At 45.8% G+C, this 70,641-nt stretch overlaps 5 protein-coding genes across 5 annotated transcripts in view; 3 read left to right on the top strand and 2 right to left on the bottom strand.

Moving 5' to 3' along the window:
• LOC306923729 (leucine-rich repeat-containing G-protein coupled receptor 5-like) overlaps window positions 1–5,447 on the top strand; it is a 6,767-nt gene extending 1,320 nt beyond the window's left edge. The window contains exons 2-5 of the mRNA XM_079502002.1: window positions 883–1,008; window positions 2,897–3,054; window positions 3,201–3,284; window positions 3,371–5,447. Coding sequence (XP_079358128.1) covers window positions 3,227–3,284; window positions 3,371–4,419 — 1,107 coding nt within the window. The 5' untranslated portion in view covers window positions 883–1,008; window positions 2,897–3,054; window positions 3,201–3,226 and the 3' untranslated portion in view covers window positions 4,420–5,447. The remainder of the gene's footprint in view (window positions 1–882; window positions 1,009–2,896; window positions 3,055–3,200; window positions 3,285–3,370) is intronic.
• Window positions 5,448–7,009: 1,562 nt separating this feature from the next.
• Window positions 7,010–10,952, bottom strand: LOC306923732 (zinc finger C3H1 domain-containing protein-like). Its single transcript, XM_079502005.1, has 5 exons — window positions 10,856–10,952; window positions 10,091–10,192; window positions 9,036–9,075; window positions 8,476–8,538; window positions 7,010–8,278 (listed from the first exon to the last, which is right to left on the bottom strand). The coding sequence occupies exons 1-5, from the start codon at window positions 10,882–10,884 to the stop codon at window positions 8,141–8,143; spliced, it is 372 nt and encodes a 123-aa protein (XP_079358131.1). The 5' UTR covers window positions 10,885–10,952; the 3' UTR covers window positions 7,010–8,140.
• Window positions 10,953–20,748: 9,796 nt separating this feature from the next.
• On the top strand, window positions 20,749–37,757 carry LOC306923726 (leucine-rich repeat-containing G-protein coupled receptor 5-like). Its single transcript, XM_079501998.1, has 10 exons — window positions 20,749–20,857; window positions 23,829–23,900; window positions 25,075–25,146; window positions 25,692–25,760; window positions 26,990–27,061; window positions 32,083–32,148; window positions 33,184–33,309; window positions 35,207–35,364; window positions 35,511–35,594; window positions 35,681–37,757. Exons 1-10 carry the CDS (start codon window positions 20,811–20,813, stop codon window positions 36,727–36,729), a joined length of 1,815 nt encoding a protein of 604 aa, XP_079358124.1. The 5' UTR covers window positions 20,749–20,810; the 3' UTR covers window positions 36,730–37,757.
• Window positions 37,758–39,319: 1,562 nt separating this feature from the next.
• Window positions 39,320–43,262, bottom strand: LOC306923731 (zinc finger C3H1 domain-containing protein-like). Its single transcript, XM_079502004.1, has 5 exons — window positions 43,166–43,262; window positions 42,401–42,502; window positions 41,346–41,385; window positions 40,786–40,848; window positions 39,320–40,588 (listed from the first exon to the last, which is right to left on the bottom strand). Exons 1-5 carry the CDS (start codon window positions 43,192–43,194, stop codon window positions 40,451–40,453), a joined length of 372 nt encoding a protein of 123 aa, XP_079358130.1. The 5' UTR covers window positions 43,195–43,262; the 3' UTR covers window positions 39,320–40,450.
• Window positions 43,263–53,058: 9,796 nt separating this feature from the next.
• On the top strand, window positions 53,059–68,038 carry LOC306923723 (leucine-rich repeat-containing G-protein coupled receptor 5-like). Its single transcript, XM_079501995.1, has 10 exons — window positions 53,059–53,167; window positions 56,139–56,210; window positions 57,385–57,456; window positions 58,002–58,070; window positions 59,299–59,370; window positions 63,391–63,456; window positions 64,474–64,599; window positions 66,399–66,556; window positions 66,711–66,794; window positions 66,882–68,038. The coding sequence occupies exons 1-10, from the start codon at window positions 53,121–53,123 to the stop codon at window positions 67,928–67,930; spliced, it is 1,815 nt and encodes a 604-aa protein (XP_079358121.1). The 5' UTR covers window positions 53,059–53,120; the 3' UTR covers window positions 67,931–68,038.
• Window positions 68,039–70,641: the final 2,603 nt, after the last annotated feature.

The raw sequence follows: 70,641 nt of genomic DNA, 5'->3' as shown, positions 1-70,641 counted from the left end.
GTCTGTCTGTCTAACAATCTGTCTTGTCTGTCTGTCTGTCTGTCCGTCTAAAATAGCAGACCTACAAGTTCATAGCGCGGCACTCGGTGCCGCGCTATGAGCTTGTAGATCTGCTATTTTTCAATAGCTAAAGTACAACATAATGCTTAAAACACCAAAAGGGGTTCCTGCCCAAAATGGTTATTGTGTTTTCCCAGTAATGTCATTGGTGAGATCCATGTGGAGACCTACTGTAGCTTCCTGGAGATGAAGGCACTCAGGTCACTGTTGAGTGACCTGAGGAATACATTGTTTTTTATTATAGAAATGTACTCAAAGTGTGCTTACTGTATGCGTACAGTAGGGGCAGTGTCAGGGAAGCCTCTAAGTGCATGGAGCAGCAGAGAGAATCGACTGCTCATGGAATATACTTCCAAAGCCGTATATAACGTAGTAATTAGTTAGTATGAGAACTTTGCCTAAACCTTGTATCTTCTCCTTTTCTTTTCATGAATAAACCATATCTTTTATTTTACATTACACAATAACAGTAATAATTGTATTACTAAATATGAAAAGTGGAACAGTGAGTCTGTACAGTGTGCAGTACACTATGCAAACTATTGTAATTAGACTGTTAGTTAAGCTGTGTGAATCGTGCGATGTCGTGTGTGTGTGTGTGTGTGTGCGAGCATGTGTGTGTGTGTGCGTGCGTGTGGGAAAGTATTGCAATGACCAATGAGTCTCAAATGAGTGTAGAGGGCACTGAAGGAACTATAGTCTTGTTTATGTATGGAATGATTTGGATGATTCATGTAAAAACTAAAAAGTGAACAACTTGGTAAGACGATGCATTTGAATCCCCCCCCCCCCCCCCCCCAACCTCACCTCTCTCACCTTCAGTGACCTCACCTCCAACCGGCTGTCTTCCTTCTCCCTGGAGGGTCTTCATGGACTCACCCACTTGAAGCTGTCTGGGAACCTTCAGCTCAGAGACCCTCTCCCCCTGCACCTCCTGCCCAGGCTCAGGTACTGTAGAACCTTCAGCTCAGAGACCCTCTCCCCCTGCACCTCCTGCCCAGGCTCAGGTACTGTAGAGCCTTCAGCTCAGAGACCCTCCCCCCCTGCACCTCCTGCCCAGGCTCAGGTATAGGAGCCTTCAGCTCAGAGACCCTCTCCCCCTGCCCAGGCTCAGGTATAGGAGCCTTCAGCTCAGAGACCCTCTCCCCCTGCACCTCCTGCCCAGGCTCAGGTATAGGAGCCTTCAGCTCAGAGACCCTCTCCCCCTGCACCTCCTGCCCAGGCTCAGGTATAGGAGCCTTCAGCTCAGAGACCCTCTCCCCCTGCACCTCCTGCCCAGGCTCAGGTATAGGAGCCTTCAGCTCAGAGACCCTCTCCCCCTGCACCTCCTGCCCAGGCTCAGGTATAGGAGCCTTCAGCTCAGAGACCCTCTCCCCCTGCACCTCCTGCCCAGGCTCAGGTATAGGAGCCTTCAGCTCAGAGACCCTCTCCCCCTGCACCTCCTGCCCAGGCTCAGGTATAGGAGCCTTCAGCTCAGAGACCCTCTCCCCCTGCACCTCCTGCCCAGGCTCAGGTATAGGAGCCTTCAGCTCAGAGACCCTCTCCCCCTGCACCTCCTGCCCAGGCTCAGGTATAGGAGCCTTCAGCTCAGAGACCCTCTCCCCCTGCACCTCCTGCCCAGGCTCAGGTATAGGAGCCTTCAGCTCAGAGACCCTCTCCCCCTGCACCTCCTGCCCAGGCTCAGGTATAGGAGCCTTCAGCTCAGAGACCCTCTCCCCCTGCACCTCCTGCCCAGGCTCAGGTACTGTAGGGCAGTTGTTGCCGAAACGTTTCAGCCCGTGAGCCAAAAAAATAAATGACCAAACTAAAGAAAATAAATAATTTTCACTAACCAAACTAGTGAAAATAGAGGGTATGCACATGCATAAAGTGAATGGCAAATCGAATGACAAAGTGAGTGACAAAAAGTGAGTTTAATGTCGTTTAACGTCGTCTAATGCAATCAAATACAACTTTTCTGTTTGGGTGTATTGGCTGTCAAGGCCAGAAAGTCGTTTTTTGTCACTCAGTAGGCATTCCCGCTTAACTTCCGGGTTTGATGATGTCACACGCATACCCTCTATAGCAGATCTACAACCTCACAACGCTTCGCGCCGCGTTGTGAGGTTGTAGATCGGCTACTTAAACACTTGTTTTCTAGTGACCAGCTCCGTTCCCTCCCAACTCCAAATAAGAAATACAGATCCTTAGGCTATAAGGCCCATAGATATCTATGATAAGGCCTCCCTGAATACGAGCCCTTATAGACTCCTCTGACGGTTCCCTATACAAATATAGGAGATATCAGTTACACACCCCATAACATTGCCGTTTTAAACGTTCTACTCTAATGTTAAAGGACCACTTCACCACTTTTCCAACCTATCTTCATATAATAGGTCCTCACTAATAATCGTGAAAAAATGGCGCAATTTTTTTCTACTCGGTCTGTGTCTCAGAGGAGGGCTGTGGGCAGTTCAGAAACCGTCCTCCAGTGACATCATCGATGGGGAATAAAACCTAATAGAAACTGCAGGCTTTCTAGTCCTTAAAAGTTGCAATGCGAAAATGGAAGCCATCGTTCTCACGATAATGAAAATCTAAACATTTTTGTAAAGAAAAATCTTGTTTAAAAAAATATCTGCCTAATGATGATGTCACTGGAGGACGGTTTCTAAACTACCCACAGCCCTCCTATGAGACACAAACTGAGTAGAAAAAAATTGTGCCATTTTATCATGATTATTAGTGAGGACCTATTATATGAAGATAGGTTGAAAAGTGGTCCTTTAATACTTTGCTGTGTAGCATACTGTCTGTGGAGTGATGAATGACTCATGTGGTGTACCATATGCAGGGTAGCGGAGCTGCCCTTTGCCTACCAGTGCTGTGTGTTTGCACCCTGCTGGGCCAAGTCGAGGAGCCCCTTCTCGCCCTGGAACCTTGGAAGTGTTGACGACAACAGCAAGCCAAGTCTGAATCAACAAGAGAGTTATGATGACGTAACCTTCCAGGGTGAGTCAAAACCTTTTTGAGGGGCACTATAGTGAAAAGCCCCTCCTATATACAGCTTTTCGTCCCGTCACCGCCAATGTTTGCGTTTACACAAACCCGGAAAGCTGGCCATAAAGATTAATCTATATTGCACTATTTTCTCATAGAATATGGCAGTCCAGACGACTTGGCAATGGAACCAAGTGTAGATGCTACAGAACATGCTGCTGTTCGCTGTTCTCCTGTCCCTGGTGAGTATATGTTTTTCCACCTCCACTATTTAAATAAGGGACAGCAACAAAAACAAAATCTCATCACATTTTGTCTCCATCTCTAGGTCCATTCCATCCGTGCCAGAGCTCGCTTGCTACCTACTGGTATCAGTTTGTCATCTGGCTCATCATCGTCCTCTCCGTCACTTTCAATTTCCTGGTGCTGTTCTCGATCTTCTGCTCTGCATCGAGACCCGCCCCCATCCAGCATCTTCTGGGTGTCCTACACTGGGTGCACTTCATCACGGGTCTCTCGAGTGGCACTCTGGCCGTGGTAGACGTTCTGACCGTGGTGGACCGTGGCGGCGGTTGTCCGTGGTGGGAGGTGGAAGCGCGTCCGTGGACCACAAGCGTCCTGTTCGCGCTCTCCTCCGAAGCCGGGGTCCTCCTCATGACGGCCGTCGTCTTCGAGCAGATGCGACGCAGCGATGAGCCCAAGGCGGCGCCCGGCAGGAATCTACTGCTGGGGCAAAGAAGGGGCGTTCAGGTTGTAGCGGCGGTCTGTTGTACCCTGGCGCTGTGCGCCGCCGCTAGTCCCTTCCTGTTCAGAGCTGATGAACACAGTCTCACTTCCATCTGCATGTCCGTCTCTCATCATAACCACTCCATCTGTTGGGGTTACGACTCGACGCTGTTATCACTCAACTTCCTCTGTTACCTGTTGATGACGGTCACGCACTGTTGTGTGAACCAGCAGCAGCCCGGGGGTGAAAAGATGACCTTAAAGCCCAATAGAGTCCACCAGGATTGTGCCACCAGCATGACCAAAACGGTGACCGCCGTCCTCCTTTCCAATTGCCTGCTTTGCTTCTCCGCAACTCTCCTCGCCTTCACGCTTCATCATCATCAGCATCCTTTCCTAGTCGTCTCCAGCCCAGAGTTTGTCAGGTTCACAGCGTTGCTGACCGTGTGCCTGCCCGCCTGTCTGGACCCTCTGCTCTACATGTTCCTCAGTGTGCGTTTCAGAGAGGATCTCGGCGGCTTTCTTCCGTGGACTTCACACAGAACACACAGATCCCGCCACGGCAGCCACGACGTCGCGTCCGTCGACTCGGAGGGTCCAGAGACGCGGTCGTGTACGACGTCGACGCAGGACCTTGTAGTCCCCGTTTGATGGTGGAAGAAGTCGACCGTGTCGTTCTGGCTGAGTCTGAGTTTTACAGAATCCAACATGTTCTCGCTTAAATTGCTTTTTGATACACACCAATGACTCTACAAAAAGTTAGCAGTACCTTGTGTTTATTTTCCCCATTTTTAGTTTTGTTTACCATTCAATATTTATGCTCACTTCTTATAATACATGTTAATCATTTTCATACATTTTATATGAAATGCACTGTTCCAATTTTTCTTTTACTAGTTCTTACTGACCCTTTTTATTTACACCTTACGGCATACATGGGAAACTGGCGGCCCGGGGGCCACATGCGGCCCCCCACCATCACTTAATGCGGCCCGCAGGTTAATGACACATTATTGATTACAATTGAATTACTTCAGTCTATATGTAGCTTTAATGACTAGTAATAAAATGTCATTGTCTTTTTATATCCAATATATTTGTATTTAGTTCATAAAGTTAACTATAACTAAATGCATTTGAAATTATATAAAATGGTTACTTTTTAGGATTCCAATTAAAAAATAGCAAAACATTCAGTATTTCTATTAAAATAGCAAAAATTGCCGATCTACAAGCTCAAAACACATCGCAGTGCGACGCGTTTTGAGCTTGTAGATCGGCTATTTTTTGCTATGACAGTGATATGCAACGTGGCCCTCTGGAATGAGATTGGGAATATAGTGGCCCTCTCCATTGTCAAAGTCGCTCACCCCTGCCTTACGGTAATTGTAACTTTGTGGCTTGCTGCTTGTCAGATTGTTTTTATACGGGTCTGTGAAGCACTTCTAAACATTGTTTTGTGCTATACAAATTAAATGTATTAATATTACCATGTAATGAAGGCACCATGAGCTGACTATCAAACAGCCATTGATTGGACACGCTAGGTCAGGTGGTCAATTTTAGGGCTAAAAAGTGACCCCTGTGTAGTGTTCCTCTGTGACCACATTACATTATATTCAAATTCTTTATTTATGAAAGATGATTGTGTTTGATTTCAAATAAAATGTCTCACATTATTGCTTTTAGCTGTATCGTTCATTCCATGATACAAAATGGATTAACTCATTAAAACCGGGAAAGCATGTGTCATTTCAAGCTATACTGTATATATATATTTTTTACCTTTTTAAAAAATCTTGAACGTGTTGAAAAAATCACACCCGTGTGAACTGAGTGGTGCAAATCCCCCCCCCTCTCTCTCATTAGCAGGCAACAGTGCAGCACTATCTCTCTCTCTCTCCGTTTCTGGCACAACAGCGCCACTTTTGGTACTGGTGCTCATAGTCAGTCACACAGGTCACATAGATAGGTTAACACGGACATTGCTGTTCCTTGGAGTGGTTGCACCACTCAAAAATGTTGAACATTTTCAGATGGGGGTCTGTGGTCAAATACATAGCATTTTAGGGGTCATTGGCACAAAAAGAGGTTTTAATGGATTAAAGGAATGCGAGGACCAGTGTAGTTCCTGAATACATGTGTACTTGGTGGCATTATTGATGCCCACATGGCTTTATTGATGCCCACTTGATGCCCACATGGCTTTATTGATGCCCACTTGGCTTTATTGATGCCCACATGGCTTTATTGATGCCCACTTGATGCCCACATGGCTTTATTGATGCCCACATGGCTTTATTGATGCCCACTTGATGCCCACATGGCTTTATTGATGCCCACATGGCTTTATTGATGCCCACTTGATGCCCACATGGCTTTATTGATGCCCACATGGCTTTATTGATGCCCACTTGATGCCCACATGGCTTTATTGATGTCCACTTGGCGTTATTGAAGCCCACATCCCATCCGAGTGGCATTGTATCCTTATGCCATTAATGTACTGAAATGCACACGTTGCATTTGGGTCGAGTGGTCTCTCTCGGGGGGCATACAGTACGTTGGTGCGACATACCAGTGGTCTGACATGCGTTAAGATGCATGCGTGGCCTGCAGTTAAGACTCACTCGGCCTCCGCGTGCGGTTAGGATTAGGGTAGGGTGTCGGACTGTTGGTACGACAGACCAAGAAGATATGCACCATTTCCCTTTCACAGACTCCCACATTTGCAGTGTCATTTTTTCAGAATATTCTTGTTTAGTCCTAGTCTTTTCAATAACGCACCATTTAGTCTTAGTCCCACTTAGTCTTCTGAAATGGTTTAGTCTTCGTCTAGTCAACTAAATACCAAAATCTTAATCTTTTAATTTGAGTCTTAATGCAATGTTAATTTTGCTAGAAAATACTTAGTCCAAGTATTTTGAACAACCCACCATGTAGTCTTAAGTCCTATTTAGTCTTCTGAAATGGTTTAGTCTTAGTCGACTACATATCAAAAACCTTAGTCGACTTAGTCTTGTTTAGTCTTAGTCGACTACATATCAAAAACCTTAGTCGACTTAGTCTTGTTTAGTCTTAGTCGACTAAATATCAAAAACCTTAGTCGACTTAGTCTTGTCTTAGTCAATAAAATGAACACTGCACGACCGTCGACTGACTAGAACCCCATGCACCCACACCGCCAAACAAAGTAACTTCACAGACAATAAAAAAACCACAAAAACAGGAATCTTTTCATTAGAGCATAATTTAATATAAACATTTTTTAATACAACATACAAAATAAAAGTTTGAAGGACTTTTAAATTTTGCCCTGTCCTCGTTCGTTAACTTAATAATATATACTCCAAAAAAAATAAAAAATAAAGATTGCACAGGAAAGCATGTACTGTATAAAGCTACAGGCTGCTGACTATCTTTGTCCTGGTATATTATTAATATTAATAATGAGTTTAAAGGGCCTTCCCCGTTGATCGGCTGGCCTGAAGGTATCATCACAGCGTTCTTCAGCAGTCTCTGTGGCAGTCTCAAAAAAGTATTGGCAAACAAACGAACGGACGAACGAACGGGGCCAAATAGAATACTGGGCAGGTTCAGCCATGTTCCACATGGACTGTGATTTTCAAACAGTTTTTTTATTTTTTGATGATTGTTTAAATTTCTTTTTGATCACTTTTTTTTATAAACAAAATGAAACAATCTCTTCCTTTTTGTGTGAAAAACAAAAACAAAAATAGATATTATTGTACAAGTTCTTTGCAGCAGCATCACTACAGGGGAAACTGTCCTTTAAAAACACGAGATATGTTTAAACGACACCACAGTGACAATCATAGTCCGTTCCAAATGCCAAACCCCAGGTAAACAAGGGGGGGGGGGGGGGGGGGAGGGATATCAAAAATAAAAAGGTGACGGTACAAACAAAAAGAGGGAGAACATGTAAATTAAAACAGAGGGGGGGGGGGGGGGATAAAAAGGTAAGACTTAATGTCACTGAGCAGAGGATCTATACTTACGTACACCACGATGTTAAGGATGATATAAGCGGGGCGCCCCCCCAACACATTTTGTGGTCATTTGAGGAGAGGTGGGTCATTGGCGGCTTCCGTTGACGACTGTTCCTTCATTCCTGGCGCCGCCTGGCGGCCGCTACAGGGAGGTGCAGGAGTAGTGCAGGCAACCAACCAACCAACCAACCGAGCCTTCACGTCAAGTTTCCCTGGCTTACCTAGGCAGTGGCGGCAGTTTGATTTCGTCTGGTCTGATTGGATAAATCTAGTTCCAAACTAGCGCTTCTTTTACTTCTCGTTGGAGAAAAATGGGCACGCACTGAGGGTTGTGTGTGTGTGTGTGTGTGCTGTAGTGTGTGTCAGGAATCCTCGCCCTGAACTCTGCCGGGGCCTAAATTTAGGGTCTCACTTAGACTCACTCCCACCTCTCGGGCCTTGTCAACAAGCTTCCTCAGTCTATCCGTTTTACCTCCCTCCGCAGCTTCAAACAGCAGGCACTGGAAAGGAGGGAAGAGACAGGGGGAGCGAGGGGAGAGGGTGTCAGAGGAGTTAGGGAAGGAGGGAGGGGAAAGGAGGGGGGGGGGGGGGGTGGGGGAGGAAGGGTAGCAGGTGAACATAGGTGTAATACCGCTCAAGGTGCAACAAATTGTGTTGTGTTTGAGTATGTGATATGTGTTTTTTTGTGGGAAATTACATCTTTCCATATGGTGGCACACAGTGGAAGACTTTGGAGAGCTTGCCGATACAGATTTCGGACCTATAAGAAAATAACAAAAAGGCGGGGGAGGGGGGGAAAAGAAAAAGAAAAAAAAAAGAAGACCACCAAACGCAGGGATGGTGGTGTCAGTTAAAAGGACGAGGACAAAAAAAAACAACACACACACAAGAACAAAAAGGGATCAAGTCAGAGATTGCTTTTTGCTTCCTAGAGAAAAAGCGACCTGAGCCACACATCACGAAATCACAAAAGCAAAAAAATGTTTCAAACTGTGACACTCTAAAAGAACAGCATACATTACAACCCGTTTGTTTTGTGTGACAAATAACCCTGCAGGGGAAGAAATGAGATTCAACAACATCAAAATGGCCAGAACAGTTAAGTCAGACAAGGGAAGACTTACTGACTGACTGGAAGAAAAGGCAAGCACAAGGTTAGGATGTCAATTCGTCAATTCATTATTTTTTGTCATTATTTGATTCTCAGTGATTCTTACCCCGGATCCCCCCCACCCCCCCCCTCCATCACTAACTCACCTCTGATGGCTCCTTTAGCTCCCTCTCCACAGCTATTGCTCTGCCGAGAAATGCAGCAGAAAGGCTTGTGAGATTCACGGCAGGACAACTCCCTAAACTCTCTTAACACATTATGTGCCCTTTTAAATCTTTCAAAATGGCGACCCAGGGTGCCTACTTTTTAGAACCCCTTTTTGACATTTTTTTTTAATAAAAAAACAAAACCACAGACGTCCTGGGCACTACATGCGGTAATTCACAGGACGTCTGTGGACGTCTTGGGCACAAAATGTGTTAAAAGACAGTAATGGCTAGCAAGCAAGGAGAGGAAACTAATTTTTTCGCTTTGCTTGTCACCAGGTTTGCTGTTTTTTCTTTTTATCACAGAACCTCTGAATGGTGGTTGCTTAACACACCCTTTCAAAATAGTGACCCAGGGTGCCCAATGTTATTTTTGTCTTTTTTTTTTTTTTAAGATGTCCAGACGTCCTGGGCGGTAATTCCCAGGACACAGGAAGTGTTAAGCTGCCCAAAGAGGCTTACAGTTGGAGGCCATCGATATTGTCCTTTTCTTTTTGCTGAGGTTTGCGTGATCTGCGCAAAACCCCTTTTGGTGTTTTAATGTTATAATTTAGCTATTGAAAAATAGCAGATCTACAAGCTCACGAGCTTGTAGGTCTGCTATTTTTGAAAAATCGTGAAAATATTTATTTCAGAAAACTGGAGGATTTAGAAGGATTTTTTTTAAATTTTGAGGTCAGGCCTAAATGGGTCAAATGATAAGGGACAATATCGGTGGCACCCAACTGTATATTGAGGACAAACTTTTATCAGCGTATGCCTGCCTTGTGGCTGGTGTTAGTTTCCCATCCTGGCTAGAGCTAACAAACTGACCAGCAGCAATTTATAAACCCTCAATGTGAGATCATTACTATTTATATTTTTTTACAAAGACATTATTTCAGGTCCGATACGTTTCTCTCTGAATCAATCATTTCCTCATGCTTTTTCTTTTCTTTTCTTTTTCTTTTTTTCTTTTACATTTCTGAGCAGCGAGGAGAGATCTTGGGACTTACATTTTCCAGGAAGCCAGACATTTTGGAATACTACTGCTCAACATTCTGGCCTGGAATTTCAGGTGTTCAATGTTGCCGTCCTGCCATTCATGGTGCAGCAACCTGTACAGTGACAAAGCAACACTAACCGTCTGTCAACAGCATGGAACTAGAAACCCCACAAACTTGGCCTCCGATCAGTGCGCGGCAGACTTATCCTCGACACACAGAAGCCTCAAACATAACCGGTACATCCAACAGCCTTTAACTTAGTTTAGACTAGTCATTGGTTAGACATAAGGTTGGTGAGGGGTGCGTTAAAACGACCGGATTAGAGTTGGTGAGGGGTGCGTTAAAACGACCGGATTAAGGTTGGTGAGGGGTGCGTTAAGGGTTGGGAGAGGGTTTAGGTGTGCTGCCCCGTGGGAGGTTGACAGTTTTTGGTTTAGACTAGTCATTGGTTAGACCAGTCATTAGTCCTACAACTACAACCTATACCTCCCACGGGGCAGCACACCTAAACCTAACCTTAACCCATGTCTAACCAATGACTAGTCTAAACTAAGTATGCACCCCAATATGACCTCGTGCACATGTTCATTCCAGAGGCAAAATACTCCTCTAGAATCTAGTCTAGATACCCTGCACTAACACACCAATGAAGCTACAACCATTTAAGTTACCACAGAAAGACCAGTGATAAGTCATCCCCCAATAGGCTGAAGGTGTGCTCCACTCATGCTAGGCATGCATGTGCAGGGTGGCGATGACAGTGGTGAACGGTACCTTAGGCCCAGCTCGGTGTTGTTGGGCATGGAGTATCTCAGTCTCTCCAGGACCACGGCATGCTGGGACTTGTGCAGGCAGCTTAAATAGTGGGTGACCACCTGAAGAAGGGGCCGACGCAGAAGCAGAGCATTAGCAGTGCTTTGGGAGGCCAATCACACAGAGATCTAGCGTGCAGTGTTGTTCCCACATATTTGTTTTACCAATGAATTTCCAAAACCTTTCCAAAAACCAGTCCAGAATATTAAACCCAATTTCCAGGCTTATAACAATCATTCAGCGCAATAAAAAGTCTCTTAGGTTAAGGTTAGGTTTAGGTGTGCTGCCCCGTGGGAGGTTAGGTTTAGGGTGAGGGTTTGAGATAGGTTGTAGTTGTAGGACTAATGACTGGTCTAACCAATGACTAGTCTAAACCAAAAACTGTCTTAAAAAAAACTGTCTCTTACTCAAAGACAGGCAGTGTAGCAAAAAATAAAGCATAGAATATAGAAATGTTAAAATTCCATACCAAATTTCATGACAATTTACACCACCTATCCTAGGGCATAGCATCACGCTGCAGCACGGTGTGAGCTTGTAGATCTGTTCTTTTTTATCACGTCAAAATTTGTATAATGTTATACACGTTTTGTAAAATGTTTTTATTAACAAAATCAATAATCTAATTTCAAAACTTTCCATAAATGTGGGATCCCTGATCATGGAAAAAAACAATTCAATTGAGATTTTACTGGCTTACATTATATAGTTACATTATACAGACAGACAGACAGACAGACAGACAGACAGACAGACAATACGAGCTTGTAGATCTGCTATTTAAAACCTTTGCTTCTGTAGAACGCCACAACGGTAAGGCCTTCCGGTCTGATTTTCGAATATGTTATAGAGCTCCCCGAGACGCACGCGTGGAACTGTAGTACGTCCTCGGGCGACCTTTCTAGTCGACATGGCGCGCGCGAACGTTCCACTACACCGAGTGGCGCGCTACGAGCTTGTAGATCTGCTATTTAAAACCTTTGCTTCTGTAGAACGCCACAACGGTAAGGCCTTCCGGTCTGATTTTCGAATATGTTATAGAGCTCCCCGAGACGCACGCGTGGAACTGTAGTACGTCCTCGGGCGACCTTTCTAGTCGACATGGCGCGCGCGAACGTTCCACTACACCGAGTGGCGCGCTACGAGCTTGTAGATCTGCTATTTAAAACCTTTGCTTCTGTAGAACGCCACAACGGTAAGGCCTTCCGGTCTGATTTTCGAATATGTTATAGAGCTCCCCGAGACGCACGCGTGGAACTGTAGTACGTCCTCGGGCGACCTTTCTAGTCGACATGGCGCGCGCGAACGTTCCACTACACCGAGTGGCGCGCTACGAGCTTGTAGATCTGCTATTTAAAACCTTTGCTTCTGTAGAACGCCACAACGGTAAGGCCTTCCGGTCTGATTTTTTAATATGTTATAGAGCTCCCCGAGACGCACGCGTGGAACTGTAGTACGTCCTCGGGTGACCTTTATAGTCGACATGGCGCGCGCGAACGTAAAAACCTTTGCTTCTGTAGAACGCCACAACGGTGAGGCCTTCCGGTCTGACCTACAAGCTCACAGCGCAGCACTCTGTGCCACTTGTTGGTCTGCTATTTTTGGAAAATCTCGATAGATAATTCTGTGGGTCACCCAGGAAGCCTTGGAGGTGTCGGCCGGTGTTGCTGGGCCTGCTGTGTGGCAAAAGGGCACAGGAACTTGTTGTATGGTTAACCCATTCTGGGTTCAGGGAACCCCTTTTGGTGTTTTAAACATTATGTTATAATTTAGCAGATCTATCTACAAGCTCATAGCGCAGCGCCGAGTGCCGCGCTATGAACTTGTAGGTCTGCTATTTTTGGAAAATAATGTGGTAATGTGAACACATGTAGCGTCTTTACACTCTAGTGAAATAGTGCCTTTCATATTGAATGTAAACACACAACAGGACTATAAGGTGAGGCCGTCAGCAGGTCACAGCGCTGTAGGGATTCGAACCCTATACCCAGGCGGACGCTCGGATAGTACACATTACTACCAGCGCTTTTGTTGCTCTGCCAAAACCATGCCTTGCATGTGAATTATTTTGTTACGACTGTACTTACACTGTTGTACATGTAGCGGCCCCTATCCCACCCCGATGTCAGAAAACAAGAGGCGCCAGACATCTACCTAGGTCCGTTTAGTGGTTACCCTTAAATAAGAGTTGAATGTTGAGTTGAACAGTATTGCCTCAGCACAGTATCTGTCAATTAAACACAATACAAACATACAGTTGCAGCGCTGCAATATAGAAAATAAGAAAGAGAGCTCTTGAAATAAAAGGAATGAATTGAATTGTCCTTAAGGGTGTTAAAACCCTTACCCTAATTATTCCCTTTTGTTAAGGGTTGATCCCTAAATCCTTAGTGTGTGTGTTCAGTTTCTCAGTTCAAGGTGTGTGTGCGTATAGAGACCTCGGGGAGAGGTATTAGTATACGTGAGTGAGGGGACTGCTGCTCGGGCAGAGACAGCAGTGGTTCTTATCTGTATCTGTCGATGAAACCGTGAACAGACGGATCCTCTGTAGCTGGTCCTGCGGTTGGCCACACCGCTCCACAACCATGCACAGACGTCGATCACTTCACTGGACTAAGCTCGCCATCAGATTTCAGACTGGGGTTTCTCTGGGTTGTCAAGAAACCAATCTACACGAAGTGCAGAATAGCAAATTACTCTGTGTTCTTATGAGACCTCATTCATTTTCTCCCAATATCTTTTAGTATACAGTATAACCAAGAAAGGATATACTTCAAATACAATGAAATAATAATAATGTATAATGTACAGTATAGCTACTGATCATAGTAATACATACATGACCCTTTGGGCCAAATTCTTAAAAACACGGGGTGATATATATTTTTAAAAATATGTAAGAACCTCCAATATCCATATTCAGGACATGTCGAATCCAATGGAACCGGTCTCGAATTTTCACGACGTTTGCAAAGGTCAAAGGTCATCCGAAAGACTGCCACGGTGACCTTTGGGCCAAATGCCTTAAAAATTAAGTGATAGATATTTTTTTAAATATGTAACACCCCCGAATATCCTTATTCAGGCCATGGCGAATAAAATGGCGTTGGTCTCGATTTTGTGGGACTCTTACAAGCGTCCGATAAAGGGAACTACACTGCAATGCTAGGCCTCGGGTCAGATTTGAGGTTCCCGAGGTCGCAGAAGAAAACTCAGACCATCACGAAGATCGGCTCGTCGCCGCGATCACAGAGGTGTTCGGCCCATCCCAAACAGACTTACGATCGTCGGCGTAGGCGCGCGTGAACGTCAAACTTTGCTTCACTGTAACGCCACGACGGTGAGGCCTTCCGGGCTGATTTCCGGATATGTTATAGAGCTCCCGGAGACGCACGCGTGGATCTATAGAACGTCCTCGGGCGACCTTTCTAGGAGGCGCGGTCTCGTTTCACTTTTTCAGCCAGGACGCTGTTAGAGTCTATGGGTCTATGACGTGTCTGCATGCACATAGCCAAAGTGAAGGACGTTTTGTACGACTGTCGGAGGCGTACGTCCGAGAACCGTTTGTCTCGGCTGGCTCTCCGACATATCCGAACGTCGGACCGTGATGTTTTATCGTTGGCACGTTGTCGCGCAAAGTCGGCAATTTGTAGGCGTTCGTTCAAGGCTACCGCCGCAACCGTATGTCTGTTTAGCCCGAAACCTATACGGCTGCGATTGCGGCCGCGACCCGGCAACAGTGATGGTCTCGGATTTGTTCTGCGAATTTCGCGACTTTTCTCGCTAACTTAGGCCTTACTTTGTGGGAGCGGTTTATGCAAATGAAGGGCGTGGTTCCGGCTACTTTGTGGGTGTGGGCTATGCAAATTAGTGGGTGTCGCTTATGCAAATTAGTGGGTGTCGCCCGCCTACTTTGTGGGAGCTGTTTATGCAAATGAAGGGCGTGGTTCCGGCTACTTTGTGAGAGTGGGTTATGCAAATTTAATGGGCGTGGTTTCGGCTACTTTGTGGCTGTGGTATATGCAAATTAGTGGGTGTCAATTATGCAAATTAGTGGGTGTCACCCCGCCTACTTTGTGGGAGTGGTTTATGCTAATGAAGGGCGTGGTTCCGGCTACTTTGTGGGTGTGGGCTATGCAAATTGGTGGGTGTTGCCCGCCTACTTTGTGGGAGCGGTTTATGCAAATTAAGGGTGTGGTTCCGGCTACTTTGTGGGTGTGAGCTATGCAAATTAGTGGGTGTCGCTTATGCAAATTAGTGGGTGTCGCCCGTCTAGTTTGTGGGAGTAGTTTATGCAAATTAAGGGCGTCGTTCCGGCTACTTTGTGGGTGTGGGCAATGCAAATTAGTGAGTGTCGCTTATGCAAATTAGTGGGTGTCACTTATGCAAATTTCTGGGTGTCGCTTATGCAAATTAGTGGGTGTCGCCCGCCTACTTTGTGGGAGCTGTTTATGCAAATGAAGTGTGTGGTTCCGGCTACTTTGTGGGTGTGGGCTATGCAAATTAGTGGGTGTCGCTTATGCAAATTAGTGGGTGTCGCTTATGCAAATTAGTGGGTGTCGCCCGCCTACTTTGTGGGAGCTGTTTATGCAAATGAAGGGCGTGGTTCCGGCTGCTTTGTGGGTGTGTTTTATGCAAATGAAGGGGCATGTTTCCCGCTACTTTGTGGGAGTGGGTTATGCAAATTAGTGGGTGTCAAGTATGCAAATTAGTGGGTGTCACTTATGCAAATTAGTGGGTGTCGCTTATGCAAATTAGTGGGTGTCGCCCGCCTACTTTGTGGGAGCGGTTTATGCAAATGAAGGGCGTGGTTCCGGCTACTTTGTGGCTGTGGTTTATGCAAATGAAGGGGCGTGGTTCCCGCTACTTTGTGAGAGTGGGTTATGCAAATTTGATGGGTGTGGTTCCGGCTACTTTGTGGCTGTGGTATATGCAAATTAGTGGGTGTCAATTATGCAAATTAGTGGGTGTCGCCCGTCTAGTTTTCGGGATTTGTTTTTGCAAATTAAGGGCGTCGTTCCGGCTACTTTGTGGGTGTGGGCAATGCAAATTAGTGAGTGCCGCTTATGCAAATTAGTGGGTGTCACTTATGCAAATTTCTGGGTGTCGCTTATGCAAATTAGTGGGTGTTGCCCGCCTACTTTGTGGGAGCTGTTTATGCAAATGAAGTGTGTGGTTCCGGCTACTTTGTGGGTGTGGGCTATGCAAATTAGTGGGTGTCACTTATGCAAATTAGTGGGTGTCACCCGCCTACTTTGTGGGAGCTGTTTATGCAAATGAAGGGCGTGGTTCCGGCTACTTTGTGGGTGTGGTTTATGCACATGAAGGCGCGTGTTTCCCGCTACTTTGTGGGAGTGGGTTATGCAAATTAGTGGGTGTCAAGTATGCAAATTAGTGGGTGTCACTTATGCAAATTAGTGGGTGTCGCTTATGCAAATTAGTGTTTGTCGCCCGCCTACTTTGTGGGAGCTGTTTATGCAAATGAAGGGCGTGGTTCCGGCTACTTTGTGGGTGTGGTTTATGCTAATGAAGGGGCGTGTTTCCCGCTACTTTGTGGGAGTGGGTTATGCAAATTAGTGGGTGTCAAGTATGCAAATTAGTGGGTGTCACCCCGCCTACTTTGTGGGAGTGGTTTATGCTAATGAACGGCGTGGTTTCGGCTACTTTGTGGGTGTGGGCTATGCAAATTAGTGGGTGTCACCCCGCCTACTTTGTGGGTGTCAATTATGCAAATTAGTGGGTGTCGCCCCGCCTACTTTGTGGGAGTGGTTTATGCAAATGAAGGGGCGTGGTTATGCAAATAAAGTAGCCGAAACATACATAAGCCACTCCGGCAAAGTAGCCGAAACACGCCCTTCATTTGCATAACACGCCCCTTCATTTGCATACCACTCCCCTTCATTTGCATAAGCAAATCCCACAAAGTAGCCGAAACACGCCCTTCATTTACATAAGCCACTCCCGCAAAGTAGCCGAAACACACCCTTAATTTGCATAAACAGCTCCCACAAAGTAGGCGGGCGACACCCACTAATTTGCATAAGCGACACCCACTAATTTGCATAAGTGACACCCACTAATTTGCATAGCCCACACCCACAAAGTAGCCGGAACCACACACTTCATTTGCATAAACAGCTCCCACAAAGTAGCCGAAACACACCCTTAATTTGCATAAACAGCTCCCACAAAGTAGGCGGGCGACACCCACTAATTTGCATAAGCGACACCCACTAATTTGCATAAGTGACACCCACTAATTTGCATAGCCCACACCCACAAAGTAGCCGGAACCACACACTTCATTTGCATAAACAGCTCCCACAAAGTAGCCGAAACACACCCTTAATTTGCATAAACAGCTCCCGCAAAGTAGCCGAAACACACCCTTAATTTGCATAAACAGCTCCCACAAAGTAGGCGGGCGACACCCACTAATTTGCATAAGCGACACCCACTAATTTGCATAAGTGACACCCACTAATTTGCATAGCCCACACCCACAAAGTAGCCGGAACCACACACTTCATTTGCATAAACAGCTCCCACAAAGTAGGCGGGCGACACCCACTAATTTGCATAAGCGACACCCACTAATTTGCATAAGCGACACCCACTAATTTGCATAGCCCACACCCACAAAGTAGCCGGAACCACACCCTTCATTTGCATAAACAGCTCCCTCAAAGTAGGTGGGCGACACCCACTAATTTGCATAAGCGACACCCATAAATTTGCATAAGTGACACCCACTAATTTGCATAAGCGACACCCACTAATTTGCATAACCCACTCTCACAAAGTAGCGGGAACCACGCCCCTTCATTTGCATAAACCACACCCACAAAGTAGGCGGGCGACACCCACTAATTTGCATAAGCGACACCCACTAATTTGCATAGCCCACACCCACAAAGTAGCCGGAACCACACACTTCATTTGCATAAACAGCTCCCACAAAGTAGGCGGGCGACACCCACTAATTTGCATAAGCGACACCCATACATTTGCATAAGTGACACCCACTAATTTGCATAAGCGACACTCACTAATTTGCATTGCCCACACCCACAAAGTAGCCGGAACCACGCCCTTAATTTTCATAAACTACTCCCACAAACTAGACGGGCGACACCCACTAATTTGCATAAGCGACACCCACTAATTTGCATAGCCCACACCCACAAAGTAGCCGGAACCACACCCTTCATTTGCATAAACAGCTCCCACAAAGTAGGCGGGCGACACCCACTAATTTGCATAAGTGACACCCACAAAGTAGCCGGAACCACACCCTTAATTTGCATAAACCACTCCCACAAAGTAGGCGGGCGACACCCACTAATTTGCATAAGCGACACCCACTAATTTGCATAAGTGACACCCACTAATTTGCATAGCCCACACCCACAAAGTAGCCGGAACCACACACTTCATTTGCATAAACAGCTCCCACAAAGTAGGCGGGCGACACCCACTAATTTGCATAAGCGACACCCACTAATTTGCATACGCGACACCCATACATTTGCATAAGTGACACCCACTAATTTGCATAAGCGACACTCACTAATTTGCATTGCCCACACCCACAAAGTAGCCGGAACCACGCCCTTAATTTGCATAAACTACTCCCACAAACTAGACGGGCGACACCCACTAATTTGCATAAGCGACACCCACTAATTTGCATAGCTCACACCCACAAAGTAGCTGGAACCACGCCCTTAATTTGCATAAACCACTCCCACAAAGTAGGCGGGCGACACCCACTAATTTGCATAATTGACACCCACTAATTTGCATATACCACAGCCACAAAGTAGCCGAAACCACGCCCATCAAATTTGCATAACCCACTCCCACAAAGTAGCGGGAAACACGCCCCTTCATGTGCATAAACCACACCCACAAAGTAGCCGGAACCACGCCCTTCATTTGCATAAACAGCTCCCACAAAGTAGGCGGGCGACACCCACTAATTTGTATAAGCGACACCCACTAATTTGCATAAGTGACACCCACTAATTTGCATAGCCCACACCCACAAAGTAGCCGGAACCACACACTTCATTTGCATAAACAGCTCCCACAAAGTAGGCGGGCGACACCCACTAATTTGCATAAGCGACACCCACTAATTTGCATAAGCGACACCCATAAATTTGCATAAGTGACACCCACTAATTTGCATAAGCGACACTCACTAATTTGCATTGCCCACACCCACAAAGTAGCCGGAACCACGCCCTTAATTTGCATAAACTACTCCCACAAACTAGACGGGCGACACCCACTAATTTGCATAAGCGACACCCACTAATTTGCATAGCTCACACCCACAAAGTAGCCGGAACCACGCCCTTCATTTGCATAAACCACTCCCACAAAGTAGGCGGGCGACACCCACTAATTTGCATAATTGACACCCACTAATTTGCATATACCACAGCCACAAAATAGCCGAAACCACGCCCATCAAATTTGCATAACCCACTCCCACAAAGTAGCGGGAAACACGCCCCTTCATGTGCATAAACCACACCCACAAAGTAGCCGGAACCACGCCCTTCATTTGCATAAACAGCTCCCACAAAGTAGTCGAAACCACACCCACAAAGCAGGTGGGACGCAGCCCACTAATTTGCATAAGCAAAATGTGAGGTGTGTGTGTATAGTAGTAGTAGTAGTAGTAGTAGTAGTAGTAGTAGTAGTAGTAGTAGTAGTAGAAGTAATACAACATACGAGATGATGCCTGATCTTCTGACATCCATAGTTGGTTGACTGGATGGCGTTGTCCTCACCTGGAGAGAAATGCCCCCGGAAATATGATCCATCCATCCATCCATCCATCCATCCATCCATCCATCCATCCATCCATCCATCCATTTATTTATTTATTTATTTATTTATTTATTTATTTATTTATTTATTTATTTATTTATTTATTTATTTATTTATTTATTCATTCATTCATTCATTCATTCCCCCCGGAAATAAATAAATAAACAATGCTAATCATCCATCCATGTGTGACAATTGTTTGACACACATCATGTCATGTCATGTCATGTCATGTCATGTCTGTCTATAGCAAGAGGTGGAGGGGGGGGGGGGATTCAGTATTGACCATATTAAGCCAGGTCTCACGGAAGACAGCACTAATATAATAAACAAACGTGAACGGAGCACTGCTGCCAACATAGTACACGCATAATGTGGCCATACTGGCATACTCACCATAGCCTGGTCAAGGTTTCCCCCTGGTGGACGTGTAATTTCCAACTATTGCCAGCACATGGAAACTAGGGGCTACTGATATATACTATTCTCTGCCTATCGGGACGTAACTCGGACGGCGCTGAGTCGGGTCTTAAATACATTTCAATTGTACATTTAGGTAAAGTGTGATTTATTTTGATTTATCCTTAGTCCTTTAGTCCTTGTCTTGACTTTTGACTTGTTGGCTAAAAGGTAAAGAGTGATTTATTTTTGATTTATCCTCAATCCTCTGTCCGAGGTCACGAATCTTGACCTGTCCCGAACCAGCGTTCTCTCACACCATAGGCAACTCACAGAACCACTGAGCCACCGTGGAATACTCTAAGCCAAGGATTGAGGGTATATTTATCGTCTTGTTTTTTTGTGAGACCTGTGGGTCTGTTCTCTGCTTAGTACATTTGTCTTCATAAATTGTAACAAGTGTATTTCACCAATATTGTCATAATGTACTTCTGTATGTTACTATGTGTTTGTTATGGAAAGGGAAAAGTGTTTTAAAGGCGTAGTGAAATGGAAATGGTGGACATTTTATTTTGAAGTTTCAGACGGTTGCTATGAAGTTTCTGAACCAATCAGAGCGTCGCATCCCTTCAGGGGATGGGACGGTAGCTATGCTACGCAGGACAGCGTGTGGATGTTTGTTTACAAATCAGATATTCGGCCAGCTTTACCAGTTTACTCGTAGGTGGCTTATTTCTACCCTATAATGTTTTCAGATACATTTCTTAGCGTGATGATTAAGTTGAAACCGAGTAATACACTCTCTGGATGTTATCTAGAATGGGAATAAAAACGGAAGATTTCTGTAATCAGTAGCAGCTGTGCAGCACGCCAGTGTAAACCAGGTGTAGTACCAGAACGAGCACTTTGTTTTTCCTGTCTTCATTGCATGTGAACAGCCTGTACATTTAGCCAATAATGTTGAAAAAAACGAAATGTTATCATGCTGTCGGTTCTACATGACAACTCACCTTTGCATATAGAAAATAAATGTCATATTTGACCACCACTCTGACAGCTGTCTGATGCTCCACACAATGTACACAAATTGAACATACAGTAAATAATCCAAATAATATTCCTATTTCTGACTAATACCACGTGATACAAGACATCAAAACGGTTGCATTGTGAGTATGAATGGACACACTGAAATATTCTCTCACTCTTCTATTATAGACATAGACGTAGACAAGTGACTGACGAAAAATACATGGAAACTAAATTAAAACTATTCAAGGGACTGAAATGAGTTTGCTGCCAAAAACACAACACTGCATGATCTCACCGTCTCCTCCTACAAGCTCTAACGTGCCACTTGTAGGTCTGCTATTTTTGAAAAATAGCAGACCTACAAGCTCGTAGCGTGCCACTTGTAGCAGACCTACAAGCTGTAGCGTGCCACTTGTAGCAGACCTACAAGCTGTAGCGTGCCACTTGTAGCAGACCTACAAGCTGTAGCATGCCACTTGTAGCAGACCTACAAGCTCGTTAGCAACTACACACACCTGTTGCAAGGTCCCCTTTTGGTGTTTTAAATGTTTACTGGGGACCCCCTGGAAATCCCACAAGGGCCCCTGGTGGTCCACGGACCCTGAATTGAGAAGCACTGGTATACATTCTAAACAATTGTATTCAGTCAGCTTTTATAAATTACATTTTAAACGTGAAAACAGTCTCTTGTAATAGATATTATAGTTGTAGTTAAAGTACACAGTGTGAATGGCCCTTAACATAACACCAATGCTGAATAGTACTAGGGAGAACATGATAGTATCCGTCCATAGACTGGCCTCTGGTGACCAGATAGGAGCATTACTGCATCTACATTAAGGACAAGTATACAGCCTACTGTACATCCTCAGGGTTCATTGATATAATCTCTTCACATTTATGTACTCTTAGTTTAACCCATTTAGGCCTGACGTCAAAATAAAAAAAATGTCTTCTAAATTCTGACAGTTTTCTGAAATACCTATGATTTCTGTATTAGTGGTGCTCAATATTTCATGCCAAGGACCCCAAAAATGATATGTAATTGGCCTCCGACCCCCATCTGAAAATATGTTCCCCCTAGGTCTGCTATTTTTGGGGGCCACTGTATGTCTGTCTGTCTGTCTAACAATCTGTCTTGTCTGTCTGTCTGTCTGTCTGTCTGTCTGTCTGTCTGTCCGTCTAAAATAGCAGACCTACAAGCTCGTAGCACGGCACCGAGTGCCGCGCTACGAGCTTGTAGGTCTGCTATTTTTGGGGGCCCGGCCACTGTCTGTGTGTCTGTCTGGTCTGTCTGTCTGTCTAAAATAGCAGACCTACAAGCTCGTAGTCTGCTATTTTGGGGGCCACTGTCTGTCTGTCTGTCTGTCTGTCTGTCTAACAATCTGTCTTGTCTGTCTGTCTGTCTGTCTGTCTGTCCGTCTAAAATAGCAGACCTACAAGCTCGTAGCACGGCACCGAGTGCCGCGCTACGAGCTTGTAGGTCTGCTATTTTGGGGGCCACTGTCTGTCTGTCTGTCTGTCTAACAATCTGTCTTGTCTGTCTGTCTGTCTGTCCGTCTAAAATAGCAGACCTACAAGCTCGTAGCACGGCACCGAGTGCCGCGCTACGAGCTTGTAGGTCTGCTATTTTTGGGGGCCACTGTCTGTCTGTCTGTCTGTCTGTCTGTCTGTCTGTCTGTCTAAAATAGCAGACCTACAAGCTCGTAGCGCAGCACCGAGTGCCGCGCTACGAGCTTGTAGATTTGCTATTTTGGGGGCCACTGTCTGTCTGTCTGTCTAACAATCTGTCTTGTCTGTCTGTCTGTCTGTCTGTCTGTCTGTCTAAAATAGCAGACGTACAAGCTCGTAGCGCGCCACTCAGTGGCGCGCTATGAGCTTGTAGATCTGCTATTTTTCAATAGCTAAATCATAACATAATGTTTAAAACACCAAAAGGCGTTCCCGCCCAGAATGGGTTAAAACCTCTATACTTGGTAAATGAATACTAAGTTGACCATGGGGTCGGTTCTGTATACTTCGCCCTCATTTGACCAGGGTCGGTTCTGTATACTTCCCCCTCAGTTTGACCAGGGTCGGTTCTGTATACTTCCCCCTCAGTTTGACCAGGGTCGATTCTGTATACTTCCCCCTCAGTTTGACCAGGGTCGGTTCTGTATACTTCCCCCTCATTTTTCCCTTGTACACCAAATCTGTTTGGTGTCCGAACACAGCCCATACATACATGTATAATATAATGTGTCACGCACGACGCGTTGTTGTGCTCTGCAATTGTTTGCCGAATGTTCCCCTCAGACGGGGATGCGTAACAAACGAAAAGGAGTTTCATCTTTAATTTTGAATCAATTGAACAGAAAACAGGGCGGGTGTGTAGGCAGGGCTCAATGTATTCAGAAACTCAGAAACAGAACTTTATTGGCAACGTTTCGGTCAAAGACCTGATGCCTGAAGAAGGTCTTTGACCGAAAAGTTGCCAATAAAGTTCGTATTGCAAGTGCAGACGGTGTGCGGGTCTTCTTTGTGCACTTTGTGTGCATTTTTCTGAATCAATTGAACAGAATATACTACTACACTGTACACAAATGCATCAATGCAACTTCTGCAGCCAAAACTGCGTATGCTTTTGCCTGATGTGATCTCGCATGCTCATCTTCCTCAGAATTCTTCAGAGCAACCACATCACATCCATCCCAGGACATGCCTTCATTGGAAACCCTTCCATAGAGACCATGTAGGTTACTGTAGCATAGGTTACCTTCCATAGAGACCATGTAGGTTACCGTAGCATAGGTTACCTTCCATAGAGACCATGTAGGTTACCGTAGCATAGGTTACCTTCCATAAAGACCATGTAGGTTACCGTAGCATAGGTTACCTTCCATAGAGACCATGTAGGTTACCGTAGCATAGGTTACCTTCCATAGAGACCATGTAGGTTACCGTAGCATAGGTTACCTTCCATAGAGACCATGTAGGTTACCGTAGCATAGGTTACCTTCCATAGAGACCATGTAGGTTACCGTAGCATAGGTTACCTTCCATAGAGACCATGTAGGTTACTGTAGCATAGGTTACCTTCCATAGAGACCATGTAGGTTACCGTAGCATAGGTTACCTTCCATAGAGACCATGTAGGTTACCGTAGCATAGGTTACCTTCCATAGAGACCATGTAGGTTACTGTAGCATAGGTTACCTTCCATAGAGACCATGTAGGTTACCGTAGCATAGGTTACCTTCCATAGAGACCATGTAGGTTACCGTAGCATAGGTTACCTTCCATAGAGACCATGTAGGTTACCGTAGCATAGGTTACCTTCCATAGAGACCATGTAGGTTACCGTAGCATAGGTTACCTTCCATAGAGACCATGTAGGTTACCGTAGCATAGGTTACCTTCCATAGAGACCATGTAGGTTACCGTAGCATAGGTTACCTTCCATAGAGACCATGTAGGTTACCGTAGCATAGGTTACCTTCCATAGAGACCATGTAGGTTACCGTAGCATAGGTTACCTTCCATAGAGACCATGTAGGTTACCGTAGCATAGGTTACCTTCCATAGAGACCATGCACGGTAGGTTACCGTAGCATTCCCAAACCCTTTCCATAGAAACCATGTAGGTTACCGTAGCATCCCATAGAACGTAATCGTTCTACATAATGAGCACGATTCAGAAGTATATAGATTACTCTTCATAAATGTAAAGAGTCAAGACATGTAATACATTAATAACTTGTTTACGTTTGCAATTCTCCATCATACATGATCATTTATTTTCTTTGTCTGTTCTCCCTTACATCTCATTATTACTAAATGGTTCATTGCAAATAAAAGGCATTTATTCACCATCAACTTCATTAACAGTGGTGCTAATTAAGCCGTGTTATTCTTCCCCCCAAAAGAAACCTCCAGAACAATCCTGTCCAGGTTCTAGACCAGTCAGCCTTCCAGCGTCTCCCGGAGCTCAGAACCCTGTAAGTCCCCATCAGTCCCACACCAGAACCCTGTAAGTCACCATCAGTCCCACACCAGAACCCTGTAAGTCACCATCAGTCCGACACCAGAACCCTGTAAGTCACCATCAGTCCCACACCAGAACCCTGTAAGTCACCATCAGTCCCACACCAGAACCCTGTAAGTCCCCATCAGTCCCACACCACGCTTACTGAGTGAGAGAACCCTGTAAGTCACCATCAGTCCCACACCACGCTTACTGAGTGAGTAGTATCTTCACATGCCGTACGGATTGTTGTCGTGTGTCACACATCTTACAGACCATTTGTTTGTCGGTTGGGATCCTAACTTCCTTGCTACGGGGCGTAGTAGTAATAAGCCCTATGGGTTTGTTTGTCTGGAAAAACATGTCGTGCTAACATTGGTATTTTTCAATCACATATTTATTTCTAACTTCACGTGCTAGTAAACACCAGACCAAACACATGCTCTAAAACCCCTCGGACATGTGTCTTTTTTCTTCTTTCTCTCTCTCCCTCTCCTGCGATCTCATCTGTGTGTTTAGATCTCTCAGTGGAGCCAAAGACATCACAGTCTTCCCAGACCTCACTGGAGCGAACAGACTGGAGACCCTGTAAGTCCCCTATACTACAACAAGCCACCCCAGGATCCCTTATTATTATCCTATTCTGGACGGGAACCCCTTTTGGTGTTTTAACTATTGAAAAATAGCAGATCTACAAGCTCATAGCGTGGCACCGAGTGCCGCGCTACGAGCTTGTAGGTCTGCTATTTTTTGAAAAATCGTGAAAATGTGGCGCAAATCTTTGAATATATTCTTTCAAATATTTGCTTCTGGGGGGGTCCCTGGAACAACATATTTTGAGATGGGGGTCGGAGGCCAAATACATTTTTTGGGGGGTCCTTGAAATGAAATAGTTTGAGCACCACTGACATAGAAACATGTTTTTTTCCCCAGAAAACTCATGATTTAGATTTTAGAAGACATTTTGTAGAATCGAGCTCAGGCCTAAATGGGCTATTATGGTGTCCCGCACCAGCAGCCCCACAAGCAGCCCCCCCCCCCCCCCCCCCCCTCTGATTCATTTGCCAACATTGATGTGTTGTTGACGTGTGTGGAGAGTGTTGAAGTTGTGGAGAAAGCCCTAATCCAATGTTTCCCATCCTGCTGCATGGCCACCCTCCCTGCTCTGCAGAGCTGCTGCCTGTTTGGATTGTATTTCACTGGAGGGGTTTCTTTGTGATGTTTTGGGGGAGAGAGGCAGAGAGGGTGGTCGTCGGGTCATTTGAAAGATCATCGTGTGATTAAAACCCATTTTGGGCGGGAATTATCCCTTTTGGTGTTTTAAGGATTATGTTATGCTTTAGCTATTGAAAAAATAGCAGATCTACAAGCTCATAGCGCGGAGCTTGTAGGTCTGCTATTTTTTAATAATCGTGAAAATGCGGCACACATCTTTGAATAGGTATTTGTAGGTCTTCTAAATCATGACAGTTTTCTGAAAAACCTCATGTTTCTATATCAGTCGTTCTCAAACATTTTCATGTCAAGGACCCCCAAAATATGTGATTGGCCGCCGACCCCCATCTGAAAATATGTTGTTCTAGGGACCCAGAAGCAAAGATTTGAGTTAAAAACGTTCCCTCTGAAATAATTTTCACGACTTTTCAAAAATAGCAGCTCCACAAGCTTGTAGATCTGCTATTTTTCAATAGCTAAAGTATAACATAATGCTTAAAACACCAAAAGCGGGGCTCCCGCCCAGAATGGGATTGAATCAATAAATCACCTGCTATCACTTGTTGATCTCACTGATGCAATATTCCAATCTCTTCGTTCAGAAGCGTCACAGGCACCCACATCTCCTCAGTACCCAGTTCCATCTGTCAACTCCTGCCCAGCCTACAGCAGCTGTAAGTGTGCCTTCATGCCACAACCTTTAGAGCATTACAAATGCATTGACATACACATTGATACATTTCAGTCAGACAACTTTTAGAGTGAATTTAGAATATATATTTATTGAGCCTAATTGAGCATAGGTATATGAAGCATAAATTGGCGTCAGGGCTCTGTCCCTATTCATTCACTGTGACATTAACATTTTAGTTAAATTATAAGGCGAGGCGGGGTTGGCGAAAGGGCCTTTCTGTGTGGAGTTTGCATGTTCTCCCCGTGTCCCCTAGGGTAGGTACCCTCACAAACAAACAAAAACATGCAGTAATCCTGGTCTCTAAACTGCCTCCCCCTGGCCAGCCGGGGCGCCTGATGAAGGGGAAAGGAACTGGTTGGAATAACGTGTTCCTTCCACGCGCTACGTCCAACCAGGGAAACTCCCCCCTGTCAGGTGGACAGGGGGGAGCAACTTGGACACTCAGGCATGAAGGAAGCATGAGTTCAAGTCTGTTGCTGTCCCCATGTCCCCCATATATGGGGACTAGGTTGGCGGAGGGTGTGTAGAGCCCAGGATCACATTAGATAATTGACACAGGTGAAAAATGGTTTACAAAATCGTGGGATAAAAACAAATAAATGATAAGCCAAGTACAACAGGGGAATTAATAAGATCCCCATGCAGGGGGATCTAGAAACAGAGCCTGTATACAGGTGGATGCTGGGGAGGCGGCTAGGTTAGCAGCTAGGTTAGCAGGGAGCGAGGCAGGGAGACAGCAGCAGCGGCGTACGACCGCACAGTGGGAGAGAAGCCAGGAAAGAGCAAGTAGGCAGGTTTAAATAGCAGCTCTGATCAGGTAAAGAGTGCATGAGACCAGTCACCTGATCAGGTAGGCTCACTCACGAGTTGCCTGCCTGAACTAGCTCCGCAGGCTTCGCGTCATTATTAGGATACGAGCAACTTCATTTTCTATTTTCCCCTTCTTTCATCATACAATAATGAATTGCATTTTTATAGCGTTTTTCCCAAGTGCTCAAAGCACTTTACAATGGTTCATTCATTCATATGTTGGGAGGTGAAGCGGTGAACAGTCGACGCCAGCGTCCTCACTTCCCACATTCACACACCAATGGTGGCGAGCTCACACTGACCAACTCATTGGAGGCAATGTAGGGTTCAGTGTCAGTGCCCAAGGACACTTCGACATGTGGCCAGGAGGAGCCGGGATTCGAACCGCCGACCCAGGGATCATTGGACGACCAGCTCTAGCTCCTGAGCCACAGCCGCAATAGAGCGTCGCAGTCCTGCCCCCTCGAGAGACTCCTCATAGACTTTTCAGAAAGTATTTGTTTTTCTTCTTTGTAATTATTTGTTTGGTCCAAAATATTGTGTTTGTTGTCATGATTTGTCACGACTCGAGTTGGCTTCGTACGACGCTTAAAAGGTATTTAAAAAAATACTTTTTGAAATGTCTATGGGAAAAATGCATTGGGAATTATTTCCTGGGCCTGGCGTCGTCATGAAAGGGGGCAGGACTGCGACGCTCTATATAATTCCGTATTTGATGATTAACAACAACAATCCTCAATGTCATGGTTAATAAACAGCCCCATGGGGGGCGCGGTGGCACAGTCTGTAGCACTGTCGCCTCACAGCTAGAAGGTCCCGGGTTGGATTCCCGTCGGGGACGCTTTGGTGTGTTCTCTTGTCCACATCATCAGCGCCGCCACACATACCCTATAAGTGGGGTTGGCGAAAGTGTCTTTCTGTGTGGAGTTTGCATGTTCTCCCCCCGTGTCCCCTAGGGTAGGTACCCTCACATGTTCTCCCCGTGTCCCCTAGGGTAGGTACCCTCACATGTTCTCCCCGTGTCCCCTAGGGTAGGTACCCTCACATGTTCTCCCTGTGTCCCCTAGGGTAGGTACCCTCACATGTTCTCCCCGTGTCCCCTAGGGTAGGTACCCTCACATGTTCTCCCCGTGTCCCTTAGGGTGGGTACCCTCACATGTTCTCCCCGTGTCCCCTAAGGTAGGTACCCTCACATGTTCTCCCCGTGTCCCCTAGGGTAGGTACCCTCACATGTTCTCCCCGTGTCCCCTAGGGTAGGTACCCTCACATGTTCTCCCCGTGTCCCCTAGGGTAGGTACCCTCACATGTTCTCCCCGTGTCCCCTAAGGTAGGTACCCTCGCATGTTATCCCCGTGTCCCCTAGGGTAGGTACCCTCACATGTTCTCCCCGTGTCCCCTAGGGTAGGTACCCTCACATGTTCTCCCCGTGTCCCCTAGGGTAGGTACCCTCACATGTTCTCCCCGTGTCCCCTAGGGTAGGTAACCTCACATGTTCTCCCCGTGTCCCCTAAGGTATAGGTACCCTCACATGTTCTCCCCGTGTCCCCTAGGGTAGGTACCCTCACATGTTCTCCCCGTGTCCCCTAGGGTAGGTACCCTCACATGTTCTCCCCGTGTCCCCTAGGGTAGGTACCCTCACAAAAAACATGCTGTAATCCTGGTCTCTATACTGCCTCCCCCTGGCCAGCCGGGGCACCTGATGGAGGGGAAATAAGGATGGTTGGAATAACGTGTTCCTTCCACGCGCTACGTCCTACCTGGGGGAACTCTCCCCCTGCCAGGTGATAAGAAGAGGCCTGCTCACTCCTCCTCATGCATTGAAGGAAGCACGAGCTCAGTTCAGGGCTCTCCCCAGGTTGGCAGAGGGAGAGTAGCGCCCAGGATTACAGCTTAGGCAATTGACACTGGCTGAAAAATTGGTTACAAAATCATAGGATAAAAAAAAAAGTAAAACAATGTGAAAAGGGTGCCATTTCTTCTTACGCCTTGGCAATTGGATGATTTGAGGCATTTTGTTCCAAAAATGTGTTTGGCAAAAATCCACTTGGTTGGTGGCGCTATAACAGGCCAAAGTGAAAAGGGTGGGATATATTCCTCAGCCTAGTAGGAAAGTCCGTGAAAGATTTCACGTAAATTGCAAGCTGCATTCATGATTTGAGGCTTTTTGTTCAAAACGGGGCCAATCCTGCAAACTTTGAAAGCCAATATTAGCCAATTAGTATGGAATATCGGACAGATATGTCTTGAACACATGACTTTAGAGATAGTGTGTAACGATTTGCGGGATTTTTGGACAGAATCTGGAGGAGTAATATAAAAAAAATTGTTTTTCAAAAGTCGGCCTCCTGGTGGCGCTATAACAGGCCGATCTGGAAGATTCGTGGAGGTTCATCGGTGGCATCCAGGGAGTGTGTGTGCAAAAGTTGGCATGGACCGGGTTAACGGTGCCGGAGATTAGCTGCAGACGGACGGACAGACACAAGGACACACAGACTCACACACACACACGGACGGAGTGCAAAACATACTCTCTCCCCATGCCTTCGGCCTGGTGGAGACAACTAAACATACTCTCTCCCCATGCCTTCGGCCTGGTGGAGACAAACATACTCTCTCCCCATGCCTTCGGCCTGGTGGAGACAACTAAACATACTCTCTCCCCATGCCTTCGGCCTGGTGGAGACAACTAAACATACTCTCTCCCCATGCCTTCGGCCTGGTGGAGACAAACATACTCTCTCCCCATGCCTTCGGCCTGGTGGAGACAACTAAACATACTCTCTCCCCATGCCTTCGGCCTGGTGGAGACAAACATACTCTCTCCCCATGCCTTCGGCCTGGTGGAGACAACTAAACATACTCTCTCCCCATGCCTTCGGCCTGGTGGAGACAACTAAACATACTCTCTCCCCATGCCTTCGGCCTGGTGGAGACAACTAAACATACTCTCTCCCCATGCCTTCGGCCTGGTGGAGACAACTAAACATACTCTCTCCCCATGCCTTCGGCCTGGTGGAGACAACTAAACATACTCTCCCCATGCCTTCGGCCTGGTGGAGACAACAATAAACACCCCCACCAGCCACAGAAGATCAGAAGACAAAATGTATCTAAACAAAGCATCGGAGGCATTAGTCATGCATTTCATATTTTGTCTCCGTTTGTGTTTTTTTTCATATGATTTTTATCCCACGATTTTGCAACCCATTTCTTTCACCCAGTGTCAATTATCTAATGTAATCCTGGGCGCTACACTTCCTCTGCCAACCTGGGGGGGGGGGGGGGGGGGGGGGCAGCGGACTGACCTCATGCTTCCTTCTATGCATGAGGAGTCCAAGCTGCTTCTTTTCACCTGACAGGGGAGAGTTTCCCCGGCCGGACGTAGCGCATGGAAGGAACACGTTATTCCGACCAGTTCCTTTCCTCTCCATCAGGCGCCCCGGCTGGCCAGGGGGAGGCAGTTTAGAGACCAGGATTACTGCATGTTTTTTGTGAGGGTACTACCTACCCTAGGGGACACGGGGAGAACATGCAAACTCCACACAGAAAGGCCCCTTCGCCAACCCCGCCTCGGGTATGGGCACTGATGACGCGGAGGAGAGAACACGCCCCCAGCGCCCACAGCGGGAATCGAACTCAGGACCTTCTGGCTGTGAGGCGACAGCACTACCGACTGTGCCCCATATTCTGTCTCAGTTGATAGGCCTGTCTCTACACTCTCTTATCTAACTTCAACAACTTAATTTTCAATAATGCATGCAAACATCATATCCCATCAATAACCAAATAGACACAATAGGGCATAGCAGTGGCCGTGGGTTTCTGGTTCCACTGAAAAATCGGCCATTCATTTTTTTCCCATAGAGATTTACAAAAATATTTAATCAAGCCTTCCAGGATCCTGGTGAATCATGACCATAAAACCTTTGATCTGTGAATAAATGAAAATGAAAACCTCTAAACAAAGATTATCACCAGGATAATAACAGACATAAAAAAAATGTTGTACTAAAATCTCTATGGGGAAAACCACGCCCACTGCCAGGCCCCTATAACACAATACAATAACCCAACCCTTATGTCCAGATTATTCCATTCTTTGGGAAGGCATGTTTAGATGCTGAATTGGACATTTATTTCCTTTGGGAAAATGTCCATGTAACCTGTGTGTGTGTGTGTCTCATCTAAAAGGGACCTGTCTTACAACTGGATACGGTGTCTACCCAACCTCACTGGATGTGGAAAGATCCAAAGACTGTGAGTCATCTGTTTTAGTATTGTAAAATAGTCACAGTCAATAGCAGAAGCTTTTAGTCGCCCAGATGAAACCTCAGAGGAGACTTTGTTTTAACCAATTTAGGCCTGACGTCGAAATTAAAAAAATGTCTTTTTAAAATGTTTTTTTTCCCTGAAAAACCTCATGTTTCTATCTCAGTGGTGCTCAATATTTCATGTCAAGGACCCCAACATTTTTTTGTAATTGGCCGCCGACCCCCATCTGAAAATGTTGTTCCAGGGACGCCCCAGTCCAATTTGAGTTAAAAACTGAAACTCTGAAAGAATATATATTATTCAAAGATTTGAGGCACATTTTCCCGTTAAAAAATAGCAGACCTACAAGTTCATAGCACGGCACTCGGTGCCGCGCTATGAGCTTGTAGATCTGCTATTTTTCAATAGCTAAAGTACAACATAATGCTTAAAACACCAAAAGGGGTTCCCGCCCAAAATGGTTATTGTGTTTTCCCAGTAATGTCATTGGTGAGATCCATGTGGAGACCTACTGTAGCTTCAGATCCATGTGGAGACCTACTGTAGCTTCCTGGAGATGAAGAAGGCACTCAGGTCACTGTTGAGTGACCCGAGTGCCTCAGATGCACGCGTAAATATAGAAAATACCCTTTGGAAGAGATTATTTGGGGAATACATTGTTTTTTATTATAGAAATGTACTATGTAAATGTAAATATGAAAAGTGGAACAGTGAGTCTGTACAGTGCAGTACACTATGCAAACTATTGTAATTAGACTGTTAGTTAAGCTGTGTGAATCGTGCGATGTCGTGTGTGTGTGTGTGTGTGTGCGAGCATGTGTGTGTGTGTGCGTGCGTGTGGGAAAGTATTGCAATGACCAATGAGTCTCAAATGAGTGTAGAGGGCACTGAAGGAACTATAGTCTTGTTTATGTATGGAATGATTTGGATGATTCATGTAAAAACTAAAAAGTGAACAACTTGGTAAGACGATGCATTTGAATCCCCCCCCCCCCCCAACCTCACCTCTCTCACCTTCAGTGACCTCACCTCCAACCGGCTGTCTTCCTTCTCCCTGGAGGGTCTTCATGGACTCACCCACTTGAAGCTGTCTGGGAACCTTCAGCTCAGAGACCCTCTCCCCCTGCACCTCCTGCCCAGGCTCAGGTACTGTAGAACCTTCAGCTCAGAGACCCTCTCCCCCTGCACCTCCTGCCCAGGCTCAGGTACTGTAGAGCCTTCAGCTCAGAGACCCTCCCCCCCTGCACCTCCTGCCCAGGCTCAGGTATAGGAGCCTTCAGCTCAGAGACCCTCTCCCCCTGCACCTCCTGCCCAGGCTCAGGTATAGGAGCCTTCAGCTCAGAGACCCTCTCCCCCTGCACCTCCTGCCCAGGCTCAGGTATAGGAGCCTTCAGCTCAGAGACCCTCTCCCCCTGCACCTCCTGCCCAGGCTCAGGTATAGGAGCCTTCAGCTCAGAGACCCTCTCCCCCTGCACCTCCTGCCCAGGCTCAGGTATAGGAGCCTTCAGCTCAGAGACCCTCTCCCCCTGCACCTCCTGCCCAGGCTCAGGTATAGGAGCCTTCAGCTCAGAGACCCTCTCCCCCTGCACCTCCTGCCCAGGCTCAGGTATAGGAGCCTTCAGCTCAGAGACCCTCTCCCCCTGCACCTCCTGCCCAGGCTCAGGTATAGGAGCCTTCAGCTCAGAGACCCTCTCCCCCTGCACCTCCTGCCCAGGCTCAGGTATAGGAGCCTTCAGCTCAGAGACCCTCTCCCCCTGCACCTCCTGCCCAGGCTCAGGTATAGGAGCCTTCAGCTCAGAGACCCTCTCCCCCTGCACCTCCTGCCCAGGCTCAGGTATAGGAGCCTTCAGCTCAGAGACCCTCTCCCCCTGCACCTCCTGCCCAGGCTCAGGTATAGGAGCCTTCAGCTCAGAGACCCTCTCCCCCTGCACCTCCTGCCCAGGCTCAGGTACTGTAGGGCAGTTGTTGCCGAAACGTTTCAGCCCGTGAGCCAAAAAAATAAATGACCAAACTAAAGAAAATAAATAATTTTCACTAACCAAACTAGTGAAAATAGAGGGTATGCACATGCATAAAGTGAATGGCAAATGGAATGACAAAGTGAGTGACAAAAAGTGAGTTTAATGTCGTTTAACGTCGTCTAATGCAATCAAATACAACTTTTCTGTTTGGGTGTATTGGCTGTCAAGGCCAGAAAGTCGTTTTTTGTCACTCAGTAGGCATTCCCGCTTAACTTCCGGGTTTGATGATGTCACACGCATACCCTCTATAGCAGATCTACAACCTCACAACGCTTCGCGCCGCGTTGTGAGGTTGTAGATCGGCTACTTAAACACTTGTTTTCTAGTGACCAGCTCCGTTCCCTCCCAACTCCAAATAAGAAATACAGATCCTTAGGCTATAAGGCCCATAGATATCTATGATAAGGCCTCCCTGAATACGAGCCCTTATAGACTCCTCTGACGGTTCCCTATACAAATATAGGAGATATCAGTTACACACCCCATAACATTGCCGTTTTAAACGTTCTACTCTAATGTTAAAGGACCACTTCACCACTTTTCCAACCTATCTTCATATAATAGGTCCTCACTAATAATCGTGAAAAAATGGCGCAATTTTTTTCTACTCGGTCTGTGTCTCAGAGGAGGGCTGTGGGCAGTTCAGAAACCGTCCTCCAGTGACATCATCGATGGGGAATAAAACCTAATAGAAACTGCAGGCTTTCTAGTCCTTAAAAGTTGCAATGCGAAAATGGAAGCCATCGTTCTCACGATAATGAAAATCTAAACATTTTTGTAAAGAAAAATCTTGTTTAAAAAAATATCTGCCTAATGATGATGTCACTGGAGGACGGTTTCTAAACTACCCACAGCCCTCCTATGAGACACAAACTGAGTAGAAAAAAATTGTGCCATTTTATCATGATTATTAGTGAGGACCTATTATATGAAGATAGGTTGAAAAGTGGTCCTTTAATACTTTGCTGTGTAGCATACTGTCTGTGGAGTGATGAATGACTCATGTGGTGTACCATATGCAGGGTAGCGGAGCTGCCCTTTGCCTACCAGTGCTGTGTGTTTGCACCCTGCTGGGCCAAGTCGAGGAGCCCCTTCTCGCCCTGGAACCTTGGAAGTGTTGACGACAACAGCAAGCCAAGTCTGAATCAACAAGAGAGTTATGATGACGTAACCTTCCAGGGTGAGTCAAAACCTTTTTGAGGGGCACTATAGTGAAAAGCCCCTCCTATATACAGCTTTTCGTCCCGTCACCGCCAATGTTTGCGTTTACACAAACCCGGAAAGCTGGCCATAAAGATTAATCTATATTGCACTATTTTCTCATAGAATATGGCAGTCCAGACGACTTGGCAATGGAACCAAGTGTAGATGCTACAGAACATGCTGCTGTTCGCTGTTCTCCTGTCCCTGGTGAGTATATGTTTTTCCACCTCCACTATTTAAATAAGGGACAGCAACAAAAACAAAATCTCATCACATTTTGTCTCCATCTCTAGGTCCATTCCATCCGTGCCAGAGCTCGCTTGCTACCTACTGGTATCAGTTTGTCATCTGGCTCATCATCGTCCTCTCCGTCACTTTCAATTTCCTGGTGCTGTTCTCGATCTTCTGCTCTGCATCGAGACCCGCCCCCATCCAGCATCTTCTGGGTGTCCTACACTGGGTGCACTTCATCACGGGTCTCTCGAGTGGCACTCTGGCCGTGGTAGACGTTCTGACCGTGGTGGACCGTGGCGGCGGTTGTCCGTGGTGGGAGGTGGAAGCGCGTCCGTGGACCACAAGCGTCCTGTTCGCGCTCTCCTCCGAAGCCGGGGTCCTCCTCATGACGGCCGTCGTCTTCGAGCAGATGCGACGCAGCGATGAGCCCAAGGCGGCGCCCGGCAGGAATCTACTGCTGGGGCAAAGAAGGGGCGTTCAGGTTGTAGCGGCGGTCTGTTGTACCCTGGCGCTGTGCGCCGCCGCTAGTCCCTTCCTGTTCAGAGCTGATGAACACAGTCTCACTTCCATCTGCATGTCCGTCTCTCATCATAACCACTCCATCTGTTGGGGTTACGACTCGACGCTGTTATCACTCAACTTCCTCTGTTACCTGTTGATGACGGTCACGCACTGTTGTGTGAACCAGCAGCAGCCCGGGGGTGAAAAGATGACCTTAAAGCCCAATAGAGTCCACCAGGATTGTGCCACCAGCATGACCAAAACGGTGACCGCCGTCCTCCTTTCCAATTGCCTGCTTTGCTTCTCCGCAACTCTCCTCGCCTTCACGCTTCATCATCATCAGCATCCTTTCCTAGTCGTCTCCAGCCCAGAGTTTGTCAGGTTCACAGCGTTGCTGACCGTGTGCCTGCCCGCCTGTCTGGACCCTCTGCTCTACATGTTCCTCAGTGTGCGTTTCAGAGAGGATCTCGGCGGCTTTCTTCCGTGGACTTCACACAGAACACACAGATCCCGCCACGGCAGCCACGACGTCGCGTCCGTCGACTCGGAGGGTCCAGAGACGCGGTCGTGTACGACGTCGACGCAGGACCTTGTAGTCCCCGTTTGATGGTGGAAGAAGTCGACCGTGTCGTTCTGGCTGAGTCTGAGTTTTACAGAATCCAACATGTTCTCGCTTAAATTGCTTTTTGATACACACCAATGACTCTACAAAAAGTTAGCAGTACCTTGTGTTTATTTTCCCCATTTTTAGTTTTGTTTACCATTCAATATTTATGCTCACTTCTTATAATACATGTTAATCATTTTCATACATTTTATATGAAATGCACTGTTCCAATTTTTCTTTTACTAGTTCTTACTGACCCTTTTTATTTACACCTTACGGCATACATGGGAAACTGGCGGCCCGGGGGCCACATGCGGCCCCCCACCATCACTTAATGCGGCCCGCAGGTTAATGACACATTATTGATTACAATTGAATTACTTCAGTCTATATGTAGCTTTAATGACTAGTAATAAAATGTCATTGTCTTTTTATATCCAATATATTTGTATTTAGTTCATAAAGTTAACTATAACTAAATGCATTTGAAATTATATAAAATGGTTACTTTTTAGGATTCCAATTAAAAAATAGCAAAACATTCAGTATTTCTATTAAAATAGCAAAAATTGCCGATCTACAAGCTCAAAACACATCGCAGTGCGACGCGTTTTGAGCTTGTAGATCGGCTATTTTTTGCTATGACAGTGATATGCAACGTGGCCCTCTGGAATGAGATTGGGAATATAGTGGCCCTCTCCATTGTCAAAGTCGCTCACCCCTGCCTTACGGTAATTGTAACTTTGTGGCTTGCTGCTTGTCAGATTGTTTTTATACGGGTCTGTGAAGCACTTCTAAACATTGTTTTGTGCTATACAAATTAAATGTATTAATATTACCATGTAATGAAGGCACCATGAGCTGACTATCAAACAGCCATTGATTGGACACGCTAGGTCAGGTGGTCAATTTTAGGGCTAAAAAGTGACCCCTGTGTAGTGTTCCTCTGTGACCACATTACATTATATTCAAATTCTTTATTTATGAAAGATGATTGTGTTTGATTTCAAATAAAATGTCTCACATTATTGCTTTTAGCTGTATCGTTCATTCCATGATACAAAATGGATTAACTCATTAAAACCGGGAAAGCATGTGTCATTTCAAGCTATACTGTATATATATATTTTTTACCTTTTTAAAAAATCTTGAACGTGTTGAAAAAATCACACCCGTGTGAACTGAGTGGTGCAAATCCCCCCCCCTCTCTCTCATTAGCAGGCAACAGTGCAGCACTATCTCTCTCTCTCTCCGTTTCTGGCACAACAGCGCCACTTTTGGTACTGGTGCTCATAGTCAGTCACACAGGTCACATAGATAGGTTAACACGGACATTGCTGTTCCTTGGAGTGGTTGCACCACTCAAAAATGTTGAACATTTTCAGATGGGGGTCTGTGGTCAAATACATAGCATTTTAGGGGTCATTGGCACAAAAAGAGGTTTTAATGGATTAAAGGAATGCGAGGACCAGTGTAGTTCCTGAATACATGTGTACTTGGTGGCATTATTGATGCCCACATGGCTTTATTGATGCCCACTTGATGCCCACATGGCTTTATTGATGCCCACTTGGCTTTATTGATGCCCACATGGCTTTATTGATGCCCACTTGATGCCCACATGGCTTTATTGATGCCCACATGGCTTTATTGATGCCCACTTGATGCCCACATGGCTTTATTGATGCCCACATGGCTTTATTGATGCCCACTTGATGCCCACATGGCTTTATTGATGCCCACATGGCTTTATTGATGCCCACTTGATGCCCACATGGCTTTATTGATGTCCACTTGGCGTTATTGAAGCCCACATCCCATCCGAGTGGCATTGTATCCTTATGCCATTAATGTACTGAAATGCACACGTTGCATTTGGGTCGAGTGGTCTCTCTCGGGGGGCATACAGTACGTTGGTGCGACATACCAGTGGTCTGACATGCGTTAAGATGCATGCGTGGCCTGCAGTTAAGACTCACTCGGCCTCCGCGTGCGGTTAGGATTAGGGTAGGGTGTCGGACTGTTGGTACGACAGACCAAGAAGATATGCACCATTTCCCTTTCACAGACTCCCACATTTGCAGTGTCATTTTTTCAGAATATTCTTGTTTAGTCCTAGTCTTTTCAATAACGCACCATTTAGTCTTAGTCCCACTTAGTCTTCTGAAATGGTTTAGTCTTCGTCTAGTCAACTAAATACCAAAATCTTAATCTTTTAATTTGAGTCTTAATGCAATGTTAATTTTGCTAGAAAATACTTAGTCCAAGTATTTTGAACAACCCACCATGTAGTCTTAAGTCCTATTTAGTCTTCTGAAATGGTTTAGTCTTAGTCGACTACATATCAAAAACCTTAGTCGACTTAGTCTTGTTTAGTCTTAGTCGACTACATATCAAAAACCTTAGTCGACTTAGTCTTGTTTAGTCTTAGTCGACTAAATATCAAAAACCTTAGTCGACTTAGTCTTGTCTTAGTCAATAAAATGAACACTGCACGACCGTCGACTGACTAGAACCCCATGCACCCACACCGCCAAACAAAGTAACTTCACAGACAATAAAAAAACCACAAAAACAGGAATCTTTTCATTAGAGCATAATTTAATATAAACATTTTTTAATACAACATACAAAATAAAAGTTTGAAGGACTTTTAAATTTTGCCCTGTCCTCGTTCGTTAACTTAATAATATATACTCCAAAAAAAATAAAAAATAAAGATTGCACAGGAAAGCATGTACTGTATAAAGCTACAGGCTGCTGACTATCTTTGTCCTGGTATATTATTAATATTAATAATGAGTTTAAAGGGCCTTCCCCGTTGATCGGCTGGCCTGAAGGTATCATCACAGCGTTCTTCAGCAGTCTCTGTGGCAGTCTCAAAAAAGTATTGGCAAACAAACGAACGGACGAACGAACGGGGCCAAATAGAATACTGGGCAGGTTCAGCCATGTTCCACATGGACTGTGATTTTCAAACAGTTTTTTTATTTTTTGATGATTGTTTAAATTTCTTTTTGATCACTTTTTTTTATAAACAAAATGAAACAATCTCTTCCTTTTTGTGTGAAAAACAAAAACAAAAATAGATATTATTGTACAAGTTCTTTGCAGCAGCATCACTACAGGGGAAACTGTCCTTTAAAAACACGAGATATGTTTAAACGACACCACAGTGACAATCATAGTCCGTTCCAAATGCCAAACCCCAGGTAAACAAGGGGGGGGGGGGGGGGGGGAGGGATATCAAAAATAAAAAGGTGACGGTACAAACAAAAAGAGGGAGAACATGTAAATTAAAACAGAGGGGGGGGGGGGGGGATAAAAAGGTAAGACTTAATGTCACTGAGCAGAGGATCTATACTTACGTACACCACGATGTTAAGGATGATATAAGCGGGGCGCCCCCCCAACACATTTTGTGGTCATTTGAGGAGAGGTGGGTCATTGGCGGCTTCCGTTGACGACTGTTCCTTCATTCCTGGCGCCGCCTGGCGGCCGCTACAGGGAGGTGCAGGAGTAGTGCAGGCAACCAACCAACCAACCAACCGAGCCTTCACGTCAAGTTTCCCTGGCTTACCTAGGCAGTGGCGGCAGTTTGATTTCGTCTGGTCTGATTGGATAAATCTAGTTCCAAACTAGCGCTTCTTTTACTTCTCGTTGGAGAAAAATGGGCACGCACTGAGGGTTGTGTGTGTGTGTGTGTGTGCTGTAGTGTGTGTCAGGAATCCTCGCCCTGAACTCTGCCGGGGCCTAAATTTAGGGTCTCACTTAGACTCACTCCCACCTCTCGGGCCTTGTCAACAAGCTTCCTCAGTCTATCCGTTTTACCTCCCTCCGCAGCTTCAAACAGCAGGCACTGGAAAGGAGGGAAGAGACAGGGGGAGCGAGGGGAGAGGGTGTCAGAGGAGTTAGGGAAGGAGGGAGGGGAAAGGAGGGGGGGGGGGGGGGTGGGGGAGGAAGGGTAGCAGGTGAACATAGGTGTAATACCGCTCAAGGTGCAACAAATTGTGTTGTGTTTGAGTATGTGATATGTGTTTTTTTGTGGGAAATTACATCTTTCCATATGGTGGCACACAGTGGAAGACTTTGGAGAGCTTGCCGATACAGATTTCGGACCTATAAGAAAATAACAAAAAGGCGGGGGAGGGGGGGAAAAGAAAAAGAAAAAAAAAAGAAGACCACCAAACGCAGGGATGGTGGTGTCAGTTAAAAGGACGAGGACAAAAAAAAACAACACACACACAAGAACAAAAAGGGATCAAGTCAGAGATTGCTTTTTGCTTCCTAGAGAAAAAGCGACCTGAGCCACACATCACGAAATCACAAAAGCAAAAAAATGTTTCAAACTGTGACACTCTAAAAGAACAGCATACATTACAACCCGTTTGTTTTGTGTGACAAATAACCCTGCAGGGGAAGAAATGAGATTCAACAACATCAAAATGGCCAGAACAGTTAAGTCAGACAAGGGAAGACTTACTGACTGACTGGAAGAAAAGGCAAGCACAAGGTTAGGATGTCAATTCGTCAATTCATTATTTTTTGTCATTATTTGATTCTCAGTGATTCTTACCCCGGATCCCCCCCACCCCCCCCCTCCATCACTAACTCACCTCTGATGGCTCCTTTAGCTCCCTCTCCACAGCTATTGCTCTGCCGAGAAATGCAGCAGAAAGGCTTGTGAGATTCACGGCAGGACAACTCCCTAAACTCTCTTAACACATTATGTGCCCTTTTAAATCTTTCAAAATGGCGACCCAGGGTGCCTACTTTTTAGAACCCCTTTTTGACATTTTTTTTTAATAAAAAAACAAAACCACAGACGTCCTGGGCACTACATGCGGTAATTCACAGGACGTCTGTGGACGTCTTGGGCACAAAATGTGTTAAAAGACAGTAATGGCTAGCAAGCAAGGAGAGGAAACTAATTTTTTCGCTTTGCTTGTCACCAGGTTTGCTGTTTTTTCTTTTTATCACAGAACCTCTGAATGGTGGTTGCTTAACACACCCTTTCAAAATAGTGACCCAGGGTGCCCAATGTTATTTTTGTCTTTTTTTTTTTTTTAAGATGTCCAGACGTCCTGGGCGGTAATTCCCAGGACACAGGAAGTGTTAAGCTGCCCAAAGAGGCTTACAGTTGGAGGCCATCGATATTGTCCTTTTCTTTTTGCTGAGGTTTGCGTGATCTGCGCAAAACCCCTTTTGGTGTTTTAATGTTATAATTTAGCTATTGAAAAATAGCAGATCTACAAGCTCACGAGCTTGTAGGTCTGCTATTTTTGAAAAATCGTGAAAATATTTATTTCAGAAAACTGGAGGATTTAGAAGGATTTTTTTTAAATTTTGAGGTCAGGCCTAAATGGGTCAAATGATAAGGGACAATATCGGTGGCACCCAACTGTATATTGAGGACAAACTTTTATCAGCGTATGCCTGCCTTGTGGCTGGTGTTAGTTTCCCATCCTGGCTAGAGCTAACAAACTGACCAGCAGCAATTTATAAACCCTCAATGTGAGATCATTACTATTTATATTTTTTTACAAAGACATTATTTCAGGTCCGATACGTTTCTCTCTGAATCAATCATTTCCTCATGCTTTTTCTTTTCTTTTCTTTTTCTTTTTTTCTTTTACATTTCTGAGCAGCGAGGAGAGATCTTGGGACTTACATTTTCCAGGAAGCCAGACATTTTGGAATACTACTGCTCAACATTCTGGCCTGGAATTTCAGGTGTTCAATGTTGCCGTCCTGCCATTCATGGTGCAGCAACCTGTACAGTGACAAAGCAACACTAACCGTCTGTCAACAGCATGGAACTAGAAACCCCACAAACTTGGCCTCCGATCAGTGCGCGGCAGACTTATCCTCGACACACAGAAGCCTCAAACATAACCGGTACATCCAACAGCCTTTAACTTAGTTTAGACTAGTCATTGGTTAGACATAAGGTTGGTGAGGGGTGCGTTAAAACGACCGGATTAGAGTTGGTGAGGGGTGCGTTAAAACGACCGGATTAAGGTTGGTGAGGGGTGCGTTAAGGGTTGGGAGAGGGTTTAGGTGTGCTGCCCCGTGGGAGGTTGACAGTTTTTGGTTTAGACTAGTCATTGGTTAGACCAGTCATTAGTCCTACAACTACAACCTATACCTCCCACGGGGCAGCACACCTAAACCTAACCTTAACCCATGTCTAACCAATGACTAGTCTAAACTAAGTATGCACCCCAATATGACCTCGTGCACATGTTCATTCCAGAGGCAAAATACTCCTCTAGAATCTAGTCTAGATACCCTGCACTAACACACCAATGAAGCTACAACCATTTAAGTTACCACAGAAAGACCAGTGATAAGTCATCCCCCAATAGGCTGAAGGTGTGCTCCACTCATGCTAGGCATGCATGTGCAGGGTGGCGATGACAGTGGTGAACGGTACCTTAGGCCCAGCTCGGTGTTGTTGGGCATGGAGTATCTCAGTCTCTCCAGGACCACGGCATGCTGGGACTTGTGCAGGCAGCTTAAATAGTGGGTGACCACCTGAAGAAGGGGCCGACGCAGAAGCAGAGCATTAGCAGTGCTTTGGGAGGCCAATCACACAGAGATCTAGCGTGCAGTGTTGTTCCCACATATTTGTTTTACCAATGAATTTCCAAAACCTTTCCAAAAACCAGTCCAGAATATTAAACCCAATTTCCAGGCTTATAACAATCATTCAGCGCAATAAAAAGTCTCTTAGGTTAAGGTTAGGTTTAGGTGTGCTGCCCCGTGGGAGGTTAGGTTTAGGGTGAGGGTTTGAGATAGGTTGTAGTTGTAGGACTAATGACTGGTCTAACCAATGACTAGTCTAAACCAAAAACTGTCTTAAAAAAAACTGTCTCTTACTCAAAGACAGGCAGTGTAGCAAAAAATAAAGCATAGAATATAGAAATGTTAAAATTCCATACCAAATTTCATGACAATTTACACCACCTATCCTAGGGCATAGCATCACGCTGCAGCACGGTGTGAGCTTGTAGATCTGTTCTTTTTTATCACGTCAAAATTTGTATAATGTTATACACGTTTTGTAAAATGTTTTTATTAACAAAATCAATAATCTAATTTCAAAACTTTCCATAAATGTGGGATCCCTGATCATGGAAAAAAACAATTCAATTGAGATTTTACTGGCTTACATTATATAGTTACATTATACAGACAGACAGACAGACAGACAGACAGACAGACAGACAATACGAGCTTGTAGATCTGCTATTTAAAACCTTTGCTTCTGTAGAACGCCACAACGGTAAGGCCTTCCGGTCTGATTTTCGAATATGTTATAGAGCTCCCCGAGACGCACGCGTGGAACTGTAGTACGTCCTCGGGCGACCTTTCTAGTCGACATGGCGCGCGCGAACGTTCCACTACACCGAGTGGCGCGCTACGAGCTTGTAGATCTGCTATTTAAAACCTTTGCTTCTGTAGAACGCCACAACGGTAAGGCCTTCCGGTCTGATTTTCGAATATGTTATAGAGCTCCCCGAGACGCACGCGTGGAACTGTAGTACGTCCTCGGGCGACCTTTCTAGTCGACATGGCGCGCGCGAACGTTCCACTACACCGAGTGGCGCGCTACGAGCTTGTAGATCTGCTATTTAAAACCTTTGCTTCTGTAGAACGCCACAACGGTAAGGCCTTCCGGTCTGATTTTCGAATATGTTATAGAGCTCCCCGAGACGCACGCGTGGAACTGTAGTACGTCCTCGGGCGACCTTTCTAGTCGACATGGCGCGCGCGAACGTTCCACTACACCGAGTGGCGCGCTACGAGCTTGTAGATCTGCTATTTAAAACCTTTGCTTCTGTAGAACGCCACAACGGTAAGGCCTTCCGGTCTGATTTTTTAATATGTTATAGAGCTCCCCGAGACGCACGCGTGGAACTGTAGTACGTCCTCGGGTGACCTTTATAGTCGACATGGCGCGCGCGAACGTAAAAACCTTTGCTTCTGTAGAACGCCACAACGGTGAGGCCTTCCGGTCTGACCTACAAGCTCACAGCGCAGCACTCTGTGCCACTTGTTGGTCTGCTATTTTTGGAAAATCTCGATAGATAATTCTGTGGGTCACCCAGGAAGCCTTGGAGGTGTCGGCCGGTGTTGCTGGGCCTGCTGTGTGGCAAAAGGGCACAGGAACTTGTTGTATGGTTAACCCATTCTGGGTTCAGGGAACCCCTTTTGGTGTTTTAAACATTATGTTATAATTTAGCAGATCTATCTACAAGCTCATAGCGCAGCGCCGAGTGCCGCGCTATGAACTTGTAGGTCTGCTATTTTTGGAAAATAATGTGGTAATGTGAACACATGTAGCGTCTTTACACTCTAGTGAAATAGTGCCTTTCATATTGAATGTAAACACACAACAGGACTATAAGGTGAGGCCGTCAGCAGGTCACAGCGCTGTAGGGATTCGAACCCTATACCCAGGCGGACGCTCGGATAGTACACATTACTACCAGCGCTTTTGTTGCTCTGCCAAAACCATGCCTTGCATGTGAATTATTTTGTTACGACTGTACTTACACTGTTGTACATGTAGCGGCCCCTATCCCACCCCGATGTCAGAAAACAAGAGGCGCCAGACATCTACCTAGGTCCGTTTAGTGGTTACCCTTAAATAAGAGTTGAATGTTGAGTTGAACAGTATTGCCTCAGCACAGTATCTGTCAATTAAACACAATACAAACATACAGTTGCAGCGCTGCAATATAGAAAATAAGAAAGAGAGCTCTTGAAATAAAAGGAATGAATTGAATTGTCCTTAAGGGTGTTAAAACCCTTACCCTAATTATTCCCTTTTGTTAAGGGTTGATCCCTAAATCCTTAGTGTGTGTGTTCAGTTTCTCAGTTCAAGGTGTGTGTGCGTATAGAGACCTCGGGGAGAGGTATTAGTATACGTGAGTGAGGGGACTGCTGCTCGGGCAGAGACAGCAGTGGTTCTTATCTGTATCTGTCGATGAAACCGTGAACAGACGGATCCTCTGTAGCTGGTCCTGCGGTTGGCCACACCGCTCCACAACCATGCACAGACGTCGATCACTTCACTGGACTAAGCTCGCCATCAGATTTCAGACTGGGGTTTCTCTGGGTTGTCAAGAAACCAATCTACACGAAGTGCAGAATAGCAAATTACTCTGTGTTCTTATGAGACCTCATTCATTTTCTCCCAATATCTTTTAGTATACAGTATAACCAAGAAAGGATATACTTCAAATACAATGAAATAATAATAATGTATAATGTACAGTATAGCTACTGATCATAGTAATACATACATGACCCTTTGGGCCAAATTCTTAAAAACACGGGGTGATATATATTTTTAAAAATATGTAAGAACCTCCAATATCCATATTCAGGACATGTCGAATCCAATGGAACCGGTCTCGAATTTTCACGACGTTTGCAAAGGTCAAAGGTCATCCGAAAGACTGCCACGGTGACCTTTGGGCCAAATGCCTTAAAAATTAAGTGATAGATATTTTTTTAAATATGTAACACCCCCGAATATCCTTATTCAGGCCATGGCGAATAAAATGGCGTTGGTCTCGATTTTGTGGGACTCTTACAAGCGTCCGATAAAGGGAACTACACTGCAATGCTAGGCCTCGGGTCAGATTTGAGGTTCCCGAGGTCGCAGAAGAAAACTCAGACCATCACGAAGATCGGCTCGTCGCCGCGATCACAGAGGTGTTCGGCCCATCCCAAACAGACTTACGATCGTCGGCGTAGGCGCGCGTGAACGTCAAACTTTGCTTCACTGTAACGCCACGACGGTGAGGCCTTCCGGGCTGATTTCCGGATATGTTATAGAGCTCCCGGAGACGCACGCGTGGATCTATAGAACGTCCTCGGGCGACCTTTCTAGGAGGCGCGGTCTCGTTTCACTTTTTCAGCCAGGACGCTGTTAGAGTCTATGGGTCTATGACGTGTCTGCATGCACATAGCCAAAGTGAAGGACGTTTTGTACGACTGTCGGAGGCGTACGTCCGAGAACCGTTTGTCTCGGCTGGCTCTCCGACATATCCGAACGTCGGACCGTGATGTTTTATCGTTGGCACGTTGTCGCGCAAAGTCGGCAATTTGTAGGCGTTCGTTCAAGGCTACCGCCGCAACCGTATGTCTGTTTAGCCCGAAACCTATACGGCTGCGATTGCGGCCGCGACCCGGCAACAGTGATGGTCTCGGATTTGTTCTGCGAATTTCGCGACTTTTCTCGCTAACTTAGGCCTTACTTTGTGGGAGCGGTTTATGCAAATGAAGGGCGTGGTTCCGGCTACTTTGTGGGTGTGGGCTATGCAAATTAGTGGGTGTCGCTTATGCAAATTAGTGGGTGTCGCCCGCCTACTTTGTGGGAGCTGTTTATGCAAATGAAGGGCGTGGTTCCGGCTACTTTGTGAGAGTGGGTTATGCAAATTTAATGGGCGTGGTTTCGGCTACTTTGTGGCTGTGGTATATGCAAATTAGTGGGTGTCAATTATGCAAATTAGTGGGTGTCACCCCGCCTACTTTGTGGGAGTGGTTTATGCTAATGAAGGGCGTGGTTCCGGCTACTTTGTGGGTGTGGGCTATGCAAATTGGTGGGTGTTGCCCGCCTACTTTGTGGGAGCGGTTTATGCAAATTAAGGGTGTGGTTCCGGCTACTTTGTGGGTGTGAGCTATGCAAATTAGTGGGTGTCGCTTATGCAAATTAGTGGGTGTCGCCCGTCTAGTTTGTGGGAGTAGTTTATGCAAATTAAGGGCGTCGTTCCGGCTACTTTGTGGGTGTGGGCAATGCAAATTAGTGAGTGTCGCTTATGCAAATTAGTGGGTGTCACTTATGCAAATTTCTGGGTGTCGCTTATGCAAATTAGTGGGTGTCGCCCGCCTACTTTGTGGGAGCTGTTTATGCAAATGAAGTGTGTGGTTCCGGCTACTTTGTGGGTGTGGGCTATGCAAATTAGTGGGTGTCGCTTATGCAAATTAGTGGGTGTCGCTTATGCAAATTAGTGGGTGTCGCCCGCCTACTTTGTGGGAGCTGTTTATGCAAATGAAGGGCGTGGTTCCGGCTGCTTTGTGGGTGTGTTTTATGCAAATGAAGGGGCATGTTTCCCGCTACTTTGTGGGAGTGGGTTATGCAAATTAGTGGGTGTCAAGTATGCAAATTAGTGGGTGTCACTTATGCAAATTAGTGGGTGTCGCTTATGCAAATTAGTGGGTGTCGCCCGCCTACTTTGTGGGAGCGGTTTATGCAAATGAAGGGCGTGGTTCCGGCTACTTTGTGGCTGTGGTTTATGCAAATGAAGGGGCGTGGTTCCCGCTACTTTGTGAGAGTGGGTTATGCAAATTTGATGGGTGTGGTTCCGGCTACTTTGTGGCTGTGGTATATGCAAATTAGTGGGTGTCAATTATGCAAATTAGTGGGTGTCGCCCGTCTAGTTTTCGGGATTTGTTTTTGCAAATTAAGGGCGTCGTTCCGGCTACTTTGTGGGTGTGGGCAATGCAAATTAGTGAGTGCCGCTTATGCAAATTAGTGGGTGTCACTTATGCAAATTTCTGGGTGTCGCTTATGCAAATTAGTGGGTGTTGCCCGCCTACTTTGTGGGAGCTGTTTATGCAAATGAAGTGTGTGGTTCCGGCTACTTTGTGGGTGTGGGCTATGCAAATTAGTGGGTGTCACTTATGCAAATTAGTGGGTGTCACCCGCCTACTTTGTGGGAGCTGTTTATGCAAATGAAGGGCGTGGTTCCGGCTACTTTGTGGGTGTGGTTTATGCACATGAAGGCGCGTGTTTCCCGCTACTTTGTGGGAGTGGGTTATGCAAATTAGTGGGTGTCAAGTATGCAAATTAGTGGGTGTCACTTATGCAAATTAGTGGGTGTCGCTTATGCAAATTAGTGTTTGTCGCCCGCCTACTTTGTGGGAGCTGTTTATGCAAATGAAGGGCGTGGTTCCGGCTACTTTGTGGGTGTGGTTTATGCTAATGAAGGGGCGTGTTTCCCGCTACTTTGTGGGAGTGGGTTATGCAAATTAGTGGGTGTCAAGTATGCAAATTAGTGGGTGTCACCCCGCCTACTTTGTGGGAGTGGTTTATGCTAATGAACGGCGTGGTTTCGGCTACTTTGTGGGTGTGGGCTATGCAAATTAGTGGGTGTCACCCCGCCTACTTTGTGGGTGTCAATTATGCAAATTAGTGGGTGTCGCCCCGCCTACTTTGTGGGAGTGGTTTATGCAAATGAAGGGGCGTGGTTATGCAAATAAAGTAGCCGAAACATACATAAGCCACTCCGGCAAAGTAGCCGAAACACGCCCTTCATTTGCATAACACGCCCCTTCATTTGCATACCACTCCCCTTCATTTGCATAAGCAAATCCCACAAAGTAGCCGAAACACGCCCTTCATTTACATAAGCCACTCCCGCAAAGTAGCCGAAACACACCCTTAATTTGCATAAACAGCTCCCACAAAGTAGGCGGGCGACACCCACTAATTTGCATAAGCGACACCCACTAATTTGCATAAGTGACACCCACTAATTTGCATAGCCCACACCCACAAAGTAGCCGGAACCACACACTTCATTTGCATAAACAGCTCCCACAAAGTAGCCGAAACACACCCTTAATTTGCATAAACAGCTCCCACAAAGTAGGCGGGCGACACCCACTAATTTGCATAAGCGACACCCACTAATTTGCATAAGTGACACCCACTAATTTGCATAGCCCACACCCACAAAGTAGCCGGAACCACACACTTCATTTGCATAAACAGCTCCCACAAAGTAGCCGAAACACACCCTTAATTTGCATAAACAGCTCCCGCAAAGTAGCCGAAACACACCCTTAATTTGCATAAACAGCTCCCACAAAGTAGGCGGGCGACACCCACTAATTTGCATAAGCGACACCCACTAATTTGCATAAGTGACACCCACTAATTTGCATAGCCCACACCCACAAAGTAGCCGGAACCACACACTTCATTTGCATAAACAGCTCCCACAAAGTAGGCGGGCGACACCCACTAATTTGCATAAGCGACACCCACTAATTTGCATAAGCGACACCCACTAATTTGCATAGCCCACACCCACAAAGTAGCCGGAACCACACCCTTCATTTGCATAAACAGCTCCCTCAAAGTAGGTGGGCGACACCCACTAATTTGCATAAGCGACACCCATAAATTTGCATAAGTGACACCCACTAATTTGCATAAGCGACACCCACTAATTTGCATAACCCACTCTCACAAAGTAGCGGGAACCACGCCCCTTCATTTGCATAAACCACACCCACAAAGTAGGCGGGCGACACCCACTAATTTGCATAAGCGACACCCACTAATTTGCATAGCCCACACCCACAAAGTAGCCGGAACCACACACTTCATTTGCATAAACAGCTCCCACAAAGTAGGCGGGCGACACCCACTAATTTGCATAAGCGACACCCATACATTTGCATAAGTGACACCCACTAATTTGCATAAGCGACACTCACTAATTTGCATTGCCCACACCCACAAAGTAGCCGGAACCACGCCCTTAATTTTCATAAACTACTCCCACAAACTAGACGGGCGACACCCACTAATTTGCATAAGCGACACCCACTAATTTGCATAGCCCACACCCACAAAGTAGCCGGAACCACACCCTTCATTTGCATAAACAGCTCCCACAAAGTAGGCGGGCGACACCCACTAATTTGCATAAGTGACACCCACAAAGTAGCCGGAACCACACCCTTAATTTGCATAAACCACTCCCACAAAGTAGGCGGGCGACACCCACTAATTTGCATAAGCGACACCCACTAATTTGCATAAGTGACACCCACTAATTTGCATAGCCCACACCCACAAAGTAGCCGGAACCACACACTTCATTTGCATAAACAGCTCCCACAAAGTAGGCGGGCGACACCCACTAATTTGCATAAGCGACACCCACTAATTTGCATACGCGACACCCATACATTTGCATAAGTGACACCCACTAATTTGCATAAGCGACACTCACTAATTTGCATTGCCCACACCCACAAAGTAGCCGGAACCACGCCCTTAATTTGCATAAACTACTCCCACAAACTAGACGGGCGACACCCACTAATTTGCATAAGCGACACCCACTAATTTGCATAGCTCACACCCACAAAGTAGCTGGAACCACGCCCTTAATTTGCATAAACCACTCCCACAAAGTAGGCGGGCGACACCCACTAATTTGCATAATTGACACCCACTAATTTGCATATACCACAGCCACAAAGTAGCCGAAACCACGCCCATCAAATTTGCATAACCCACTCCCACAAAGTAGCGGGAAACACGCCCCTTCATGTGCATAAACCACACCCACAAAGTAGCCGGAACCACGCCCTTCATTTGCATAAACAGCTCCCACAAAGTAGGCGGGCGACACCCACTAATTTGTATAAGCGACACCCACTAATTTGCATAAGTGACACCCACTAATTTGCATAGCCCACACCCACAAAGTAGCCGGAACCACACACTTCATTTGCATAAACAGCTCCCACAAAGTAGGCGGGCGACACCCACTAATTTGCATAAGCGACACCCACTAATTTGCATAAGCGACACCCATAAATTTGCATAAGTGACACCCACTAATTTGCATAAGCGACACTCACTAATTTGCATTGCCCACACCCACAAAGTAGCCGGAACCACGCCCTTAATTTGCATAAACTACTCCCACAAACTAGACGGGCGACACCCACTAATTTGCATAAGCGACACCCACTAATTTGCATAGCTCACACCCACAAAGTAGCCGGAACCACGCCCTTCATTTGCATAAACCACTCCCACAAAGTAGGCGGGCGACACCCACTAATTTGCATAATTGACACCCACTAATTTGCATATACCACAGCCACAAAATAGCCGAAACCACGCCCATCAAATTTGCATAACCCACTCCCACAAAGTAGCGGGAAACACGCCCCTTCATGTGCATAAACCACACCCACAAAGTAGCCGGAACCACGCCCTTCATTTGCATAAACAGCTCCCACAAAGTAGTCGAAACCACACCCACAAAGCAGGTGGGACGCAGCCCACTAATTTGCATAAGCAAAATGTGAGGTGTGTGTGTATAGTAGTAGTAGTAGTAGTAGTAGTAGTAGTAGTAGTAGTAGTAGTAGTAGTAGAAGTAATACAACATACGAGATGATGCCTGATCTTCTGACATCCATAGTTGGTTGACTGGATGGCGTTGTCCTCACCTGGAGAGAAATGCCCCCGGAAATATGATCCATCCATCCATCCATCCATCCATCCATCCATCCATCCATCCATCCATCCATCCATTTATTTATTTATTTATTTATTTATTTATTTATTTATTTATTTATTTATTTATTTATTTATTTATTTATTTATTTATTCATTCATTCATTCATTCATTCCCCCCGGAAATAAATAAATAAACAATGCTAATCATCCATCCATGTGTGACAATTGTTTGACACACATCATGTCATGTCATGTCATGTCATGTCATGTCTGTCTATAGCAAGAGGTGGAGGGGGGGGGGGGATTCAGTATTGACCATATTAAGCCAGGTCTCACGGAAGACAGCACTAATATAATAAACAAACGTGAACGGAGCACTGCTGCCAACATAGTACACGCATAATGTGGCCATACTGGCATACTCACCATAGCCTGGTCAAGGTTTCCCCCTGGTGGACGTGTAATTTCCAACTATTGCCAGCACATGGAAACTAGGGGCTACTGATATATACTATTCTCTGCCTATCGGGACGTAACTCGGACGGCGCTGAGTCGGGTCTTAAATACATTTCAATTGTACATTTAGGTAAAGTGTGATTTATTTTGATTTATCCTTAGTCCTTTAGTCCTTGTCTTGACTTTTGACTTGTTGGCTAAAAGGTAAAGAGTGATTTATTTTTGATTTATCCTCAATCCTCTGTCCGAGGTCACGAATCTTGACCTGTCCCGAACCAGCGTTCTCTCACACCATAGGCAACTCACAGAACCACTGAGCCACCGTGGAATACTCTAAGCCAAGGATTGAGGGTATATTTATCGTCTTGTTTTTTTGTGAGACCTGTGGGTCTGTTCTCTGCTTAGTACATTTGTCTTCATAAATTGTAACAAGTGTATTTCACCAATATTGTCATAATGTACTTCTGTATGTTACTATGTGTTTGTTATGGAAAGGGAAAAGTGTTTTAAAGGCGTAGTGAAATGGAAATGGTGGACATTTTATTTTGAAGTTTCAGACGGTTGCTATGAAGTTTCTGAACCAATCAGAGCGTCGCATCCCTTCAGGGGATGGGACGGTAGCTATGCTACGCAGGACAGCGTGTGGATGTTTGTTTACAAATCAGATATTCGGCCAGCTTTACCAGTTTACTCGTAGGTGGCTTATTTCTACCCTATAATGTTTTCAGATACATTTCTTAGCGTGATGATTAAGTTGAAACCGAGTAATACACTCTCTGGATGTTATCTAGAATGGGAATAAAAACGGAAGATTTCTGTAATCAGTAGCAGCTGTGCAGCACGCCAGTGTAAACCAGGTGTAGTACCAGAACGAGCACTTTGTTTTTCCTGTCTTCATTGCATGTGAACAGCCTGTACATTTAGCCAATAATGTTGAAAAAAACGAAATGTTATCATGCTGTCGGTTCTACATGACAACTCACCTTTGCATATAGAAAATAAATGTCATATTTGACCACCACTCTGACAGCTGTCTGATGCTCCACACAATGTACACAAATTGAACATACAGTAAATAATCCAAATAATATTCCTATTTCTGACTAATACCACGTGATACAAGACATCAAAACGGTTGCATTGTGAGTATGAATGGACACACTGAAATATTCTCTCACTCTTCTATTATAGACATAGACGTAGACAAGTGACTGACGAAAAATACATGGAAACTAAATTAAAACTATTCAAGGGACTGAAATGAGTTTGCTGCCAAAAACACAACACTGCATGATCTCACCGTCTCCTCCTACAAGCTCTAACGTGCCACTTGTAGGTCTGCTATTTTTGAAAAATAGCAGACCTACAAGCTCGTAGCGTGCCACTTGTAGCAGACCTACAAGCTGTAGCGTGCCACTTGTAGCAGACCTACAAGCTGTAGCGTGCCACTTGTAGCAGACCTACAAGCTGTAGCATGCCACTTGTAGCAGACCTACAAGCTCGTTAGCAACTACACACACCTGTTGCAAGGTCCCCTTTTGGTGTTTTAAATGTTTACTGGGGACCCCCTGGAAATCCCACAAGGGCCCCTGGTGGTCCACGGACCCTGAATTGAGAAGCACTGGTATACATTCTAAACAATTGTATTCAGTCAGCTTTTATAAATTACATTTTAAACGTGAAAACAGTCTCTTGTAATAGATATTATAGTTGTAGTTAAAGTACACAGTGTGAATGGCCCTTAACATAACACCAATGCTGAATAGTACTAGGGAGAACATGATAGTATCCGTCCATAGACTGGCCTCTGGTGACCAGATAGGAGCATTACTGCATCTACATTAAGGACAAGTATACAGCCTACTGTACATCCTCAGGGTTCATTGATATAATCTCTTCACATTTATGTACTCTTAGTTTAACCCATTTAGGCCTGACGTCAAAATAAAAAAAATGTCTTCTAAATTCTGACAGTTTTCTGAAATACCTATGATTTCTGTATTAGTGGTGCTCAATATTTCATGCCAAGGACCCCAAAAATGATATGTAATTGGCCTCCGACCCCCATCTGAAAATATGTTCCCCCTAGGTCTGCTATTTTTGGGGGCCACTGTATGTCTGTCTGTCTGTCTAACAATCTGTCTTGTCTGTCTGTCTGTCTGTCTGTCTGTCTGTCTGTCTGTCCGTCTAAAATAGCAGACCTACAAGCTCGTAGCACGGCACCGAGTGCCGCGCTACGAGCTTGTAGGTCTGCTATTTTTGGGGGCCCGGCCACTGTCTGTGTGTCTGTCTGGTCTGTCTGTCTGTCTAAAATAGCAGACCTACAAGCTCGTAGTCTGCTATTTTGGGGGCCACTGTCTGTCTGTCTGTCTGTCTGTCTGTCTAACAATCTGTCTTGTCTGTCTGTCTGTCTGTCTGTCTGTCCGTCTAAAATAGCAGACCTACAAGCTCGTAGCACGGCACCGAGTGCCGCGCTACGAGCTTGTAGGTCTGCTATTTTGGGGGCCACTGTCTGTCTGTCTGTCTGTCTAACAATCTGTCTTGTCTGTCTGTCTGTCTGTCCGTCTAAAATAGCAGACCTACAAGCTCGTAGCACGGCACCGAGTGCCGCGCTACGAGCTTGTAGGTCTGCTATTTTTGGGGGCCACTGTCTGTCTGTCTGTCTGTCTGTCTGTCTGTCTGTCTGTCTAAAATAGCAGACCTACAAGCTCGTAGCGCAGCACCGAGTGCCGCGCTACGAGCTTGTAGATTTGCTATTTTGGGGGCCACTGTCTGTCTGTCTGTCTAACAATCTGTCTTGTCTGTCTGTCTGTCTGTCTGTCTGTCTGTCTAAAATAGCAGACGTACAAGCTCGTAGCGCGCCACTCAGTGGCGCGCTATGAGCTTGTAGATCTGCTATTTTTCAATAGCTAAATCATAACATAATGTTTAAAACACCAAAAGGCGTTCCCGCCCAGAATGGGTTAAAACCTCTATACTTGGTAAATGAATACTAAGTTGACCATGGGGTCGGTTCTGTATACTTCGCCCTCATTTGACCAGGGTCGGTTCTGTATACTTCCCCCTCAGTTTGACCAGGGTCGGTTCTGTATACTTCCCCCTCAGTTTGACCAGGGTCGATTCTGTATACTTCCCCCTCAGTTTGACCAGGGTCGGTTCTGTATACTTCCCCCTCATTTTTCCCTTGTACACCAAATCTGTTTGGTGTCCGAACACAGCCCATACATACATGTATAATATAATGTGTCACGCACGACGCGTTGTTGTGCTCTGCAATTGTTTGCCGAATGTTCCCCTCAGACGGGGATGCGTAACAAACGAAAAGGAGTTTCATCTTTAATTTTGAATCAATTGAACAGAAAACAGGGCGGGTGTGTAGGCAGGGCTCAATGTATTCAGAAACTCAGAAACAGAACTTTATTGGCAACGTTTCGGTCAAAGACCTGATGCCTGAAGAAGGTCTTTGACCGAAAAGTTGCCAATAAAGTTCGTATTGCAAGTGCAGACGGTGTGCGGGTCTTCTTTGTGCACTTTGTGTGCATTTTTCTGAATCAATTGAACAGAATATACTACTACACTGTACACAAATGCATCAATGCAACTTCTGCAGCCAAAACTGCGTATGCTTTTGCCTGATGTGATCTCGCATGCTCATCTTCCTCAGAATTCTTCAGAGCAACCACATCACATCCATCCCAGGACATGCCTTCATTGGAAACCCTTCCATAGAGACCATGTAGGTTACTGTAGCATAGGTTACCTTCCATAGAGACCATGTAGGTTACCGTAGCATAGGTTACCTTCCATAGAGACCATGTAGGTTACCGTAGCATAGGTTACCTTCCATAAAGACCATGTAGGTTACCGTAGCATAGGTTACCTTCCATAGAGACCATGTAGGTTACCGTAGCATAGGTTACCTTCCATAGAGACCATGTAGGTTACCGTAGCATAGGTTACCTTCCATAGAGACCATGTAGGTTACCGTAGCATAGGTTACCTTCCATAGAGACCATGTAGGTTACCGTAGCATAGGTTACCTTCCATAGAGACCATGTAGGTTACTGTAGCATAGGTTACCTTCCATAGAGACCATGTAGGTTACCGTAGCATAGGTTACCTTCCATAGAGACCATGTAGGTTACCGTAGCATAGGTTACCTTCCATAGAGACCATGTAGGTTACTGTAGCATAGGTTACCTTCCATAGAGACCATGTAGGTTACCGTAGCATAGGTTACCTTCCATAGAGACCATGTAGGTTACCGTAGCATAGGTTACCTTCCATAGAGACCATGTAGGTTACCGTAGCATAGGTTACCTTCCATAGAGACCATGTAGGTTACCGTAGCATAGGTTACCTTCCATAGAGACCATGTAGGTTACCGTAGCATAGGTTACCTTCCATAGAGACCATGTAGGTTACCGTAGCATAGGTTACCTTCCATAGAGACCATGTAGGTTACCGTAGCATAGGTTACCTTCCATAGAGACCATGTAGGTTACCGTAGCATAGGTTACCTTCCATAGAGACCATGTAGGTTACCGTAGCATAGGTTACCTTCCATAGAGACCATGCACGGTAGGTTACCGTAGCATTCCCAAACCCTTTCCATAGAAACCATGTAGGTTACCGTAGCATCCCATAGAACGTAATCGTTCTACATAATGAGCACGATTCAGAAGTATATAGATTACTCTTCATAAATGTAAAGAGTCAAGACATGTAATACATTAATAACTTGTTTACGTTTGCAATTCTCCATCATACATGATCATTTATTTTCTTTGTCTGTTCTCCCTTACATCTCATTATTACTAAATGGTTCATTGCAAATAAAAGGCATTTATTCACCATCAACTTCATTAACAGTGGTGCTAATTAAGCCGTGTTATTCTTCCCCCCAAAAGAAACCTCCAGAACAATCCTGTCCAGGTTCTAGACCAGTCAGCCTTCCAGCGTCTCCCGGAGCTCAGAACCCTGTAAGTCCCCATCAGTCCCACACCAGAACCCTGTAAGTCACCATCAGTCCCACACCAGAACCCTGTAAGTCACCATCAGTCCGACACCAGAACCCTGTAAGTCACCATCAGTCCCACACCAGAACCCTGTAAGTCACCATCAGTCCCACACCAGAACCCTGTAAGTCCCCATCAGTCCCACACCACGCTTACTGAGTGAGAGAACCCTGTAAGTCACCATCAGTCCCACACCACGCTTACTGAGTGAGTAGTATCTTCACATGCCGTACGGATTGTTGTCGTGTGTCACACATCTTACAGACCATTTGTTTGTCGGTTGGGATCCTAACTTCCTTGCTACGGGGCGTAGTAGTAATAAGCCCTATGGGTTTGTTTGTCTGGAAAAACATGTCGTGCTAACATTGGTATTTTTCAATCACATATTTATTTCTAACTTCACGTGCTAGTAAACACCAGACCAAACACATGCTCTAAAACCCCTCGGACATGTGTCTTTTTTCTTCTTTCTCTCTCTCCCTCTCCTGCGATCTCATCTGTGTGTTTAGATCTCTCAGTGGAGCCAAAGACATCACAGTCTTCCCAGACCTCACTGGAGCGAACAGACTGGAGACCCTGTAAGTCCCCTATACTACAACAAGCCACCCCAGGATCCCTTATTATTATCCTATTCTGGACGGGAACCCCTTTTGGTGTTTTAACTATTGAAAAATAGCAGATCTACAAGCTCATAGCGTGGCACCGAGTGCCGCGCTACGAGCTTGTAGGTCTGCTATTTTTTGAAAAATCGTGAAAATGTGGCGCAAATCTTTGAATATATTCTTTCAAATATTTGCTTCTGGGGGGGTCCCTGGAACAACATATTTTGAGATGGGGGTCGGAGGCCAAATACATTTTTTGGGGGGTCCTTGAAATGAAATAGTTTGAGCACCACTGACATAGAAACATGTTTTTTTCCCCAGAAAACTCATGATTTAGATTTTAGAAGACATTTTGTAGAATCGAGCTCAGGCCTAAATGGGCTATTATGGTGTCCCGCACCAGCAGCCCCACAAGCAGCCCCCCCCCCCCCCCCCCCCTCTGATTCATTTGCCAACATTGATGTGTTGTTGACGTGTGTGGAGAGTGTTGAAGTTGTGGAGAAAGCCCTAATCCAATGTTTCCCATCCTGCTGCATGGCCACCCTCCCTGCTCTGCAGAGCTGCTGCCTGTTTGGATTGTATTTCACTGGAGGGGTTTCTTTGTGATGTTTTGGGGGAGAGAGGCAGAGAGGGTGGTCGTCGGGTCATTTGAAAGATCATCGTGTGATTAAAACCCATTTTGGGCGGGAATTATCCCTTTTGGTGTTTTAAGGATTATGTTATGCTTTAGCTATTGAAAAAATAGCAGATCTACAAGCTCATAGCGCGGAGCTTGTAGGTCTGCTATTTTTTAATAATCGTGAAAATGCGGCACACATCTTTGAATAGGTATTTGTAGGTCTTCTAAATCATGACAGTTTTCTGAAAAACCTCATGTTTCTATATCAGTCGTTCTCAAACATTTTCATGTCAAGGACCCCCAAAATATGTGATTGGCCGCCGACCCCCATCTGAAAATATGTTGTTCTAGGGACCCAGAAGCAAAGATTTGAGTTAAAAACGTTCCCTCTGAAATAATTTTCACGACTTTTCAAAAATAGCAGCTCCACAAGCTTGTAGATCTGCTATTTTTCAATAGCTAAAGTATAACATAATGCTTAAAACACCAAAAGCGGGGCTCCCGCCCAGAATGGGATTGAATCAATAAATCACCTGCTATCACTTGTTGATCTCACTGATGCAATATTCCAATCTCTTCGTTCAGAAGCGTCACAGGCACCCACATCTCCTCAGTACCCAGTTCCATCTGTCAACTCCTGCCCAGCCTACAGCAGCTGTAAGTGTGCCTTCATGCCACAACCTTTAGAGCATTACAAATGCATTGACATACACATTGATACATTTCAGTCAGACAACTTTTAGAGTGAATTTAGAATATATATTTATTGAGCCTAATTGAGCATAGGTATATGAAGCATAAATTGGCGTCAGGGCTCTGTCCCTATTCATTCACTGTGACATTAACATTTTAGTTAAATTATAAGGCGAGGCGGGGTTGGCGAAAGGGCCTTTCTGTGTGGAGTTTGCATGTTCTCCCCGTGTCCCCTAGGGTAGGTACCCTCACAAACAAACAAAAACATGCAGTAATCCTGGTCTCTAAACTGCCTCCCCCTGGCCAGCCGGGGCGCCTGATGAAGGGGAAAGGAACTGGTTGGAATAACGTGTTCCTTCCACGCGCTACGTCCAACCAGGGAAACTCCCCCCTGTCAGGTGGACAGGGGGGAGCAACTTGGACACTCAGGCATGAAGGAAGCATGAGTTCAAGTCTGTTGCTGTCCCCATGTCCCCCATATATGGGGACTAGGTTGGCGGAGGGTGTGTAGAGCCCAGGATCACATTAGATAATTGACACAGGTGAAAAATGGTTTACAAAATCGTGGGATAAAAACAAATAAATGATAAGCCAAGTACAACAGGGGAATTAATAAGATCCCCATGCAGGGGGATCTAGAAACAGAGCCTGTATACAGGTGGATGCTGGGGAGGCGGTGCTGGGATTTGCAAAAACATGAGCAGCTAGGTTAGCAGGGAGCGAGGCAGGGAGACAGCAGCAGCGGCGTACGACCGCACAGTGGGAGAGAAGCCAGGAAAGAGCAGGTAGGCAGATAGGTTTAAATAGCAGCTCTGATCAGGTAAAGAGTGCATGAGACCAGTCACCTGATCAGGTAGGCTCGCTCACGAGTTGCCTGCCTGAACTAGCTCTGCAGGCTTCGCGTCATTATTAGGATACGAGCAACTTCATTTTCTATTTTTCCCCTTCTTTCATCATACAATAATGAATTGCATTTTTATAGCGTTTTTCCCAAGTGCTCAAAGCACTTTACAATGGTTCATTCATTCATATGTTGGGAGGTGAAGCGGCGAACAGTCGACGCCAGCGTCCTCACTCCCCACATTCACACACCAATGGTGGCGAGCTCACACTGACCAACTCATTGGAGGCAATGTAGGGTTCAGTGTCAGTGCCCAAGGACACTTCGACATGTGGCCAGGAGGAGCCGGGATTCGAACCGCCGACCCAGGGATCATTGGACGACCAGCTCTAGCTCCTGAGCCACAGCCGCAATAGAGCGTCGCAGTCCTGCCCCCTCGAGAGACTCCTCATAGACTTTTCAGAAAGTATTTGTTTTTCTTCTTTGTAATTATTTGTTTGGTCCAAAATATTGTGTTCGTTGTCATGATTTGTCACGACTCGAGTTGGCTTCGTACGACGCTTAAAAGGTATTTAAATAAATACTTTTTGAAATGTCTATTAGGGAAAATGCATTGGGAATTATTTCCTGGGCCTGGCGTCGTCATGAAAGGGGGCGGGGCTGCGACGCTCTATATAATTCCGTATTTGATCATTAACAACAACAATCCTCAATGTCATGGTTAATAAACACCCCCATGGGGGCGCTGTGGCGCAGTCGGTAGCACTGTCGCCTCACAGCTAGAATGTCCCGGGTTGGATTCCCGTCGGGGACGCTTTGGTGTGTTCTCTCGTCCACATCATCAGCGCCGCCACACATACCCTATAAGTGGGGTTGGCAAAAGGGCCTTTCTGTGTTTGCATGTTCTCCCAGTGTCCCCTAAGGTAGGTACCCTCACAAACAACATGCTGTAATCCTGGTCTCTATACTGCCTCCCCCTGGCCAGCCGGGGCACCTGATGGAGGGGAAATAAGGAACTGGTTTGGTTGGAATAACGTGTTCCTTCCACACGCTACGTCCTACCTGGGGGAACTCTCCCCCTGTCAGGTGATAAGAAGAGGCCTGCTCACTCCACATGCATTGAAGGAAGCACGAGCTCAGTTCAGGGCTCTCCCCAGGTTGGCAGAGGGAGAGTAGCGCCCAGGATTACAGTTTAGGCAATTGACACTGGCTGAAAAATTGGTTACAAAATCATAGGATAAAAAAAAAAGTAAAACAATGTGAAAAGGGTGCCATTGCTTCTTACACTTGTTGGTGGCGCTATAACAGGCCAAAGGGAAAAGGGTGGGATATATTCCTCAGCCTAGTAGGAAAGTCTGTGAAAGATTTCACGTAAATTGCAAGCTGCATTCATGATTTGAGGCTTTTTGTTCAAAACGGGGCCAATCCTGCAAACTTTGAAAGCCAATATTAGCCAATTAGTATGGAATATGAAATATCGGACAGAGATGTCTTGAACACATGACTTTAGAGATAGTGTGTAACGATTTGCGGGATTTTTGGACAGAATCTGGAGGAGTAATATCAAAAAATGTGTTTTTCAAAAGTCGGCCTCCTGGTGGTGCTATAACAGGCCGATCTGGAAAATTCGTGGAGGTTCATCGCTGGCATCCAGGGAGTGTGTGTGCAAAAGTTGGCATCGACCGGGTTAACGGTGCCGGAGATTAGCTGCAGACGGACGGACAGACACAAGGACACACAGACTCACACACACACACGGACGGAGTGCAAAACATACTCTCTCCCCATGCCTTCGGCCTGGTGGAGACAACTAAACATACTCTCCCCCCATGCCTTCGGCCTGGTGGAGACAACTAAACATACTCTCTCCCCATGCCTTCGGCCTGGTGGAGACAACTAAACATACTCTCTCCCCATGCCTTCGGCCTGGTGGAGACAACTAAACATACTCTCTCCCCATGCCTTCGGCCTGGTGGAGACAACTAAACATACTCTCTCCCCATGCCTTCGGCCTGGTGGAGACAACAATAAACACCCCCACCAGCCACAGAAGATCAGAAGACAAAATGTATCTAAACAAAGCATCGGAGGCATTAGTCATGCATTTCATATTTTGTCTCCGTTTGTGTTTTTTTTTCATATGATTTTTATCCCACGATTTTGCAACCCATTTCTTTCACCCAGTGTCAATTATCTAATGTAATCCTGGGCGCTACACTTCCTCTGCCAACCTGGGGGGGGGGGGGGCAGCGGACTGACCTCATGCTTCCTTCTATGCATGAGGAGTCCAAGCTGCTTCTTTTCACCTGACAGGGGAGAGTTTCCCCGGCCGGACGTAGCGCATGGAAGGAACACGTTATTCCGACCAGTTCCTTTCCTCTCCATCAGGCGCCCAGGCTGGCCAGGGGGAGGCAGTTTAGAGACCAGGATTACTGCATGTTTTTTGTGAGGGTACTACCTACCCTAGGGGACACGGGGAGAACATGCAAACTCCACACAGAAAGGCCCCTTCGCCAACCCCGCCTCGGGTATGGGCACTGATGACGCGGAGGAGAGAACACGCCCCCAGCGTCCCCAGTGGGAATCGAACTCAGGACCTTCTAGCTGTGAGGCGACAGCACTACCGACTGTGCCCCATATTCTGTCTCAGTTGATAGGCCTGTCTCTACACTCTCTTATCTAACTTCAACAACTTAATTTTCAATAATGCATGCAAACATCATATCCCATCAATAACCAAATAGACACAATAGTGCATAGCAGTGGCCGTGGGTTTCTGGTTCCACTGAAAAATCGGCCATTCATTTTTTTCCCATAGAGATTTACAAAAATATTTAATCAAGCCTTCCAGGATCCTGGTGAATCATGACCATAAAACCTTTGATCTGTGAATAAATGAAAATGAAAACCTCTAAACAAAGATTATCACCAGGATAATAACAGACATAAAAATGTTTTTGTACTAAAATCTCTATGGGGAAAACCACGCCCACTGCCAGGCCCCTATAACACAATACAATAACCCAACCCTTATGTCCAGATTATTCCATTCTTTGGGAAGGCATGTTTAGATGCTGAATTGGACATTTATTTCCTTTGGGCAAATGTCCATGTAACCTGTGTGTGTGTGTCTCATCTAAAAGGGACCTGTCTTACAACTGGATACGGTGTCTACCCAACCTCACTGGATGTGGAAAGATCCAAAGACTGTGAGTCATCTGTTTTAGTATTGTAAAATAGTCACAGTCAATAGCAGAAGCTTTTAGTCGCCCAGATGAAACCTCAGAGGAGACTTTGTTTTAACCAATTTAGGCCTGACGTCGAAATAAAAAAAATGTCTTTTTAAAATGTTTTTTTTTTCCTGAAAAACCTCATGTTTCTATCTCAGTGGTGCTCAATATTTCATGTCAAGGACCCCAAAAATTATATGTAATATGCCGCCGACCCCCATCTGAAAATGTAGTTCCAGGGACCCCCCAGTCCAATTTGAGTTAAAAACTGAAACTCTTGAAAGAATATATATTATTCAAAGATTTGAGGCACATTTTCCCGTTTAAAAAAAAATAGCAGACCTACAAGTTCATAGCGCGGCACTCGGTGCCGCGCTATGAGCTTGTAGATCTGCTATTCTTCAATAGCTAAAGTACAACGTAATGCTTAAAACACCAAAAGGGGTTCCCGCCCAAAATGGTTATTGTGTTTTCCCAGTAATATCATTGGTGAGATCCATGTGGAGACCTACTGTAGCTTCCTGGAGATGAAGGCACTCAGGTCACTGTTGAGTGACCCGAGTGCCTCAGATGCACGCGTAAATATAGAAAATACCCTTTGGAAGAGATTATTTGGGGAATACATTGTTTTTTATTATAGAAATGTACTATGTAAATGTAAATATGAAAAGTGGAACAGTGAGTCTGTACAGTGCAGTACACTATGCAAACTATTGTAATTAGACTGTTAGTTAAGCTGTGTGAATCGTGCGATGTCGTGTGTGTGTGTGTGTGTGTGTGTGCGAGCATGTGTGTGTGTGTGCGTGCGTGTGGGAAAGTATTGCAATGACCAATGAGTCTCAAATGAGTGTAGAGGGCACTGAAGGAACTATAGTCTTGTTTATGTATGGAATGATTTGGATGATTCATGTAAAAACTAAAAAGTGAACAACTTGGTAAGACGATGCATTTGAATCCCCCCCCCCCCCCCCCCAACCTCACCTCTCTCACCTTCAGTGACCTCACCTCCAACCGGCTGTCTTCCTTCTCCCTGGAGGGTCTTCATGGACTCACCCACTTGAAGCTGTCTGGGAACCTTCAGCTCAGAGACCCTCTCCCCCTGCACCTCCTGCCCAGGCTCAGGTACTGTAGAACCTTCAGCTCAGAGACCCTCTCCCCCTGCACCTCCTGCCCAGGCTCAGGTACTGTAGAGCCTTCAGCTCAGAGACCCTCCCCCCCTGCACCTGCTGCCCAGGCTCAGGTATAGGAGCCTTCAGCTCAGAGACCCTCTCCCCCTGCACCTCCTGCCCAGGCTCAGGTATAGGAGCCTTCAGCTCAGAGACCCTCTCCCCCTGCACCTCCTGCCCAGGCTCAGGTATAGGAGCCTTCAGCTCAGAGACCCTCTCCCCCTGCACCTCCTGCCCAGGCTCAGGTATAGGAGCCTTCAGCTCAGAGACCCTCTCCCCCTGCACCTCCTGCCCAGGCTCAGGTATAGGAGCCTTCAGCTCAGAGACCCTCTCCCCCTGCACCTCCTGCCCAGGCTCAGGTATAGGAGCCTTCAGCTCAGAGACCCTCTCCCCCTGCACCTCCTGCCCAGGCTCAGGTATAGGAGCCTTCAGCTCAGAGACCCTCTCCCCCTGCACCTCCTGCCCAGGCTCAGGTATAGGAGCCTTCAGCTCAGAGACCCTCTCCCCCTGCACCTCCTGCCCAGGCTCAGGTATAGGAGCCTTCAGCTCAGAGACCCTCTCCCCCTGCACCTCCTGCCCAGGCTCAGGTATAGGAGCCTTCAGCTCAGAGACCCTCTCCCCCTGCACCTCCTGCCCAGGCTCAGGTATAGGAGCCTTCAGCTCAGAGACCCTCTCCCCCTGCACCTCCTGCCCAGGCTCAGGTACTGTAGGGCAGTTGTTGCCGAAACGTTTCAGCCCGTGAGCCAAAAAAATAAATGACCAAACTAAAGAAAATAAATAATTTTCACTAACCAAACTAGTGAAAATAGAGGGTATGCACATGCATAAAGTGAATGGCAAATGGAATGACAAAGTGAGTGACAAAAAGTGAGTTTAATGTCGTTTAACGTCGTCTAATGCAATCAAATACAACTTTTCTGTTTGGGTGTATTGGCTGTCAAGGCCAGAAAGTAGTTTTTTGTCACTTAGTAGGCGTTCCCGCTTAACTTCCGGGTTTGAAGATGTCACACGCATACCCTCTATAGCAGATCTACAAGCTCACAACGCTTCACGCCGCGTTGTGAGGTTGTAGATCGGCTACTTAAACACTTGTTTTCTAGTGACCAGCTCCGTTCCCTCCCAACTCCAAATAAGAAATACAGATCCTTAGGCTGAATCCTCCCTGAATACGAGCCCTTATAGACTCCTCTGACGGTTCCCTACAAATATAGGAGATATCAGTTACACACCCCATAACATTGCCGTTTTAAACGTTCTACTCTAATGTTAAAGGACTACTTCACCACTTTTCCAACCTATCTTCATATAATAGGTCCTATAATAGGCGCACATTTTTTCTACTCGGTCTGTGTCTCAGAGGAGGGCTGTGGGCAGTTCAGAAACCGTCCTCCAGTGACATCATCGATGGGGAATAAAAGCTAATAGAAACTGCAGGCTTTCTAGTCCTTAAAAGTTGCAATGCGAAAATAGAAGCCATCGTTCTCACGATAATGAAAATCTAAACATTTTTGTAAAAAAAAATCTTGTTTAAAAAAATATCTGCCTAATGATGATGTCACTGGAGGACGGTTTCTAAACTGCCCACAGCCCTCCTATGAGACACAAACTGAGTAGAAAAAAATTGTGCCATTTTATCATGATTATTAGTGAGGACCTATTATATGAAGATAGGTTGAAAAGTGGTCCTTTAATACTTTGCTGTGTAGCATACTGTCTGTGGAGTGATGAATGACTCATGTGGTGTACCATATGCAGGGTAGCGGAGCTGCCCTTTGCCTACCAGTGCTGTGTGTTTGCACCCTGCTGGGCCAAGTCAAGGAGCCCCTTCTCGCCCTGGAACCTTGGAAGTGTTGACGACAACAGCAAGCCAAGTCTGAATCAACAAGAGAGCTATGACGACGTAACCTTCCAGGGTGAGTCAAAACCTTTTTGAGGGGCACTATAGTGAAAAGCCCCTCCTATATACAGCTTTTCGTCCCGTCACGTCTCACATTTGCCAATGTTTGCATTTACACAAACCCGGAAAGCTGGCCATAAAGATTAATCTATATTGCACTATTTTCTCAGAATATGGCAGTCCAGACGACTTGGCAATGGAACCAAGTGTAGATGCTACAGAACATGCTGCTGTTCGCTGTTCTCCTGTCCCTGGTGAGTATATGTTTTTCCACCTACACTATTTAAATAAGGGACAGCAACAAAAACAAAATCTCATCACATTTTTGTCTCCATCTCTAGGTCCATTCCATCCGTGCCAGAGCTCGCTTGCTACCTACTGGTATCAGTTTGTCATCTGGCTCATCATCGTCCTCTCCGTCACTTTCAATTTCCTGGTGCTGTTCTCGATCTTCTGCTCTGCATCGAGACCCCCCCCCGTCCAGCATCTTCTGGGTGTCCTACACTGGGTCCACTTAATCACGGGTCTCTCGAGTGGCACTCTGGCCGTGGTAGACGTTCTGACCGTGGCGGACCGTGGCGGCGGTTGTCCGTGGTGGGAGGTGGAAGCGCGTCCGTGGACCACAAGCGTCCTGTTCGCGCTCTCCTCCGAAGCCGGGGTCCTCCTCATGACGGCCGTCGTCTTCGAGCAGATGCGATGCAGCGATGAGCCCAAGGCGGCGCCCGGCAGGAATCTCCTGCTGGGGCAAAGAAGGGGCGTTCAGGTTGTAGCGGCGGTCTGTTGTACCCTGGCGCTGTGCGCCGCCGCTAGTCCCTTCCTGTTCAGAGCTGATGAACACAGTCTCACTTCCATCTGCATGTCCGTCTCTCATCATAACCACTCCATCTGTTGGGGTTACGACTCGACGCTGTTATCACTCAACTTCCTCTGTTACCTGTTGATGACGGTCACGCACTGTTGTGTGAACCAGCAGCAGCCCGGGGGTGAAAAGATGACCTTAAAGCCCAATAGAGTCCACCAGGATCGTGCCACCAGCATGACCAAAACGGTGACCGCCGTCCTCCTTTCCAATTGCCTGCTTTGCTTCTCCGCAACTCTCCTCGCCTTCACGCTTCATCATCATCAGCATCCTTTCCTAGTCGTCTCCAGCCCAGAGTTTGTCAGGTTCACAGCGTTGCTGACCGTGTCCCTGCCCGCCTGTCTGGACCCTCTGCTCTACATGTTCCTCAGTGTGCGTTTCAGAGAGGATCTCGGCGGCTTTCTTCCGTGGACTTCACACAGAACACACAGATCCCGCCACGGCAGCCACGACGTCGCGTCCGTCGACTCGGAGGGTCCAGAGACGCGGTCGTGTACGACGTCGACGCAGGACCTTGTAGTCCCCGTTTGATGGTGGAAGAAGTCGACCGTGTCGTTCTGGCTGAGTCTGAGTTTTACAGAATCCAACATGTTCTCGCTTAAATTGCTTTTTGATACACACCAATGACTCTACAAAAAGTTAGCAGTACCTTGTGTTTATTTTCCCCATTTTTAGTTTTGTTTACCATTCAATATTTATGCTCACTTCTTATAATACATGTTAATCATTTTCATACATTTTATATGAAATGCACTGTTCCAATTTTTCTTTTACTAGTTCTTACTGACCCTTTTTATTTACACCTTACGGCATACATGGGAAACTGGCGGCCCGGGGGCCACATGCGGCCCCCCACCATCACTTAATGCGGCCCGCAGGTTAATGACACATTATTGATTACAATTGAATTACTTCAGTCTATATGTAGCTTTAATGACTAGTAATAAAATGTCATTGTCTTTTTATATCCAATATATTTGTATTTAGTTCATAAAGTTAACTATAACTAAATGCATTTGAAATTATATAAAATGGTTACTTTTTAGGATTCCAATTAAAAAATAGCAAAACATTCAGTATTTCTATTAAAATAGCAAAAATTGCCCATCTACAAGCTCAAAACACATCGCAGTGCGACGCGTTTTGAGCTTGTAGATCGGCTATTTTTTGCTGACAGTGATATGCAACGTGGCCCTCTGGAATGAGATTGGGAATATAGTGGCCCTCTCCATTGTCAAAGTCGCCCACCCCTGCCTTACGGTAATTGTAACTTTGTGGCTTGCTGCTTGTCAGATTGTTTTTATACGGGTCTGTGAAGCACTTCTAAACATTGTTTTGTGCTATACAAATTAAATGTATTAATATTACCATGTAATGAAGGCACCATGAGCTGACTATCAAACAGCCATTGATTGGACACGCTAGGTCAGGTGGTCAATTTTAGGGCTAAAAAGTGACCCCTGTGTAGTGTTCCTCTGTGACCACATTACGTTATATTCAAATTCTTTATTTATGAAAGATGATTGTGTTTGATTTCAAATAAAATGTCTCACATTATTGCTTTTAGCTGTATCGTTCATTCCATGATACAAAATGGATTAACTCATTAAAACCGGGAAAGCATGTGTCATTTCAAGCTATACTGTATATATATATTTTTTACCTTTTTCAAAAATCTTGAACGTGTTGAAAAAAATCACACCCGTGTGAACTGAGTGGTGCAAATCCCCCCCCCCCCCCCCCCCCTCTCTCTCTCTCTCATTAGCAGGCAACAGTGCAGCTCTCTCTCCGTTTCTGGCACAACAGCGCCACTTTTGGTACTCATTGGTACTGGTGCTCATAGTCAGTCACACAGGTCACATAGGTAGGTTAACACAGACATTGCTGTTCCTTGGAGTGGTTGCACCACTCAAAAATGTTGAACATTTTCAGATGGGGGTCTGTGGTCAAATACATAGCATTTTAGGGGTCATTGGCACAAAAAAGAGGTTTTAATGAATTAAAGGAATGCGAGGACCAGTGTAGTTCCTGAATACATGTGTACTTGGTGGCTTTATTGATGCCCACATGGCTTTATTGATGCCCACTTGATGTCCACATGGCTTTATTGATGCCCACATGGCTTTATTGATGCCCACTTGGCTTTATTGATGCCCACTTGGCTTTATTGATGCCCACATGGCTTTATTGATGCCCACTTGATGCCCACATGGCTTTATTGATGTCCACTTGGCGTTATTGAAGCCCACATCCCATCCGAGTGGCATTGTATCCTTATGCCATTAATGTACTGAAATGCACACGTTGCATTTGGGTCAAGTGGTCTCTCTCGGGGGGCATATAGTACGTTGGTACGACATACCAGGGGTCTGACATGCGTTAAGATGCATGCGTGGCCTGCAGTTAAGACTCACTGGGCCTCCGCGTGCGGTTAGGATTAGGGTAGGGTGTCGGACTGTTGGTACGACAGACAGTTAAGACTCACTGGGCCTCCGCGTGCGGTTAGGATTAGGGTAGGGTGTCGGACTGTTGGTACGACAGACCAATAAGAGGTTAGGATTAGGGTAGGGTGTCGGACTGTTGGTACGACAGACCAATAAGAGGTTAGGATTAGGGTAGGGTGTCGGACTGTTGGTACGACAGACCAAGAAGATATGCACCATTTCCCTTTCACAGACTCCCACATTTGCAGTGTAATTTTTTTCAGAATATTCTTGTTAAGTCCTAGTGTTTTGAATAACACACCATTTAGTCTTAGTCCCACTTAAGTCTTCTGAAATGGTTTAGTCGTCGTCTAGTCGACTAAATACCAAAATCTTAATCTTTTAATTTTAGTCTTAATGCAATGTTAATTTTGCTAGAAAAGACTTAGTCCAAGTCTTTTGAACCCACCATGTAGTCTTAGTCCTATTTAGTCTTCTGAAATGGTTTAGTCTTAGTCGACTACATATCAAAAACCTTAGTCGACTTAGTCTTGTTTAGTCTTAGTCGACTAAATATCAAAAACCTTAGTCGACTTAGTCTTGTTTAGTCTTAGTCGACTAAATATCAAAAACCTTAGTCGACTAAATATCAAAAACCTTAGTCGACTTAGTCTTAGTCGACTAAATATCAAAAACCTTAGTCGACTTAGTCTGGTTTAGTCTTAGTCGACTAAATATCAAAAACCTTAGTCGACTTAGTCTTGTCTTAGTCAATAAAATGAACACTGCACGACCGTCGACTGACTAGAACCCCATGCA

The sequence above is a fragment of the Electrona antarctica genome (genome assembly GCF_951216825.1).
Source record: "Electrona antarctica genome assembly, chromosome: 5".
Taxonomy (NCBI): domain Eukaryota; kingdom Metazoa; phylum Chordata; class Actinopteri; order Myctophiformes; family Myctophidae; genus Electrona; species Electrona antarctica.
This window is presented reverse-complemented; position numbering and strand designations above follow the sequence as displayed.

Excerpts from the sequence above, each read along its gene's own strand:
- LOC306923723 (XM_079501995.1), top strand. The coding sequence starts at position 53,121 with ATGTTTGTTTACAAATCAGATATTCGGCCAGCTTTACCAGTTTACTC. Across the intron at positions 58,071-59,298 it reads GCGAACAGACTGGAGACCCT|AAGCGTCACAGGCACCCACA; the intron begins GTAAGTCCCCTA and ends CTCTTCGTTCAG. Across the intron at positions 66,795-66,881 it reads TCGCTGTTCTCCTGTCCCTG|GTCCATTCCATCCGTGCCAG; the intron begins GTGAGTATATGT and ends CTCCATCTCTAG.
- LOC306923726 (XM_079501998.1), top strand. The coding sequence starts at position 20,811 with ATGTTTGTTTACAAATCAGATATTCGGCCAGCTTTACCAGTTTACTC. Across the intron at positions 23,901-25,074 it reads AACCCTTCCATAGAGACCAT|AAACCTCCAGAACAATCCTG; the intron begins GTAGGTTACTGT and ends TCCCCCCAAAAG. Across the intron at positions 27,062-32,082 it reads CTGCCCAGCCTACAGCAGCT|GGACCTGTCTTACAACTGGA; the intron begins GTAAGTGTGCCT and ends CTCATCTAAAAG.
- LOC306923731 (XM_079502004.1), bottom strand. The coding sequence starts at position 43,194 with ATGCCCAACAACACCGAGCTGGGCCTAAG. Across the intron at positions 42,503-43,165 it reads AACACCGAGCTGGGCCTAAG|GTTGCTGCACCATGAATGGC; the intron begins GTACCGTTCACC and ends GTCACTGTACAG. Across the intron at positions 40,849-41,345 it reads AGCTAAAGGAGCCATCAGAG|GTCCGAAATCTGTATCGGCA; the intron begins GTGAGTTAGTGA and ends ATTTTCTTATAG.
- LOC306923732 (XM_079502005.1), bottom strand. The coding sequence starts at position 10,884 with ATGCCCAACAACACCGAGCTGGGCCTAAG. Across the intron at positions 10,193-10,855 it reads AACACCGAGCTGGGCCTAAG|GTTGCTGCACCATGAATGGC; the intron begins GTACCGTTCACC and ends GTCACTGTACAG. Across the intron at positions 9,076-10,090 it reads TGTCTGGCTTCCTGGAAAAT|AGCAATAGCTGTGGAGAGGG; the intron begins GTAAGTCCCAAG and ends ATTTCTCGGCAG.